At 51.5% G+C, this 70,574-nt stretch overlaps 1 protein-coding gene and 1 long non-coding RNA gene across 2 annotated transcripts; one reads left to right on the top strand and one right to left on the bottom strand.

Moving 5' to 3' along the window:
• Positions 1-14,111: 14,111 nt before the first annotated feature.
• LOC125131344 (uncharacterized) lies at positions 14,112-38,994 on the bottom strand. The gene is made up of 3 exons (XR_007135897.1): positions 38,785-38,994; positions 38,562-38,593; positions 14,112-15,256 (listed from the first exon to the last, which is right to left on the bottom strand). It is a non-coding gene; the product is annotated as an uncharacterized LOC125131344 (long non-coding RNA).
• On the top strand, positions 37,281-64,452 carry CCND2 (cyclin D2). The gene is given in 6 exon segments (XM_047787796.1): positions 37,281-37,769; positions 39,545-39,760; positions 42,358-42,411; positions 42,413-42,518; positions 50,346-50,494; positions 59,114-64,452. Coding segments are annotated over 6 exon segments (867 nt in total). The 5' UTR covers positions 37,281-37,574; the 3' UTR covers positions 59,261-64,452.
• The last annotated feature ends 6,122 nt before the right edge of the window (positions 64,453-70,574 follow it).

The raw sequence follows: 70,574 nt of genomic DNA, 5'->3' as shown, positions 1-70,574 counted from the left end.
ACATCCTACAAGGGGGAGAGGCAGGAAAAAAACACAGCGGAGTGAGGATGAGACGTGTACAGATCCACGACAGCAGCGGCAGAAGGTGGTGGGGAGGTGGGGGCGGGGGGGGATCTCTGTCTGTGGATTGACTGACTGACTACTTTTGTGACTGATGGCTTGTTTGACGGCTACCCCTTGGCGGCCAGGACGACCCCAGTGCCCAGGACTCGGGCAGCTCTGACCCTCAGGGTGAGAAAGAAGCACAGAAGCAAGAGCCACATGCCCAGGGCCTCTGGGGCAGAGTCTTTACAGAATGCCCCCTATTGTCCGAAGGGGAGCCCTGACACCTGGTCCAGACCTATCTTCCGTAGACAGAACATGAAACAGAGCTGAGTTTATCAGCTGTAGTCACTTTGTTGCTTTCTTGTTACCAGAGCAGGGAGTTGCCAGAGCCTCCTCCCGTTCCCTCCTCTCTCCTCCTTCCTTCCTTCCTCCTCAGCCCTTGGATGGTGCTGAGAATCCTGTGTGCTCCCTGCCTTTGATCACAGGGTCCCTTCAATGGTGGGATCCCTCTTTCCCATTGCCTCTCTGCTTGTTAGGGTCTCTTCTTGTCCTTCAAGACTGTCACCTCCTCCAGGAAGTCCTCCCCATTGCCCCCAAGTGGAAATTCTTTCTGGCATTCAGTGCTCCCATTGCCCTTGGCTTGAACCTCTGTTTTCCTAAGCTCAGCAGAGGGAGGCCCATATTTGGGGGGCCTTTGGGGGGGGGGGCTCCTGGGAAACAGGAACATAGATCCAGAAGGAAATTCACTGGTAATTCACAAGTAAACACCAGACCTGCACACAGTCTGTCCCATGTGTGAGCAGGGGGTGCGTCCAGCGGATGCAACAATGACCCACCCCCGCCCTCTTCCCTTCTCAGATGACCTCAAGGCAGAATGACCTTGGCCGAGTAGGATGTGCACCGCTAGTCCTCCCCACCTCCAGAGGGTAAGTGACCTCACCAGCCCCCAGATAAATGTCCACTTCCTTTCGGGCCACCTCACTCCACCGGCCTCGCCCCCGGCCTGGCCTCTCTCCTGCTCGGCAGCCTTCCCTCCCGGGCTCCAGGCCCAATGTCTAGCCGCGCTCCTTCTCTTTATCGTCCTCCTTCTTTATCTGCGTTGTTTCTTTCTCCGTCTGCCCACCTCTGTCAGACGCTGTCCTTGTCCTTCCTCACCCCCTCGGCCTCCCAGACTGAAACAAAGATCCTCCGAGAGGAGCAGGTCCCATCAGCTCCTGACACACAGGGTGGCTGGGAAACTGACCCGAAGGACAGGCGGCTTCGGGGTCTAGAACCAACCCCTAGAAACCATCCCTGTTCACCAGACCTGACTGGACCTTGGAGGCGAGCCGCTGGTCAGGGTCCAAGAAGCCAGGGTCGGAGATGCAGCCGGGTGGCCTTGCTAGCATCTGAAACTGGTGGCGTTAACTCTTTTGAGTGTGCGCCCTGATCAGTTTTTAAAATCGAGCAGTGCCTCAATATAAACATGTCTACCCTTCCAAGTCAGACAGCACATGAAATCGTTAATTGTGACAAAGAATGGCCTCTTCTTATCCATTTTCCATTCATCTATGGTACTGAAACCCCTAAATTTTATTTTATTTATTTTATTTCATTTATTATTTTGTTGTTGTTGCTGTTGTTGTTTTTAGGGCCATGCTTGCAGCATATGGAAGTCCCAGGCTAGGGGTCGAATCAGAGCTGCAGCTGCCAGCCTACACCACAGCCACAGCAACGTGAGATCCAAGCCTCGTCTGCAGCCCTCATCACAGCTTGTGGCAACACTGGTTGCTTAACCCACTGAGCGAGGCTGGCGATCGAACCTGCGTCCTCATGGATACTAGTCAAGTTTGTTTTCGCTGACCCACAATGGGAACGCCATGAACCCCCTAAATTTTAGCTGGACACATAGCCATCCAAGATGAAGACCATATTTTGCTTGCCTGAGAAGCTAGGTTTAGCCATGGAGATTAAGTTCTGGCCAGTGGAACTGGAGGGGATGTGGGGTGTAAATTCTAGAAACTGCCCCTTCTCCCCACTTCCACCAGGCTGCCCCCCGGAGCACAGACTTGGTAGCAAGACACCTTGGACCCTGTGGAGAAGGATGAGATGGAACAAAGGCAAGGCAACAGGCGAGGTGGAGCCAGGGTCCTGGACTGCCTGGGGGAGCAGAGACCTCAGGCCAACCTGGGCCACCTGCCTCTGGACGCCTCCATCTAATCTGCATCCCGCTGTCCTGCGGCTGAACCCACCATGCTGTACTTTGATAAAAAGGATGTGTACATCACTTTACATACACAAAATCAAGACTAGGAAAAGGATGGTATTTTCAGATAAGCTCTTTTATTTTAGAAAAGTTTAGAAACTACAGAGAATTTGTGAAGATAGTTCCTAGAGTTCCCATTTATTCCCAAATTGTTAACATCTTCCATCACTATGGTAGGTCTGTTGCAACTGATGAACTAATACTGACACATGATTTTTTTTTTTTTTGGTCTTTTTGTCTTTTCTAGGGCCGTGCCCGTGGCATATGGAGGTTCCCAGGCTAGGGGTCGAATCGGAGCTGTAGCCGCCGGCCTACACCACAGCCACAGCGACTCGGGAGCTGAGCTGCGCCTGCAACCCACATCACAGCTCACGGCAACGCTGGATCCTTAACTCACTGAGCAAGGCCAGGGATTGAACCTGCAACCTTGTGGTTCCTAGTTGGGTTTGTTAACCACTGAACCACGATGGGAACTCCAGGTTTTTTTTTTTTTTTTTTAAATGGCTGCATCTGAGGCCTAGGAAAGTTCCCAGGCCAGGGGTCAAATCAGAGCTGAAGCTGCCAGCCTACACCACAGCCGCCGCAGCACTGTATCCGAGCCACGTCTTTAACCTACACCAAAGCTTGCAGCAACAATAGATCCTTAACCCACTGATTGAGGCCAGGGATCAAACTCACATCCTCATGGTTACTAGTCAGGTTCTTAACTCGGTGAGCCACAGCGGGAACTCTGATACATGATTATTTTAAAGCCCCACTTTGTAATGGCAATTTTTAAAAATAAAAATTTTTGGAGTACAGTTGAGTTAGAAGGTTGTGTTAGTTTCAGGCGCACAGCGTCTTAGTCCTCTCACTCGTCGCTTAGCTCAGGAATGAGGTCCCGAGAGGGGACACCCAGGGAAGGGAGGCCCTAGAGTGTGAGTACCGAGCAGAGGCTGAGAAATGGCTGAAGTGAGCAAGGATCAGTCCAGAAAGCTTCCTGGGTTTGATCGGGAAAGACAGGAATGATGGAGAGCAGCGTCTGGCCCGTCCAGCCCTTGTGCAGCCCCCAGGACTGGGCAGGGAGCAGAGGTGGAGGCGCTGGCGGTGAGGTGGAATTCAGCTTGTGACAGGAGCATGGGCTGGGAGGCAGCACAGAGCTGGGCTGAGTCAGGGAGGTGGGTGGTGGGCTTGTGCCCTGGGTCTGGGGTACTCTCCTTCTCCAAGAGCCGTCTGTGGTTTATTTATTTATTTATTTATTTTGAGTTCCGAGTCTCTGTCTTTCTGCTGAACTTGTGTGTCCTGGCTCTCTGTTAAAGAGTGGGGTTTTCCTTGACCCTTGGGAGCCTGGCCATGGATCTGGAGGGCGGCCACGATCTTGGAGAAAAATCCCAGCAAGACCCCCCTTTTCAGGACAGGCCAGGAGATAAGAGCTACGGGGGGGTGGAGGTGGTGGTGGAATCCAGGGCTTTTCTGGCGTATATGCAGAATGGACTCACTGAATATGCTGCACGCCCCTTACTGAGAGTTTCTGGTCAAATTCTGATTCCCGAGTCTTATGTGACGGGGCAGGGAGGATGCCTGTGGATTGAAGGAGGCTGGGAAGCAGGGCTCCTGGGGTCTTCTGCCTCTGAAGGGAAACGAGCCCACGGAGTTGTGCTGGGTCACCCAGCACCCTAGTCACCACCTAGGTCTGGATGTAGAAACAGGCACAGGACAAAGTCTCGAGTAGTTGTGGGTGGAAGGAACATAAGGACACATGGTAATGATACTGAAATGACTTTTTTTTTTTTTCTTTTTAGGGCTGCATCTGCAGCATATGGAAGTTCCCAGGCCAGGGGGTCAAATTGGAGCTACAGCTGTCAGCCTCTACCACAGCCACAGCAATGCAGGATCCCAGCCACATCTGAGACCTACACCACAGCTCACGGCAACACCAGATCCTTAACCCACTGAGCCAGACCAGGGATCAAACCCACCTCCTCACAGACACTATATTGGGTCTTTAACCCACCGAGCCACGAGAGGAATTCCTGAAACAACTTCTTTATCTGTCTGGCCTAGAGCATCACTGAGGATGAGACTGGGTCTGTTCCTTCTGCATTTCCACATCCAATTCAGGGCCTGGTGTGCAATATATGTGCCAAATGATTTGTCCATTCAAACACACCTCCTTCACCCACAGGGGCCTGGGTAGCCTGAGCCATGGGCCCTGCTGTTCTTTTCGTGGCACCAAGTTACAGATTCCTCCTGGACCTCAGTTTGGCTGCTTTTTTTTTTTCTGCCAAGGCCTGGGGACAAGAAATGCCTAGTGTGAGGATTGGCTGGTTAATATTAAATATGACTGAACCGTGAATATTTAGGGAGGTGGGTGATTAGAATAAGGGTTACAGTAAGAGTGTGGAAGCATTGGAGTTATGCGGGGGCAGGGGGATCCATAAAAATGACAGAGGACACTAATTCCATCTTGAAGGCTTTGACTTTTATCCTCTGGGCACCATGGACGGGCTTAGTGTGATGGGTTTGAGTGATACTGCTAGTCCTCGTGTGCGCCTTCCCTTCCACAGGAGGCTGCCTGGAGCCGGGGCTCAGCCAGGTCACAGCTGACCAGCCATGAGCAGTGGCCCTGTGGCTACAGCTGTCTCCACTGGCCCCTCGTGCTTGCTCTTCAGCCCAGGTGAGCCACCAGAGGGCCTGGCATGGATGTACCTGGGGCACAGGAATGATGCGGCTGGCGCCTCCTGATTCCCTGCCCACCTGCTGGGAGGTGATGAAGCCTAAGCATCCTCTGCATCCCCGTGGCCCCATTTATTCCCCAGGGTCACATCTGGTTTTCTCTGCATCTGTGTCCAGCAGGAGACTCTGAGCTGCAGGGAGCAAGGATGCTGGGACCTGAACAGAGATGGGGGGGAGCTGGTTCCCATCTCCACAAGGAACCAGGAGAAAGTCACTGTTTATCTTGTGCTGAGGGTCGGGGACAGAAGGGCCAGCTCGCCCAGCAGACTCCTCTCTGTGTTGGAAGGGCAGAGCACCCCTTTTTGTCCACATGTCAAATCACATCATCCCAAATGGACCATCTCACCCTTGAGCTAGGTGAGGCCATAGCTGTGTGCCGGAGGTGATGTGGGAGCTTGGGGACCAAGAGGTCAAGTACGGATGCTATGAATACACTTGAGCCCTGGCGGGAGGATTAGACCCAGGAGGAGGAGTCGGCTTGGAGCTCCCACTAGGAGAAACCAGCTGGCTGCGTCCTTGGGAAAGGTCACCTAGATGGCCGAATGGGCAAGGGGAAAGAGCTATGGGTTCCCAGGAGGTTCAGTGGACCCAGAGCAGGGGAGGGAGTGAGTCTGGGGCTGGCCCTGAACCCACTCGTCCCCTCTTCTCACTCCCACCTCCTCCCATCTCCCATTGCTCTGCTTTCCGGGCCACTAGAAAGAAGGATCTGGGCGGGAGTGACAGCCTGAGGAAGAGGCTATGGGCAAGCTCAAGTGTCCCATTTCTGGAATCTCCTTCAACACCCTCATAAAGATGGGCTCCAAAGCTCCGGCTCGAAATTTTATTTTAATCCAGAATAAAGCATAGCAAGTTAGCATCTTTGTAAGCCATGGCTACGTGGCACAAATACATGATTTGTCAAAGGAATGTTTAAAAGTGTTTCCTTTGTGGAAAGGTCTCTGCTTCCCGCAGCAGACTGTGAGGATTCTTGTTAGGGTCGCTGTCCTGTCAGTGTTGGGGACACCACCTCCCACCTGTCTACCTCTTCCCTCCTTGCAAGGTCTCCAGAGAAGCAGCCAGCAGCCCCCAGAAAGTCAGGGACCCTGGAGCTCAGCACAGCCAACTCCCATCAGCAGCCCTTTCCCAGCATCCTCTAGGCCACCCCCTCCCGCATCTCCTCTGGGCCTCTTTGCCCACATGCCGCTGGGATCCTCCGATGGAAGGCGCCTGGCAGCTCCATGGGTTTTCCCAGGCAGCTGCTGCTCCCCTAACTCCTAAGGGCTGCTAACCTTCACCCTGATGCAGCCATGACCCTTGGGCTTGGAACCAGAATCATCAAATTCGTTTTCCTCTTTTCTTTGAAGGGGGGTGGGATGGGCTAGTTTCTGGGAAGCATCCAGGCAAGAGCAAGGAAGCAGCCTGGGGTTCAGCTCTCCCCGCTTCCCCGAGAAGGGCCAGCTCACTTGCCTGAGGAACATACCAGCTTTCCCTCTATCGCCCACCTATCAAAGCCCGGGGCACTGGCGCTATGGTAACAATTGGCCCCAGTAATACAAAATCACGAAGAACCCCAAATTTATTCTATGTGGCTGTGGAGACCTGGATAATTCCTTTTTTTTTTTTTTTGGTCCTGCAGCTGACTTTCCTGAATCTTTTGAATATTAAAATCTATGCATCTCATGGACAGGACAGGAATGGGGGGAAGCTGGTTCCTGCCTCGAATAAGTCTCAGAACAGATGATCCACGTGGAAATGTTTGAACGGCTGGTCTCGAGAAATCTCTTTAAAAATCACAGGAACTGGGATTTCCTCTGGTGGCACAGTGGGTTAAGAGCCCAACACAGGGTCCATGAGGATGTGGGTTTGATCCCTGGCCTCTCTCAGTGGGTTAAGGATCTGGCATTGCCACAAGATGTGGTGGAGGTCACAGATGTGGCGTGGATCGAGTGTTGCCATAGCTGTGGCTGTGGTGTAGGCTGGCAGCTGCAGCTCTGATTCGACCCCTGGCCCCCGAACTTCCATATGCTGCGGGTACGGCCCTAAAAAGAAAAAAAAATAAAAGTCACAGGAATTGAAGAGGGCCCATTGCTATGTGTGTTCTCTGCTCTGAAGACCAAACCGGAGTTATAAAGTGGCGAGGCTGGAAGGAGTCTTGAGACCATGGACTCCAAGCCCCAACCTACATATGAGGAAGACATAACCCACTGGGTAGGTAGGGGCAGCTTAACCTGACAGCCCGTCTGCTCCTCCTCATAAAAACTTTGAGTCATGTGCCCTTTTACCCAGAAACCAAGGTGCTCCCCCAGTTCCCCTCACCCCCCAGCAACTCGGCTCCACACACAGATTCCTGCCCAGCTGCTATTTTTCTGCACCTGCTGGGTGTGTCCTTTTGGTGTCATTCGGTACATTTTAATGACTTGTTTCCCCTATTAACCTATAAGCTCGAAGAAATCAAGTCCTGTGTGTTTCTTCTTGTAAACTCCACACTATTGCTTCATGACCTAGTGGCTTCAGACTAATGGCCTCCCAACAGCCATTAGGCTGCATTTGAACCCCCATCCAGGGTTCAAATCCGGACTCTGCTACTTTCCAGCCACATGCCTCGGGCAAATGACTAAGTCCCTCTAGAAGTGGCACCGAGGGAGGGCTCCAGTCCTCGTAATTGCCAAAGGCACCCCCAAACACACAACGTGAAAAGTAAAAACAAGGCAGAGTGGAACGCAGCTTCAGGACAAATCTCCTGGCACTGCTGCAACCATACATTGAAATGATTAAGATTGGGCAGCTGAAGGAATTCCCATCATGGCTCAGCGGTAATGAACCCAGCTAGTATCCATGAGGACTTGGGTTCAATCCCTGGTCTTGCTCAGGGGGTTAGGGATCTGGCGTTGCATGAGCTGTTGGTATAGGTCACAGATGTGGCTCAGATCTGGCGTTGCTGTGGCTGTGGTGTACACCGGCAGCTGCAGCTCAAGTTCAACCCCCTAACCCAGGACTTTCCATATGCAGTGTGTGCGGCCCTAACAAGACAAAAACAAAACAAAACAAAACAAAAATCGGGCAGCTGCTATCTCCCCCCAGGCTCACCATCCTCATCTGTAAAAGGGGAAAAAATGACATCTTCTGAGTTGGGGGGAGGTTCCGTGAAGACAGTCCAGGTAAAGCCCTGAGCACCCAGAAGACTGTCCAGTCCACGTTAGCTCACGTGCTGACTGGGATTAGTATGATGACAGGCAAAACCTGGTCCCTGCCCTCAAATGCTCACAGATGCTGAGAGGAGGCAGACAGGTGGCTCCATGATGAAAAGATGGATGTCGCAACAGACGGCTGGAAGGGGCAATGTCACCTCAAGCCCTTGGAGGAGGTCTGGGGAGATGTCACAGAGGGGAAGATGCTAGAGCAAGACTGTGCAGCATGAATAGGAGTTTCCTGGGCAGACATGTGAGTATCATACTAGCCAGAAGGAACATCCTGTGACAAGCCAGAAGCTTTCCACCTAGCACCTCCAAGGTGTGTGAGTAACTACACGAGCACAGCAAGTGGTGGCAGACACGGAGACGGCTCCAGAGCCAGCGAGGCTTGGGTTCCACTCACGGCCCCATCCCTGACCAGCTGTATGAGCAAAAGCCTTTACCTCTCGGAGCCTTAGGTTCCTCATCTGTGAAAAAGACACAATAAGGAATACCTGTCACTCAGCAGGTGGCACTGCTTGGTAACCTGTGCCCATGTCCCCCGAGCTCTCCCAACTGCCAGGGCTTTGACTGGAAGCTGTGAGATTTGGGGCTGCGCAGGTGCAGGCCTCAGAGCCGCGTGGAAATAGGAATCCTTCAGGAAAACGTCCCGAGGGGCTGAACCCCTAAGAGCAGGGGAGGCGGCGGATGCCCACGAAAGGAGCTGGTCAGGAGAGTCTGTGAACTCGGAGACAACATCCACAGTTTATGAAATTTAAATGAGGTGAGTGATGAGAATAGAGATGGAGGGTGCAGACTCTACCAACTAGATGTGTGTGTGTGTGTGTGTATCAAAGGAAATACATGGCATTCATACTCTTGTCCTTGCTGAGGTTTCCTTGTGGGCGGAAAACTGGCCCATCCCTCTCCTTTCCAGGATGAATAACCTGAGGCCCAGAGAAGCAAAGCTTGCCCCCAAGACCCCGGGCAGGAATGGGGCTGGGGTGCAAATGACTAGCAGAAGGGTCGAAACAAGTATTAGGGACTCCTGGGGCCAGTGAAGCCAATGACATTGGTCCCATGGCCCTAGGTAGACATTACTGAACATTTGGGTTTTTATTTATTTATTTATTTATTTATTTATTTATTGTCTTTTTGCATTTTCTAGGGCCGCTCCTGCGGCACATGGAGGGTCCCAGGCTAGGGGTCGAATGGGAGCTGTAGCCATCGGCCTACACCACAGCCACAGCGACGCGGGATCCGAGCCATGTCTGTGACCCACACCACAGCTCACGGCAATGCTAGATCCTTAACCCACTGAGCAAGGGCAGGGACCGAACCCGCAACCTCAGGGTTCCTAGTCGGATTCGTTAACCACTGCGCCACGACGGGAACTCCTGAACATTTTGGTTTTAAAAGCCATGTTATGTGCTATTTAAATGTCTTGAGATGCTGTATCCTGCAGAAGGGGACGTAGGCCCTTTTTTGAGAGGGTAGTTGATGTCAGCGTCCAGGTTCTAAAAACCACCACCCAGTGTCTAGGAGGGTAAAACTGTCCAGAGGGCTGACTGTGACCTCCCAGAGTCCTCAGTGGCAGTGGTCACACCCCAGGCAGATGTTTCTGTCCACTCCACGTCACCAACCTGCACCAGGACCCATGTTCCTGGGACACTGTGAGGTTCCTGCTTGGCGGGGGGGCAGGTGCATGGAGAGTGGAGAATGGAGGAGAGAGAGAGAGCACTGCTAGAAACTAGAAGGTCTTCTCCAGTGGTACCCTCAGAAGGTGGACTCTGAGGGGGAGTGAGGGTGGGGGTTGTGGGAGTGGGGCATGGGTGTTGGGGTCCTTGTACACCGGGAGCAGCAGGTGAGTCCACGATCTTCCATGGGATTCTAGCCAAGCCAGAAGCATCCTTCACTTGAGGAAGATGCAGCCAGGACAGTCAGGCTGGACCCCATCCCCCTTCTGGTCCCGGGGGACAGTGTGCACCTGGAGAGGCCCCGCACCTCTCCAGCATCCCACACACAGGCTCCCCGAGCCCCACCTGCCCCTGCTCAGAGTCCCCCACTTTGCCTATGCTGAGAGCAGGCAGCAGTACCCGGGCCTGGCAGGGCTGGCAGAGCAGGACTCTGACCCACGGCCCCACCCCGCGCTCCCTACCCTCCAGCTGTCGCCCCCCCTCCAAGCCCACCATTTGGCAGAGTGCAGCCCCACCCCCAGCCCAGTCTGGTCCAGCAGGCGCGGCTTAAGTTTCCACAGAAAATCTGACTTTCCTGGGGTTTGGAGCTGGCTGGGCAGGGAGGGAGGCGGATGGTTTCGCTGCCACCACTGCTGTTCCAACTACTGCTGGCTTTGGGACCCCCTTTCCTCCCACGGCTTCTGGCAGGGCACGTCCCTGCCACTACAGAGGCTTGGCAAGTCCTGGCAGGAGGGGGCGGGGTGGCCTGTTGCTGGATCCTATTTCTCATTCCCTGAAACTCAGAATAGCAAGCATCCCTCTTAAGGGTCACTTTCAACTTCTCAAAGAAGTTTCTAAATTTTATTTCACTCGATCCCCATGAGTTCCCCAGGAGGCAAGGGGGATAATTAAGATTAACTGCTTTCAGTCAAAGGAGAAGCACAGACCAGAGTGGGTGAAATGACTGGCCCAAGGTCTCATGGCTGGGTTGCTGGCATTCCCCAGGCCACGCTGCACCGCCACGCCCTCTCCAGGTGGCACAGAGGTCACAGCGGAAGTGTCTTTGCACTTTTCAGGGCTTCCCTTTGCATAAAAGAACCTGGAGGTGCCCCGTGTGGGGAGTACATGGAGCAGTGGAGGGAAAGTAATTCACTCTTGAGCAGCCTCGCCACGTCCAGGCACCAGAACCCGCCCTCCTCCCTTCTCGCCCCAACTTGCTGGAAACACATGCTCTGTGATGATTTCTGTGTCCTGGGCAAATCTTTTGATCGACATGGAAACCCAGAATGAAAGATGCTTTCTCTGTGTTTTTCCATAGGCGTGGTGGGAAGCTTCAGAGGGTAATGGAAATTAGAAAGTTTAGGGAGGATGAAGGCAGAGGAGGAGCAGACATGCACGTGTGAGCGCGAGACAGGAGTTCCTGGGCTTTGACCAGGACGTGCCTGCCTCTTGGCGGTTTCGTGTGTGGACTTAGTGACTTGATCCTGCTACAGGCTTGAGAGGAGCACCCTCCCAAGGTAACAGACAACTGCCCAGCCCTGAACCACAGGACCAAAGTCACTGGGTCCAGCTTGTCCCTGAACTCTCCCAGTGGTGAGCCTGAACCCTGGTCTTGCAGGTTTCCGGAGAAGGTGGGCCTTGATCCATCCTCAGGTCTCTAGGGTCTACTTTGAGTCTAGCCTAAGCCGTTCCTGCTGCATTTTTGAAAGACCTTTGGGTCTCCGTGGAGAGAGAGCAGGCAGGGTGCCAACAGGCAGGAAATGAAATCACGAGGCCGGTCATTTGCCTCTTTCTTTCCTCTCGCCCACCCCTCCTCCGTCCCCATCACCCTGCTGCCCTTGCCCATGGGGCTCCTCGTCTGATGTTTTCACTGTGATGAGCTCGGTGCCTTTATGTGCTATAGATTTTAGCCGTGAGCCTTCAGGCTTCTCTTTGCCGCCCTGACAAGGGAAATCCCGTAATGAAGGATTTCACGGAGCTCTGCAGGCTAGGAGAGGCTTTTCTTTCCATCTGTCATCTTACTTCACGCCTTGACCTTTCTGTTCCCCTGTGAGGCGGTACCAGGAAGATGCTTGGGCTGGAGAGGGAACGTCTGGGTTGGGCCATGGATGGGGTGGCGAATGAACCACAGCAAGCAGCCTGGGGTTGGGTGACATTGAAACGGCACATTAAGGGCGAGAGCGCTCCCTTTAGGGTGTGGAAGGAGGTGGGTGGGGTTTAAAGCAAGGAGAGAGGCTCCAATGAGAAGGGGGTCCTGCATGAAGTGGGGACCACAGAAGGGTCTAGGAGCTGCAGGGTGGCCAGACACTCACCTTTACCAAAGAAGCCGAGGCTTTGGGCTCCACCAGTCTGGGTTTAAGTGCTGGCTCCACCCCTTCCTCGATACAGCCTTGGGCAGGTCCCTTGATGCCCTGAGCCTCAGTTTCCTCGTTGGGAAGTCAAGGGTGGGGACACAGCGTCACTGGCTGCTCTGCAGATGGAACAGGCTACTGTCCGAGCCGCAGCCGTGCACCTGCAGGGGGGCAGCACATCACCAAGGACGCTGGGCACCTGTCAGGGCCGGGGAGGGTGGGGTGGAATAGAACCGCAATGCCACCTGGAAGATAACGGAAGCCAGAAAGCCCAGAAAACCGCCCCCATCAGGGTCTCAGCTCCGGACAAGCAGTTGTGGGAAAGCAGCTGGAGGCTTCGATGGCCACGAAGAGCCACCTTCCAACCAACTTTCCCATGTCGAGTGGAGGGGGAAGCTGAAAAAAATGCCAGTCTCCAAGACTCCACCAGCAAATACCCGCCCGGCCCTGCTTTGCAAAGGCCAAAGCCTCCGAGATGCACAAGGATTGTGATTGTTTGAAATGCTGGTAACATTTCATCTTCCCAGAGACCTTGTTCATTTATCAGGGTTCTTAAAACCCTTTTGTTCATAAGCTCGTGGTGAGTACAAAAAACATTCTATCTAATATCAGAGCACAGCTGTTCCCCAACAGACAGACCTGGGGAGAAAGCCCTTAAAAGGGGAGAGGGGGGCCCCCACCAAACATGAGAGAAGGCAGTCGGAGCAGCCGCCTGACAAGAATACCCTGTGTGGGGACGTGAGAGAAAGTCGCCCCAGCGGCAGGACCCCCCCACCCGCCCCCCGAGAGGGAGGCTAGGCCCTGAGTCGGGGCTCCACCTCTCCATCGAGTTCTTGGCAGCTGCACTGAGGCCCCAGCCAGGGCCCCTAAAATGTTTGAAGTAGGTGTGGAGTCTGGAGTAACATCTTCTTAAGGGCCAGTGTGGCTGGAAAAAAAAAAAAAAAAAAAAAGCCTAGTGGAAAACTCTGTCCATCCAAGGCCACAGAAGACCAGGAAATATTTTCTAAAAAGGGCTTGATTGCTCCTGAAAGCACAAGACAGAGTGAGCAGGGCCAGGCCAACGCAGGGACTCGGTGACGCTGGCCATTGGCTAGGGAAGGTGGGGGCAGACAGGTCTGGAGTCGTGGATTTCTTTTCAGCTCTTAATTATTTTGTTGGAAATCGGGTAGAACTTCACAAGTTCGGATAAAGGAGAAGCTCATCTGTGTTTATGAAATACCTGGAGAGTGGAAATTGCTTTACAAGGAATTTTATTTCACAATCGAGCCACATTCTAAAAGGGAAAAAGTGATAAAGTGAACCGAGGTGCATTTTCGACACTGAAAATACAGTCCCCTTCTTATCGATGCTAGTACATTACCGAAGGTGTGATATGCTAGCATATGACACAGGTGGGGTTAAACGTGGTGCTGGGTGGCCCTGAGAAAATGTCTCAGCCCCTCTGTGCTGGGATCCCTCAGTGGAATGAGAATGAGGGCACCTACTCCTTAGGGTTGCTGTGAAGGTTACGTGCACTTTTCTATGAAAAATGTTTCGAAGAGGCCGAGAACCTCTTGAGCCCCCTAAAAGTAGAGGCCATAGTTTTAATGAGATGGAGGATGTCACCAGGAAACAGGTGGTCCCACCTCGACTGCGAATTGGATCCCATAAGATCTCCAGGCCTTGGTTTCCTCTGTGGGAGGCAAATGACACCTGTCTGCTCCCTATGACATGAAAGCCATGGGTCAAAGAAACTTGGGAACTGGGATCTATAATTGTTACTTATCTGTAATTTATGGTGTAATGAATTTCCTTTCCGTCGGCAAATCTTCTCATGCAAGAACTTTGAATGAATAGCTAATCATTTTACCTGATACCTGAGACCCACCCTCCATCTGGATCCTTATTCCAACACAATCTATTGAAAAGGAGACACAGAGAGACAATCGGGGAAATTTGACATTAGGGAATTATCATTCATTTTTTGTTATAAATATGTCCTTGTGGGAGAATTCTTACACGGGGACACAGGGAATGTTTCTAGATGAAATTGCATGACGTTTGGGTTTGCTTTAAATCATCTGTGCGGGAGGGCTATTTGGGGATAGGTGTAGATAAAAGAAGATTGGCCATATGTTAATAATTGTAGAAGCTGGGTGAGGGCACATGGGAGTTATTTATGTTATGTTCACTATCCTTATGTTTGAAAATTTGCCATAATAACAGGGGAAAAAAATACCAAAAAAGTCCAGAAGGGGATCAACAATGAAACACCCACTGTGACAGCTGAGCACGAGGAAGAGGGTCCTTACCAGGGACGCTCGGGTAGTTGGGCTGCCAAGAAGATGCCTAGTTAAGGGAGAAAGCTGGAAAGTGGATGGCCTGCCGCAAACAAAGCCGAAGTGACCAAGTCACTTCATTTCTCCAGGCTGCTGTGTCATCTCCTATCAAGTGAGGAGAGAAGACTCCACTGCCCCTTTCAGCTTTAACATGATGTGACTTTCGAGGATTTCAAAAAACGAAGTCCACATCACCAGATTTTTCTAAATGGAATAGATAAATCTCACTTTCAAGTGAATGCTGCCATTTAAAATGTATCAGAAATTCTCTCAATTTGAAAAAGCACTGTGGGAGACAGTCTAGCCAAGCACAAATCTTTTGGTGAAGTGTGTACCCTCTTCCCCAATTTATTTGTGGTTTCTGATGTGCTTGTTTCAGTAAAAGGTCAATGGACCAAAGCCTAAAGACTTTGGAGAAGTTCTTCCAAGCTCTATTTCTGTGAGCTGCATGATGATGTGAAAAGAATCCTTTATGTTTCAATTCTCGTTACAAAAAAAACAAAACAAAACAGAACTCTCAAAGCCAGGCATCCACTTTCCCAGCTCAGCAAGCACGGAGAAACAAATGTCACCTTCCTAGTGATCTTGGTGAGAGGCTTCTTCTGGCTTGAGGTCACTGCTGGGCTCCAGGTCTTACCACCCAGATGTAGACAGAAGGGAGTGTGATAAAGTCCAGTCTATGGGGTTGCCTGGGCTTCTTTTGGAAGATGCATTTTCAACATCAGTCATCATATGAGATGGTTTTAGCATCTATCGCCTACAAATGGAGGACAGAAGGACAAAAGAGCAGTGAATACAGTGTTTGGGATCAGCTGAGTTGGTCAACCACTGACATAGGCTGACTTCCTGCCCGTCTCAGGTTTCTCTGTGCCCACATGTTCATTCCTAGCACTTCTGACACCAAATACGTGGGCTTCAGCCCCTCACCAGTCAATACTCCCAATCTCTGGGTGTCCTACAATTCAATTCCGACACTAACCACCTGAGTGAGCACAGACTCCAAGGTTAAGGGCTCAGACACTTAAGACTGCAGATGCTAATCACAAGACCCAGGTTGCCACCAGTACTGCTGACCTAGCGGCTACAAGAGCGGGGGTTCCCACAGAGCCTTCTCAGGTTCCGCCATGGCCAGGCTGGCTCAGAGAACTCAGGACGAGTTTCCTTGCCAGGATTATAAGGACCTTATAAAGGGTACACATGAACAGCCAGAGGAAGAGGTACAGAGGGTGAGGTCTGGAAGGATCCCAAGCACAGGACCTTCTGTCCCTGTGGAGCTGGGACCCCCCCCCCCCCACCTTCCCAGGTTCAGTTGATTAAATCATCAGCCACTGGTAATTGACTCCATCTCCAGCCCCTCTTCCCTCCCAGGACGTTGGGGGATGGGGCTCAAAGTTCCAACACTCTAACCATGCCTTGGGCAGTTGGGGTGACCAGCCCCCATCCTGAAGTTATCTAGGGACCCACCGGTGGGGCTCTTTAAAACAAAAGACACTCCTTTTGCTCAGGAAATTCCAAGGGCTTTGGGAACTCCATGTTAGGAACCAGAGACAAAAACCAAATATATAGTTTGTATGGGGGCACAGCTACCCCACAGACTTGGAATTACAATTTTCTAGGACAGGGTTGTTAATCTCTCACTTCTCCCAAGAAGTGCCTGGTTTGGTCTTAGCAAGAACTCAACACCAGTTTGTCCTCTCGAAAACACCTGCACTCCCTGATCACCAAAAATGCAGACTAGACACATCTTTGAACAAATCAATAGGCAATACTCTGTGCAGGCGCGAGAGGAGGTACAGAGGAGCAAGAAGGTCCCCCGCAGACAGGTCGGAGATAACCCCAGACTCTGATGCCCGCCCGCGGGTCTCCACATGACACTCCATCCAGTACCGGCTGGCTCCTTAGCTGCCCAAGATGGGGGCCCCCATTCCTTCTCTGTAATATGGTGATAATGATAACATCAACTCGTAGGGGTTTGGGGAGGATTAAATGAGATAATGCCTGGAAATAGCGCCTGGTACAGGCTAAGTGTTCCATAAATGTCTTGTGAGCATCTGTGAGATATATTCATGCAAGAGACTGCTAGTGCCAGGGGATGCCACAGCAGACAGGTGGCAGGACATCAGATGCCCAAGGCCAAAAAGACAGTAGGGAAGGTACGTTTGCTGTAAGAACTGAGTTATTGGCGAGAGAGGTGTGGGACTGACTGGGCTGGCTTCCAGAGTGTCTGAGGCTTCCAACACCTGCGCGTCTGGTCTGAGCCTCAGCCTGCTGGGGACCCCTTCCCTGAGTGAACATGGACTGGCCCAGACATCAGAAAGCTCTGAATTCTATGGGGCCGAAGGGGATGGTCGGTCAGGGAGGGCTTCATGGAGGAGGTGACAGTGGAACCAAGGCTTCAAAGATGGATAGGGTTTCAGGAGGTTAGGGGGCAGGGACAATGAAGAGAGCAGCTTCAGGGTGGCCCACCTTCTCTCCTTAGAGGCCCCTCCTCTGGGCAGGGTCCGACGCCACCTCTACCAGGGCTGAGCAATGAACACCATTAGGGACGTGTCCTTTTTTTTCTTCCTGAGGTCCCACTGCTGCTGCCCAAACAGAAACCTACTTTTTCTTGCCTGGCTCTTGGGAGAGCTGCTACAGCCCATCTCAGCTCTGAGGGCTGAGGTCATGCCAGCCCTCCCCCTGGGCTTTCTCCTCTCCCGAGGACCATGTCCTACTGGTCTCCTAGAAGCCACAGCTCATCTTGGTGCGCTGCCCAGCTCGAGGGTGCCAACCCGCCAGCGGGTTCTGAGGCCTTCCCTGGCCAAACCCCAGGCTTGTGGCTGCCGCCTCATCACCCTCCCCACCCCCCTCCACCCCCAGAGCTGCAGGGACGAGGCCGCCCCTGGCACCCCTCCCCAGCTGAGCTCAGAACTTTATTCTCAGAGTCCTGACCTCCCACCCCGGGGCTAACACAGGAGATTTCAAAGGAAAGACAAAACCCAACCTGAGGGGTGCCTTCCTATTTCATCACAAGATGTAAGTAGTGAAACATAACCCAGCTCTTCGACTTATCAGCTGGGTGAGCCTGGGCAAATGCCATCCCCGGTCCCCCGTCTCGGTTTCCCACCTGTTAAACAGTGATGACCGTCCTGGAGTTCCCACTGTAGCTCAACAGTAACAAACCCACCTAGTATCCATGAGGACGTGGGTTCCATCCCTGGCCTCACTCAGTGGGTTAAGGATCCGGCATTGCCTTGAGCTGTGGTGTAGGTCGCAGACGTGGCTCAGCTCTGGTGTTGCTGTGGCTGTAGGGTGGGCCAGAGGATGCAGCTCCAATGTGACCCCTAGCCTAGGAACCTCCATATGCCTCGGGTGCAGCCCTAAAAAAAAAAGAAAAAAAAAAACAAACAAACAGGGATGGCGGTCCCTGTATTAATCACCTACGTGGACTGAACCAGTCATTTATAAAAGAAGTATCTGAATGGTGCCTTGCGCAGGGGGAGGGCACGACTCGTATTACACTGTGGTTATAACTATGCTTACGGGGGCAGGGGACTGAATCAGACATCACTGGAGACATTGTTTAACCTCCCTGAGCTCCGGTTCCTGCATCTTCTTACAATGGGAAGAACCACTGCACCTACTTCATTGACCATTGGAGGACCAAGAAGATGCTGCTGCCCAACGGTTTTGTGTCAGTGAGTCAGTGCTTTACTTGACATGTTCTTAAGTAAGACAAAGGTTTTATAGCATACAAAAAAAAAAAAAAAAAAGCACATTGCCTGCCTGACCCCCAGGAAACCAGGAAGCAAAACGATTTCCTTTCAGGATTTCCTCTATCTGCACAACACACAGACCTCTGTCCACCCTCTGGGAGGGTGGCTGCTGTGGGTACCAAGAGGGCATGGACCTGCCACGTGGCTTTGAGGGTGAGATCAGGAGCCCGGGCTTTGCTTTTGAAAGACTGTGGTTCAAGTCCCAATTCTGCCACTTACCGGCTGTGGAATTTAGGTAAATTTCCTCCTTCTTCCTAGCCTCAGTTTTCCTCCTTCCTAAAATGGGATCTCTGAACACACCTCACCACGGAGGAGTGAGAAGAAAGTGAAGTACTCATAAGATGCCCAGCACACTGTCTGGTAGATATTACATGCTGGATGAGTTTGAGCCATTCTTCTCCACTCTGGGTTTCTCAAATCCCTTCTGAAGACCGCAGGGCACTCTGTTCAGGAAGTATTTTTAGGGCACAATCTGCTCTCCTCTTAATTTTTCAGGGGAAGAAGGGTGCGGCCCTGGCCTGAGCCCCGAAATGCCTCTGCCCAGTGCCAGCACTGCTGACGTGTGTATCCACCATCCATGCTGCTTGGGGTCACGATCCTCCTCTGGCTGCAGTCGTCATTCTCGCCCCCATCAACAACCGCTGCTTCTGCAGAGCTGTGAGCACGCTGGCGCTGCTTCTTCTGGCCAATGGCTTCTCTCTCTGGCCTGTGATTGGTACCCCCGAGATTCCAGCCCAGCCCAGGCATGCCAGCTATGTCAGCGTGACTCCGGTTGTGTGCGTCTGACATCCACATGGCTCCGTAGAAGGCAGGCTCCAGCAAACGCTTATTTGGAATGCTGCAAATATTTGATGGCTGTCAGGTTATCTTTTTGGGGTTAGGCCATTAAAGTCGCATCTAATGTTTTAGGAAATGAAGGAGAATAAACTGCATGTGGAAATTCATGGGGCACAGAGAGAATTTTTATGGAGGCAGATGCAGAGGCAGGGACAAGGAGATTTTTTTCTTTTCCCCCTGAAACTTTGTAGTTTTTCTTCCACGTGGCTATTTCACTTGAACTCAAAGCAGAGACAACCCCATAAGATGAAGCAGAGAGATGCCACAGTAACAGATTCAGTAAACCTGGGGCTGCTGGGTCACTTATAAGGCACGTGGCCCGACCTACCTGGTTCCCATCATCCCATCAGAGAGCCGTTTGCTCTGTCCTTAATCTCTACTCAACCTTCAGCACACATCCGGGAAGAAAAATCCTTTTCCAGGAGTTCCCACTGTGGCACAATGGGATCGGCAGGCATCTCTGCCACACTGGTTCGATCCGCAGCCTGGCATAGCAGGTTAAAGGATCCAGCATTGCTGCAGCTGCAGTGTAGGTCGCAGCTGTGGCTCAGATCTGACCCCTGGCCTGGAAACTTCCATATTCTACGTGGCAGACAGAAAAGTAAAAAAAAAAGAAGAAGGAGAAAAGAAAAATCCTTTTCCAGACAAAGCAAAATCCCACCTGTGTGCCTTTTAGTCCCCGCCTAATCCCTCCATCCCTGTGCTGTCCGAGGTGACCAGGACCCAGATGCTCCAGCCACAGCGGTCAGGTCTTGGCCCTCTGAGAAACCATGAGCTTCCTCACTTTAGTTCCTGGGCTATATCTCCTTTGCTCAAAGCATCCTTCCTTCCCTTTCATACCCAACATCACTCACCCAAACAAATGGCCTAACGAAGAATCCAACCAAACGACAGGCACGCCGCCAGGCCGTGATGGGAAAATGGGCAGACCAAGCATCAGAGCCTTCCTTCCTCCACACCGGGACTCAGGTGCTGCCTCCTCCAGGCAGCCTTCCCAGGCTTCCACTCAAGTGAGCCCCCCTCAGCCTCCCTCTTCCTCTACTCCCATGACACTGAGGCAATTCCTATCTTCCCAAAGCTACGTGTGTGTGTGTCTACTCCCCTGTAGAGGAGGCCGTTGAGGATTGGGACCGACCTCCAGGTGTTCATTTTCTGTCCTGGACCACTTTTGAGGCTGCAAAATCAAGACCTCAAGACTCTTCTCTTCCCTGAGCGGACGAAGGATTAAAGCAAGATGAAGCCTACGGAACATTGTTTATAAAAGCAAAAAAGCAAAAAAAAAAAAAAAGTGGTAAAGGGAGGCGCCCAAATGCCTGTTACTTATAGGAAGTGGTTAAATTATGATACATTCTAACTATTAAAAAAAAATTCTACACTTACAATGAAAGAAGCAGCTCTATACCCAGTGGCATAGAAAGACTTCCAGGCGGGGGTAAGGGGGAGCTTCAGGAACTGTAAGAATATCTCACGAGAGAGCCCCTCACAACCAGATAATTGATGAGACAATGGACAACAAATAGTACAACCTGATTCTTTTACAGATAAAAAGGAATATATTTGAGCACATATATGAGGCCTGTAGCTAAAGTGCAAGCAGAGTGTCTGGTTAAACAGTCGGGGCTCAATATACCACATTTCTTATTTTTTTTTTTGTCTTTTTGTCTTTGTTGTTGTTGTTGTTGTTGCTATTTCTTGGGCCGCTCCCGAGGCATGTGGAGGTTCCCAGGCTAGGGGTCGAATCGGAGCTGTAGCCACCGGCCTACGCCAGAGCCACAGCAACCCGGGATCCGAGCCGCGTCTGCAACCTACACCACAGATCACGGCAACCCCGGATCCTCAACCCACTGAGCAAGGGCAGGGACCGAACCCGCAACCTCATGGTTCCTAGTAGGATTCGTTAACCACTGCGCCATGACAGGAACTCCATATTTCTTATTTTTTGAAGTGACTTATCCAAGTTATCAGCAATTGGTTACTGACCAAAGAAGATGAGAATCCATGTCTTTTAACCACCAGTGTCATTCTTTCCATTACTCGTAGCTTTTTCTTCTATGGCAGATTCAAGATGAAGGATGCCAGATAACGGCTTAAAAAAGGTGGTAAGAAAGAAAGGCTATTTAGTCTCTCTCTCCCCCAAAGCCAGGAACCCTCCTTAGAACCCAAAGTGGGGAAAACACTCATAGAAGGAAACTGTTGGAATAAACACTAGACAAGGAATTTGCAAACCAAGATTATGGATGTTGGTCTACTATTCACCAGCTCAATGATCTAACCAGATTGAGTCCCAGTTTACTCATCTATAAAATTAGAGATTTGGGGAAAAAATCGTCTTTGTTTCCTTCTGACCCTGAAGTGCTATGAAAGTAGGTTCTGCTATTAGCGCTGCAGTATTTTTCTTTACAAGAGAACATAATTGAGTTCTAAGGAAACTTTTATAAGGCAAAGGGCACATAAAAATTGCAAGGAAGAAAAGAAATGAGAATTGGCTTCATACATTTGGAAGACTCTCTAGTCACAGAGGGGTTAGACTTACTTTGTGAGGATCCAGAGGGCAGAAATAAGAACAGGGAGTAAAAACCAACACAGGCAGTTCCTACTCAAGTGGGACTTTCTTGTTTTGCTTTTTAGGGCCACAGGTGCAGCGTGTGTAAGCTCCCAGACGAGGGATGGAATCGGAGCTGTAGCTGCTGGCCTAAGCCACAGCAATGCCAGATCCAAGCCTTTCTGCGACCTAAACCACAGCTCACGGAAACACCGCATCCTCAACCCACTGAGCGAGGCCAGGGTCGAACCCACATCCTCATGGACACTAGGCAGATTCTTAACCCCCTGAGCCACAACGGGAACTCCCCCAAAGACTTTTTTCCATGTATTTTGGGGGCTCATTTATTAGGGGCACATAATGTTTGTAATTGTTAGGTCTTCCAGATGAATTCACCCTTTTATCAAGTTCTTTTTTGTCTCTAGTAGCAAATTTGTCTTAAAGTCTATTTTGTCTGGTGTTAGTATAGCCACTTCTGCTCTCTTTTCGTCAGTGTCTGCATGATATGCATATATATCTCGCCATCTTTTTAAATTTATTTATGTCTTTGAATTTAATGTTTTTGTCTCTTGTTGACAGCACATAGATGGATTGTGTTCTCTTTATCTATTCTACAACCACTTCCTTCTGATTGAACTGTTCAGTCCATTTGCACTTACTGCAATTACTGATAAGGTAGAATTTACACCTGCCATTTTGTTATTAGTTTTTCATATGTCTTCTGCCTTTTTTGTTATTCTGTTTTCCACTGATGGCTTGTTCTGTGTTAAATAGTATTGTCAAGAGTGCCACTTAAATTCTCTTATTGTTTCATTTCCTTTAAAAAAATTGTTTTTTTCTTGGCGGGTGTCCTGGGGCTTACAATTAACATATTAATTTAAAACAATGGTTAACACCAACTTAATTTCAATAGCATACAGAAATTTTACTCTCACACAACATTGTTCCCATCTTATTCCTTTGCGCTGTCATGGTCACACAAATCATCTCCTTAAATGCTATAAGCGTATCAATAAAGTTTTATATTTATTGATTTATGCATTGGCTTTTAAATTAGACAGGAGAAGAAAACTGTTACCAAAAAAGAAACTATATCTATCTTTTACATTAACCTATGTAGTTACACAGTGCTTTTTGTTCATGTAGATTTGGGTTACTATCTAGTGCCCTTTCATCTAAACCACAAGAGCTCCCTTTAGTGTTTATGATTAAAAAAAAAAAAAAATTCTGCCAGCCACAAACTATCTCAGTTAATTTGCTTATTTTAAAATGTCTTAATTGCTCCTTCATTTTCGAAGGATAATTTTGTCAGATATAGCTTTCTTGCTTGACAGTCTTGGTTTGAACTTCAAACATGTCATCTCATTGCCCTTTGGGGTCCATGGTTTCTGATGAGAAGTTAAAATTATTATGATCATTGGATGTGATACGTTGCTTTTTTCTTGCTGTTTTTAAGATTCTCTGTCATTTGAAAGTTTAACTATTATGTGTCTAGGTGTGACTATCCTTGAGTTTATTCTAGTTAAAGTTTGTTGAGCTTTTTGAATATGTAGACTAATGACTTAAAATAAACTGGGCAGGTTTTCAGCCATCATTCTTCAAATTCTTTTGCCACTTTCTCTCTTCCCTCTTCTTCTGGAACTCCCATCACATCTCTTTTGGTATACTTGATGGTGTCCCACAGGTCTCTGAGATTGTTCATTTTTTTATCCTTTTTTTTTTCTTTCTGTTTTTCAGACTGGATAATCTCAATTGGTTCATTTTCAGGTTAGCTTATTCCTTCTGCTAGTTCACATCTGCTATTGCGCTCCCCCCAAAGTGAAATTTTCATTTCGTTACTACACCTTTCAACTCCAGGATTTATATTTTATTCTCTTTAATAATTTGTCTCTTTATTGATATCCTCCTTTTCTTATAATTTAATTATTTAGAGAGGGTTTCCCTACTGCTTTGAGCATATTTTTATTTAACTAACTGATTTAAAATATTTGTCTAGCAAGTGCAATACTTTCTATTGATTGCTTTTTTTTTTTCCTGTGTATAAGCCATACTTTTCTGTCTCCCTCTGTGTTCCATAAATTTTTATGGAAAACTAGACGTTTTAAATAACATAAGGTAGTGACTCTGAAAATCAGATCCCACACACACACACACTCTCTCTCTCTCTCTCTCTCTCTCTCTCTGCAGGGTTTATTGTTTTTATTGCTGCTATTATTGCTAATGTTTGCTTACTTAGTGACTTTCCTGAGCCAATTCTATAAAATCTGTGTTCTAGGTCATGTATAACACCTAAGTCTCCATTTAGTTTGCTTCATTGTCAGCTAATGATTAGACAGAGATTTCCTTAAATACCTTGAACCAGTATGTCCCCTAGCCTTTTCCCAGAGACCCAAAGTCTGTGTGGGGGCATGCCTTCAGCAACTGGCAGGCAGTTTAAAACTGTGACTTAACTATATCAGATTCTGTTGGCACAGAATCCCAGTGTCAGCTGGTGATGAGTAATTAGGTCTTTCTCGGGTCTTTTCCACGTACATGCAGAGCTCTGCATGTGCATGTGACCTTCAAGATTCCCAAAAATATATCAGAGCTTTTCAAAACCCATACGGACAGCACCCTTCCCAGTGTTTCTTCTGAATTTTCTTAGCCAGCCTATTGTTAGCACCAATGGGTATCACCTTCACAGGTAGTTGAAATCTTAAACAACTGCCGCTGATTGTTTTGGGCGAACATGCTGAGGATAAAGTTGTTCACAGAGAGCAAGCTTTAAGTCAAGTCAAATAATGACAAGCCCTGAGAAAGGAGCTTTCCAGAGAACTGTTAGATAAGACAAATAATGACATTTCTCTGTCTTAAAAAGGCAGCTTGGAAAAGTGACAGAACAAAAGGAAAACCTACTTTCAGAGGCAAAAGTAACAGACAGTGGTAGTTGGCTGAAAAGCAAGGCACCCAGTCCAGAAGTTCAAGGTAGGAAATATCATTAAAACAGAAATGACCAATAAGAAGTATCTAAAGCAAGGGAGTTCCCATTGTGGCTCTGTGGGTTAAGAACCCAACATAGTGTCCATGAGGATGTGGGTTCCATCCCTGGCCTTACTCAGTTGGTTAAGGATCCAGCATTGCCACAAGCTGTGGCATAGGTCACAGATGTGGCTCAGATCTGGTGTTGCTGTGGCTGTGGTGTAGGCCTGCAGCTGCAGCTCCAATTTGACCCCTACCCCTGGAAGCTTATATGCACCACAGTTTTGGCCTTTAAAAAAAAAAAAAAAAAAAAAAGGGCATCCAAAGCCATTCGGAAAATAGAATCCATCTGTCCATTTGTGAGCCACAATAAAATACTGACGGAAGAAACAAGAAGAATGGGTAAATCATAATAATATAGTTTAAATGAAAAGAATCCATGCAAAGTCTTAACTTCTTTAGTTTCAGAAGTGAGAGGTGCTATTTTAGTCCAGACTGTCACTGACAGGCTGTGTGATTACGGGGTGAGATGCTCTCCCTTAGTTTCCTAAGGAAGAATTGGAGCTTGTTTCCAAAATTTTAATAATTTGCCTACAACCTCCCAGATTTTTAAAACTCATACCTATATGTCACTTCTTCAACTTATATAATTTTTAAAAAATGGATTCCTTTTTAAACTTAAATACTGTTACAGTATTTGCAAAACTGTGAGTTGGATATATGTTACATTTTTTTCCTGATACTCATTAAAATAAACCTCAAAGCCTTTGCATAGAAAATGTTGCTCCATGGACCAACTACTTCCCTTTGGTAATCAATGGATTCGATGTGTAAGGTTCTTTTCACTTCAATGATTGTGCAGATGGGTTTTCTCTTGTCCCTTGCACAGGCTGGATGGTTCCCAAGGTTGGAAGATTACCTCGTAATACATGTCTCTCTGAGGATGAGGTAATAGGTAGTTTAGAATGGACTGATTTGAGATAAATACATTAATAATTCCATAGACTCCTAGAGTTGCACTGATTCTGAGAGAACACAACCCAGTAGAGTTTAACAATAATAATAACGACCCCACTTAGCTTTATCTCGGTGCCTACTGCATGCCAAGACACTGTGCTAAGCACACTACATGCTCGGCCAGGTAGATGTTATTCTCCCCATCTTATAGAGAAGGACATCTAGGTTCAGAGCCAATAAGTGACCCATCAACCCTCTGTAACATCCCTAATGAGTTACTACTCTAGGTCCTTTATGTGGTCACTGAAGGTAACCCTTGCTACATCGGGGTGGACTGCAGAGGCAGCTCCTTATATGAGCAGAAGTCTTCCTCCTTCTAATGTTTTATCAGAGTCACTAGCTTTGTTCCCTGGGGCCACAGAACATAGATAAGGTAAGATCATCCGTAGTTTAATTCACCCAATTTATAGTCGAGAAAATGTAGTGCAATATAGGGTTTCATTAATAAAACCAGCCTCCAGAAAACGGAACAATCATTTTCTCTTTCCTGTCTAGTGTGTCCTGTCCTCAGTGGGACCAGGAGAGTGGGGTAAGGGCGGTAAATAATGATCCATGGCCCTAGAATTTTTTCTCTGTCCACCTTGACCATCTGCAGGTTTCTTTCTTTTTTTTTTTTACTGCCACACCTGCAGCATATGGAAGTTCCTGGGCCAGGGGTCGAATCAGAGGCACAGCTGCCAACCTACACCGCAGCCACAGCAACCTCAGATCCAAGCCGCATCTACCTACACCGCAGCTTGTAGCAATGCCAGATCCTTAACCCATGGAGCAAGGCCGGGGACCGAACCCACATCCTCATGGACACTATGTCGGGTTCTTTACCTACTGAGCCACAACGGGAACTCCAGCAGGTTTCTGAAGTTGTTCCAAGTTGCTCTTTCTCATTGGTGACACACTGAGAAAGACACCACGCTTTGAGACAGGTATCAGCGAACTAGTCAGGATCTAGAGGCAGGGAGACCACTAGTGAGGGGCCGGCATCCAGTGAAACAGCTGAAGAGAAGTGGATGAAGGGATGGCATCCTCAAATATCTGACCAACTGTGAGCCGAAACCAGAGAGATGGCTAGTCTTGCCTTGTTCCTGTGGTCAGAGACAGCCCTTGTTGGAAGAAATTGCCAAAAAGCAGGAACTTTGGGGCTCCTAACTAGCTATATGACCTTCAGTAAGTCATTTAACCTCTCTGTCCTTCAGGATTCTAATGGCACATGGTTCTTGGCAAGATCTTATAAGATAAAGGATCTCGCTCAGGGCCCAGGCACTCACCAACGTTGCTACGTCTAGATGCTGATGACACCTCTTGCTCAACCAGAGAAAGAACATATAAACTTAGACAATGGAGATACCTTACAAGACAGGAGTTCCTCATCAGCAGAAATGTTTGAGCAGAGACACCATCTTTATCTGTCAGGGACGCTCTAAAAGGGTTCCTCTGTGACAGATACGGGTGTGGACTGGGAGACCTGTGGAGATCCCCCATAACCTTAAAATGTTGTCATCCCGTAAGGGTCCTGCCCCAAGCTACACAGCTTGTGGCACCAGGGGGACTAGAACCCACCTCCTCCAACCCCAAGTCCAGTGCTTTCTCCACGATGCCATACTCCATATGTAAAACAAAACCAAAACCAAAACAAACAAACAAAAAAACCCTATATAGAACACCACCCGGAAACTCTCACAAATGTAATTGTTTATTAATTACTAGCGTTTCTCTTTTTCGGTAGCCACACTTTTAAGAAGGGACCGTGTCTACAAACACATAATTTTCCAAAGCAAATAATTTACATCTCAGTGGATTTTACTGGCGTACAAAGAACCCCAATGACTGAAATTTCTCACGCGTTCAAAGCCACGCAAAGTGGGACAGAGCGGAAAGCTTTCCTCGCTTATTGCTAGCTGTTAGGACCTGCCAGAGAGCAAGGAGAGCTGTCTTGTCTAGAAATTGCAATGCTGGGAAATTTGCTTTGCTTCCTTTTCACTGAGGGAGCCACAGGATGCTCCATGTGCACCATGTAGCCTAAAACAAGCCTCACGGAGGGGGCCCACAAGGCTCTGAGCTGTCACTTAAGCTACTTAAGGAAGGAGCTGCAAGTTAGGCTTTGCTCAAAACTCTATGTCATATATATGCCTTCATGGGGGCTGTGTTTGAGTTGTAGGAATAAGCACTTGGTTAATATAACTTTGTAACCTTTTTACAACGTTGTGCCAATTTCTGCCGCACTGCCAAGTGACCCAGTCATACAAACATATACATTCTTATTCTCATATTATCTTCTATTACGTTCTAATGTAACTTTTGCACTGGGCTTTCCTTAGGCACCCCGGAAGATGATGGATTTCACATATTTGTACATTCTATGCAGTCTGGAAGACTGCCATCCTACTGTACTGACTTAGGACAAAGAAAGCAGCCTTCTCCATCAGCTGACAACATGCATCAAATGCTCACCTATGTAAGAAACTGAATTTAAAAGGGTTCAACCCAAGATGAGTCAACATCTCCCAAATACCTAAAGAGTGAGACTGCACATACCTAAACCCACAATTTAAGACTTTTTATGTAAAACATAAAATCCATAAACGATGCGATAAGATATGATTCCTACTTTGATGATGACAATGGTGAAGATAAAGCTGTGGGAACTTTAAAAATTAAGGGCTGAAAGGGAACTGGATAATCCCTTACTCCAGCTAGCCAATTTTGTAGATGAGGAAGAAACGTCAGAACTGTAAATATTTAAGCTATCCCCGGGTCACATTGCTGGCTGGTGGCAGAGTAGGCAGAACGCACATGTCCTGATTTCTAGCTTAATGCCATTTCACCAACATGGTGCCAATGACAAGGACAACATTTTCTGCATCAATTTTAGGAGACATCGAGGTCATAATCAGAGGTCTACATGCTGCTGTCAATATCTGGGTGACTCAGGACAAGTAAATGAGCCACTCTGATCTCGACTTCCCTAATCAAAGGAGTAAAACACTAATCAATACTCTTTCAGATTCAGGGAGGGTGCATTGAGACAAGAAACAGATGCTCTGGGAAATACAGCGATTCCAAGAAAGGACTGCTCACAGACTGGTGGACCAAGTAAGGGACGCTAGCTTTGGCAACTTTAAAAGGACCAACCGAACGGCAGACATGTTATCCAGACATCCAACCAACTAATTCCAAAAGATTATTGAAATGAAGAACATAATTCAAGAATAATTTAAGAACATAATTTAAAAAAAACTATACAATCCAAGAAATAATTACTTTCCTAAACTGAGTTTTAAAGAAACGTTGAATTTCCATGCCCCGGCTTTAAGGTCGGTGCTTTAGGGTGGGTAAAACATAGCATCTCACTCTATGCCTTTTGTTCTGTATTTCAGTCATTTTTTTAAAGCATTCACCAATGGGAGGCTAATTCTTTCCCAGGCTCCATCCCTGGACAAGGTGCTTGTCCAGGACAGGGACTGTATCATTCAACTCTTTTTCCTTCCTGCCTGTCTCACAAAACATTCGTTTCGAGCCCACTACACAACGGTGTGGCCCCCGGGAAAGACTGCGTTTTTTATCAGTCAAATGAAAGAATAAAACACAAAAGCCAAAGCCATTCTCCAAAAGCACAGACACCTCCGCATATTTGACACCTCCATTAAAACCATTTAAACTCTACCTTACAGATCTGAAGCGTGCCCCTGACATGCTCTGCTGTATCTGTGCAGAGACCTGCGATGTTATCAGTTTAGCACATATGTGATTGCTCAGCATGAATAACCTGGATGAATGCTATATAGAATTTCAGCTGCAGACTCCCAGATACAGAAGGCACATTCTACATGGGGCCAAATGTCATGAGGGTCCACAGCCCGTTCCCCTGTTTCCAAGCAAGACTGCATGTCATCTCTAGCAGAGAGCCAAGCTGAAAGAGTTCCACTCAAGGAAACAGGCAGCCTAGGTAAAGTCCTAAGTATCTAAAGAAAAGGTCAGACCTTGATTCCTTGAGGTACTATGTGGTTTTCATCCCAAGTGTAGCAAATTTCACTGGAGTTCGATTACTGACTTACTTAAATCATTTGCTAGATGACATGAAATTGCTGGTAATTACACTACAAAGAGTAATTATCTGAACTTTTCTTGTACAGAAGCAAGGAAATTGGAGCCTTATTCTATATTCTGTCAGGGTAATTTTTAATTAGGTATATACCATTTTACTGAAAAGAGAGAAACATTGGAAGAATATATATTCAGAAGTGGGGGGGTTAAGAAAAACTTGCTATTCGCCACTTTATTGGAATTATACAATAGGCGGTTTGCATGTTGCTGCTGCTTCAAAGAACTAAGTTTCCTGAGTTTAAATGATTTCAGGAATATCCCACACTAAACGGCCTGTACAGATCCAATGCGTGCTCTTAGATACCGCTCTCTCAAAATATTTCTTTAAAATAATATCTCACAAAAAGAAACAAAAAGGAATAACATAATATTTCACCATCCTGAAATGAGTGGTGCTGTAAGATGCCAGATGTAAGACATTTCATCCCAAACCTAAGGAAACCCCTGCCATTTCCTCCAGGACATCTTCCTTGACACCAGGAAAAACATTTGGTCCTGAATTTGCCTTTGCCCGGCTGCTCTCAAAAATGGAAACATACGTGGGCACGATGAGGAAAGGATTTCGAAGTTAGACAAAGGACTTTTCCTATTCTTTTTAAACCCAGTGCATTTTTTTCTTCCCTTAAATGAGCGATATATTAAATTTTGGTGACTTTCTATTTTCAAAAGAGAAAAATTGAATGCTTCTGGTGTTATTTCCCAGGACAAAAACCTCACTTTGGAATCCATAATTTCCTTACAATCTGATGACAATTTTTAAAGAAAAATAAAGCGAAGGCTCACACCCACTCATGGAAAGAGGAGACAGAGGAATTATAATTATTCATCATCACCATCATTAAATAGAGCTTGAAGGAACGCACCTCTATACACCCCAGAGGAGAAATTATTTGGTTTAGAGCTGATGGGACCACAATGAAAGTGTGATTTGAGACGGCTAACAGCAGAAGTAAATTAGGATTTTCTGTTCTAATTTCCCCTTCTACAGAAACTCCTCTGCTCTGGATTTGTGCTTTTCTAAGTTGTTTACACAATGCATAGGCTCAGACTTTGTTTCAAGTTCATGTAAGAGCAGATGCCCTTACTTCAGGCTGAGCAAAGAGGAAATGCTTTCCTCCTAGGCATCTAGATCCAACCTAGCTTGGATTGTCTAGCAAACTTATACAAACTGCCTGGTTTCAGGTCAATCCTAAAATAGAAAGGACATCTCTTTCCAGAGGTGCACATTTTGAAGAGTATAAAACTTCTGAAACAATTTATTGCACATTTCAAATTAAAAATGCCAACAAAAGACCACCAAGAAAATAATTTTAGAAACATTTTCAATCTGCCTCCTGAAATTTGTCACCGACACACACACACACACACACACACACACACAACCCCAAAACAAAAAAACCAAAACCACAAGAAAACTGTTTCTCCAGTTTTTATTAATTAGTTATAAAAAGTTTGGAGAATATGAATTCAGTATGTTGTAGAATTATGCTATAAACTGTACTAACAAATGCTGGCAATCCTTGTGTTTAAAGATTGAAAAACAAAATATAAAATAAAGACTACTTATAAGAAATATTTTATATTGCTTCAATTTGGTTGTAACAGATACTTAGCTGAATAAAGCCACAAAATCGAAAGAATATTCAATCACACCAGGAAAGTGGACATTTTAAAGACAAATGAACATTTGGACTTGGGCAAAATTAAAATGTTTAGAAAACAAATAAAAATGACTATTGCTCAAAAAAATTTTTTTTCTGGTGAGGGTAGTCTTGACATTTTACTAAGATTTTAAATCTACAAAGTGCTCAATATGACCTCCTACAGCTTAAATGTCTAAAGTGAAGCAGGAGCAAAATTTAAAGGATATTTGTCTTTGGGGTTTTTTTTAATACTTGTTTGGCTCTTTCCCCCCTTTTTTCCTCTTCAATAATTTATTCTATTTTTCTTCTTTTGTACACACAAACCAAGTGTCCATCAAATCAAGCACCAAAAAGCAGGAACTCTTAAACACAGTTCACTCAGATGGCTCCTCCACAGCAAGTACTGACATTTTCATTCATTTAAAACTTTTTTTTTCCCTCCAGAAGAAACAAAACCAAGTCTTTTGGGTCAGATCAGCAAACATTAAACGAAAAAGAAAGAAATAAAAAGTTAAAAAGAGAGGGAATATGTTCAAACGAAGGAAGAAAGGTCAAAACCCAAGTCTGTCATCTTCGAAAAGAAACATTTCCACACTTCCTAACTGCTTCAAACAGAAAGCTTCTCCTTCACATTTGAAACAAGTAATTCTACCTCAAAAACACATTTTCAAAGAAGCCCCTAGCTTTCCGCCTCTGATTCCTGCAACAATCTCTACATACCTCATTGAAGTAAAAAGCAGTTTGCACTGACTCTTTTTCTCCCACAAGCTTCTAGTAAATTTCAGCAGAAACTCAGAATTGCCACTGTGGGTTTGAAAAATGGCACATTTCAGATCTCCCCCCCTCCCCGCCCCCCCGCCGCAAGATTGAAAGATTTGGAAGACTTTGTCCAAATGTAGGGGAAGTGAAGATGCATGGGCTCAGTGCTTAGCTCTTTCTGGGAATCTAGAAGGTCCTCCACAAGCACGGCCACCATAGGGGTACCCAGCGAGTGGGAGGGGCGTCGCCCTAAACGCTTGCCCATCTATTTGTATAACGCTTTTGACAAGCGTATTTCTAGATATATTTGCTCCTAATACAGTAAAATTTGTCCTATGCATTTTCCACGTGTAATTTTCACAGCATCGGCCAACCCAGCCGGTACTGAAATAGTGGGGGGGGGGCAGGGAGGAATAAGTCGCGCGTGTGAAAAAACTCCTTGTGTGGAAGGAAGTGCAGAACTCATTACCAAGGAACAGAAAGCGCACCCACGTTTCCCCCACTGGAGAGCTAGGTGGCGGCGCGTCGCGACCAGCAATCGCGATACTCAATCTGCCATCGCCATCGAGTGCAACGGGACTACAACCCAAAGAAATGAGCTTTTTTCCGGAGCCAAGAGCTGCTCGCGATTTCAAAGGGAGAAAATAAGCTTCTCCGGGTGAAAGATGCAGGGGCGGGCCGCGAAGGGTCCGGAAGGGTCGCCGCGAGGCTACAAGCGGGCCCGAACAGCGGGTCCCAGCCGGCCGGCGGCCGGGGGTGCGCGGCTGGAGCGCCCCCCGCGAGGTGCCGGACAAGCCGCCGCTGCCGCCCGCCCCCTCCCCCGCCGCTTCCTCTTGCTCTCCCAGCCCCTTCCCCCACGTGTGGGTGACGTCAAAATTCCGCGAAAAAGCCGCGTGGTGGCTCCCCCAGCGGAGGCGCGATTCCGCCGCCCAGCGGGCCCCTCCCCGGGCGCCGGGGGGAGGGCAAAGGAGTGCGGCGGCCGGTTCCCTTTCCTCCCCGAGGCGGGGCCCAGCCGATGCCGAGGGCCAGACGCCCCCCGCCCCAAATCGTACTGGAAAATTGACTTTTATAAAGCGAATACATTTCCAAGGCTATTTTCGGCTGTGAGGCGTGTCCTGCAGCTGAATCAGACAGGAAGAGGGGGAAAGTTCGGGTCTTTTTATTCTTTATTTTTTTTCCATGAGAGGGGGGTAAGGTGCGAGGTGGGCGAAAGGACGCCAGGCGTCCCGGACCCACGCCTGCCTCATCTGCTGCCTCAGGCACTCAGCCCAGGTCCAAGCTCCGACAGGTCCAAGCTCGGACTTCGAGAGGGCGGCTTGAGTGCTCTGGCCCGCCGGTCTCTGCCCCCGCTGGGTCTGGGCGCCCAGGGCCGCCACGGGCGGGGGGGCAGCAGTGCGGCGTCCCGGAAGCGCCCTCGTACCCGCAGTCGCAGTACCGGGCCTGGGGAGCCTCCCGGCGGCTCGCGCCCACCCGCCCTCCGCCCTATGGGCTCCACTTCCCGACCTGTCCCTTTTCCCTTCGCACATTTTTCAGTTTCTACTCCCTTCCCGTTCCCTCCCAGGTCCTCCTTCTGCACTTCCTCCGGTTCCTTCTTGGTCCTCCCGGCGCCCAGAGCCGAGACTCGGACCCTCGGCCATCTGTTTTCAAGTACCGTCGGGTTTCGGTTTTGATTGCCCATCCATCCCTAAGTGGAGAAACACACACACATAGCTCTGCTTTTTTTTGGTGGGGGGGGGTGCTGAGCCTGAACTCAAATCTCCCCCCCCCCCCCACACACACCCGGCCAGAGCGCCCCTAGGAGCTCCAAGCTTCGCTGACGGCGGAATCACCTCGCTGGGCGGCATCCGCCAGGTGAGCTGGGGCGTACGTGTGTTTAGCCTTACAGGTTCCTGCAGAAATGTGCCTATAAACACCCTACACCTACAGGGTTTTGTACACTTTCCAACCGAAACTCCACAACGCGAGGGGTGGCTAGCCGACCGGGGAGGGAATAAAAGTCCAATAAAACTGATGTTTGCTAAAGGTTATCACTGATCCTATAAAGAATAGGAATTTTTTTCCCCCTTGAGGGGCGAAAAGGGATTAGGGACCAGCCAACATTCCCCCCCGCCCCCGCCCCACCCGCTACAGTGGCCAGTTTCGAGTTAAAAGCCAGAGCACTGGAGCTTGGTTTCTTCCCTCTAAACCTAAATCTACACTCAAAGAAAATGCGCAGGTTTGCCCAGAAGGCAACGTGCCTTTCCCCGCGTGCGAGGCGGAGCGCTTTTTAACAAGCAAAATTAAAGTTTTAATACACGGTCGGAGTGGCGACCAAAAGGGAAAACTCAGTTTCCAGTCCAAGCCTCCCGGAGACATTCCTGCCAACCTCCGCACCCTCGCACGCCCCACCCCAGCGTTGGAGCCTAAACCACTGGGGGACGGATTCGCTGCGAGGTTGCTGTTTGGGAACAGTCGGTAATCGGAAGGGGAAGTGAATGGGGAACTTGAAGGGGCGAGTCTGCCACGCGGGGAGCGCCCGAACTTGCGGGTCTGGGTGGTCAGAGAGGGCGGCGGGGAGAGGGGCGTCCACCCGCGCGCCCCTCCCCTTCGCAGCCGCCTCTCCCCCACCCCTCCCCGCTGGAATTTCTTGGTAAAGCCAGACGGGGTTGGGGTTGGTGGGAGGGAAGGGGCGAGGGGGCCCCCGGCTCGCTCCGGAGACTTGAGGCCTCGCCACCCAGGCTTTTTCCCCAGGGTGGGCCGAGGCCCTGAGGACGACCACCCGCCTCTTCCCCGCCCCCGCTGCCCCTCTTTTGGGGACTTAGGGCTGGGGATGCTTTCCCCGCTGGGAGGTGGAGAAAAGACCCTGCTGGGTTAGTTATCAAGTGATGTCAAGAGGCTGGGAGCCCTCCCAGCTTTGGTCCTTGCCTGTTGGGGTAGGTTTATACTTTAAAAATACCTCTTTTGCCCCTACTGCCGCCCTACCCCAGCAGCTTTCTTTGATCGCTCAAAGGTGACTGAGCTGAAGTTTAAGTAATTCCCTTAGGGGGTCTTAAAATATAAGTTAATGTATTTATCCGGAGGAACTCAAGGCCTGAGTCTGGAAGCCCACGTTGACTGAAATCAATAGGTGATTGTTAGGGACCCTCTCTGTTCGGAGGCAAACTGTACTCAGCCCAAGTGTCATCCGCCGCACAGGGCTGTTTCATTTTGAGTTTGCAACTTGGGTTTTTCAGCGAGCTTTTTTTCTTCCCGAAAGCTAATGGCTTCCACAGCAATTAGACATTCTCCTCGCCCGCCCCTTCCCTCCCCTTTCTTTACATACAGTAGATTGGATACTAATTCCCGCGGCTATTGATAAGGTCGCAGGCACCCGGGCCTCTCCCCAGCCCTTGTCTGCCCCAGTCCCCGCTCTCCCTCCGCCCTCCCTTCCTTGGCTTCCTTTTGATGTAGCGGGGAACGCGTCCTACTAAAAAAAAAAAAAAAAAAAAAAAGTAATCTGCCCGGTAACAATCAGCGCGCAGTAGCAGGAGACCCAGAGCTATTGGCTATGCAAATAGAGGGAGGGGAGACGGCGCCCCAAACTCTTCCTCACCCTTTTAAAGCGATATCCCCCTTCCAGCCACCCACCCACCCCTTCCGCCCCACCCTCGTGGAAAGGGGCTGGCCCCCGGGCCGGAGTTAATCGCTCGCACCTCTGGTTTATGCACTCCCCGCCCTCTTTATTCCACCTCCCCCTCCTTTCAGGGAACCAAGTTCTCTGCTCACCCTGCCCGCCCCTTCCCCCCTCCCCCTCTGCGCCCCGGCTCGGGCCCCCTTTCCGAGCGAAGGAGGTACCGAGTTGACCTCGGTGTGTCCCCAAAGCACCAACCCACGCCGCGCTGGCCGCACTTGCCAGCTACGCCAGCACGCCGGGGGCGCCGGACTCCCCCTACCTCCCCTTCCTCCGAGTGAAATAGCACAGGCGGGCAGGGTAGGGGGTGGCGGGAGGAAGGAGGTGAAGAAACGCCACCCTGTCCCCCCTAAAAGTGGCTTTGACCCAAGGATGCATTGGAGCACGTGTCATAGCCGACCGCGCTGGCCGCGTCTCCACCGTAGTCCCGCTCCCAGGGAGAAAGCCCTGGCTGCGAGTGAGGCGTGAACCCGGAGGGTCGGTGAGGATGCACGCGAAGGACCCAGGGTGGAACTCTTGGGCCTTGGAGGAAAGGAAGGGGTGGTGTCGCTTGCGCTCGGGGAGAGAGGGGGAGCCAAAATTACCCCTCTCTCGCCCCCTCCCCTCCCCCTCCCCCTCCCTGGCTAGTTCCTAGAAAGCTGTATCAGTGCGGCCACGCTCGGCGCAGACACCTCGGGCGGCTTGTCAGCAAATACAGGGCGAGGAAGCGGGTTTTTCCTGCGTGGCCTCTGGCTGCGGCAGAACCGCTGGTAGCCCTGCCCTCGGCCTGCGGCGGTTCGGGGCGCCTCCTCGCGTCTCCCAATGGCCCCTGCGGCGCCCCAAGAATGGAATGGTTTCTGCTCCAGGGTCGCAGAAGCGCCCCCTCCCTCCGGACACGCACCCCTCCCTCCTCTTCCTCTCCCTACACAGCTGCGGGCCGTGGGGTGGGGGAAGTAGTTCTGGTCCCTTTAATCAGGTTTTGGAAACAGCCTCAAAATGATCATGAACATGAATTTCAGGGACATAACCTTTTTCTCTGGGTATGCGAAGTAGCTCTTTTCTAAAACCGCCCTCCTTTCTTACATCAGAGATCTATTTCTCAGTTGCCTGAGCCCACCTCATCTTCAAGTAATCCACACGTCATTCTTGGATCTTAAATACATGGGCAAGAGTGTTAGGATCAGTTTTGAGGAAGCCAGAGTCAGAGGGTCGTATTTTGGCATGATGCACCTACAGAATGCTCGCAATTAGAAGGAATAAGAAGGAATTGGTGGGGGGGGGGGGTTCCCCTCTCTGGGGCCCCTGGCTTGTGAGGCTGGATAGAGAGAGAGGGCCTTGGAGAGCTAAGGGGAGGGTGGTGGGGGGGAGGCGGGGGACCGCGTTTGAAGTTTGGTCGGGCCAGCTGCTGTTCTCCTTAATAACAAGAGGGAAAAGGAGGGAGGGAGAGACTGAAAGGAGGAGGGGAGAGCCGGGAGGGGAGGGAAGGGGAGGAGGAACCGGAGAGGGGGGTGAGGCGAGAGGGAGGAAAAGTAACTGCCCAGCCAGTTTGCGTCACTGCCCCGGAGAGCAGAGAGCGGAGCGAGCTGGGGAGAGCAGACAAGTTTGAAGGGGAGGGCAGGCAGAGTCAGCAGCCCCCGAGGCGCTCCTCTCCCACCGCCCATCCCTTTCCTCTCTTCTTCCCCAGCTTCTCTCTCAGCCTTTCACTCTTCCCCGAAAAACCCTTATTTAGCCAAAGGAAGGAGGTAAGGGGGAACCCTCTCCCCTACCCCCTTCAAAAACTCCCCAACTTTTCCAGTCCGGAGATCGCAGGGGAGCGAGTGGGCACCCAGCTGGCCATGGAGCTGCTGTGCTGCGAGGTGGACCCGGTCCGCAGGGCCGTGCCGGACGCCAACCTGCTCCACGACGACCGCGTGTTGCAGAACTTGCTGACCATCGAGGAGCGCTACCTTCCCCAGTGCTCCTACTTCAAGTGCGTGCAGAAGGATATCCAGCCCTACATGCGCAGGATGGTGGCCACCTGGATGCTGGAGGTAAGTCTGCAGCCAGGCGCTATGTCTGTCCCCACCTGGACTCCCACCCCCACGCAGGGACCCTGAACCTGGCAGAGGGCAGCCTCTGCGTCCGCCTCCCCGCTCCTGGGGGAAAGGTTACCCGGTGCCCTCTGCGAGACGCGTGGCTTCCTTTCAGTTCCTTGCGGGGTGCAAGATTCACGGGGGGGAGGGGGAGAGAAGGGAGGAGGAAAATCTGGGAGAAGCGAGGCTGTCCTGGGGCGGGGGTGGGGGAGCATCCCGCGCGCGTGTGCCTGCATGTGGCTGCCTCCTCTTCCTACCCCCCCCCCACCCCGACCTGTCTTTGGCGAAGCCTAGGCTGCTTTCGGTGCTTTGACGAAGGGAGTAGGAGCGGCACCCCAAAGTTAAAAAGCCTCCCCAAAGGCCAGGGCAAATTCGTCCCAGCCTTGGGTCCCCGCATGTGGTCGCGACTCCGCGTTGGCACTTAAGGGGGGAGGGGGAGGGCGGAGAGAGGAGAAGAGAAACGGGGAATTCAGGAGCCCCGGAAGTCACATTGAAGAAACGTGTGTTTTCGGGGAACCCAAAAGAACCACTTCTTTCCCCTTGCCCCAAACCCTTGCCCAGCGAACTGTGTGCCCACGTCTGCACGGCTCCGGACCTGCCATGGTTTCGCCATGTTGCTTTGTAAACTCGGGGTGGAGAGGCTGGAATGCGCCGCCCGCTCCCCCTAGCCCCCCACTATCCCGACCCCCCCACTTCTGATAGCGCCCTCGCCACCGACCCCCCACCCCCACCCCCGCCAAGGTTACTTACGGTTCGGCCTTCAGTTTCCTGGGTGCGGAGATCTGGGTGGGGTAGGAGGGGGGAGGAGGTGTGTTCAGGGGGGGGAATAGCGGGGCCCCCCCCCAAGGAGAGGCCGGAGCCCCCAACGCCTCTCCGGCGTCTCCTCGTCCTCATCTGTCCCCCAGCTGGTCCCCACCGTCCCCGGCCTCTGCCCTTGTGGGCCGCAGCCGGACACTCCCGCCGCCGCGCTCACCCCTGCAAGTTTCCCCTCGGGATCCAAAGCCCCAGGGGTCGCAGTCCAGACCTTCCCGGCACCCGAAATCTCCGCTGCGGGAAGCCTGGGTCCTCTCTGGGGTTTTCACGCCGAAAGGGCTTGTCTGGGATATTTTCTCGATTTTTAATTATTTTTTGAACCCGGCTCCCCTGCTCCGACTCCCGGCCGCCCAGGCTGCGCGGCGCTCGCTCCCTCCGCCCTCCCCCTCGCTTCCCCACCTCTCCCCACCCACCCCCCCAAATGCGGCGCCTGGGCCGCGCGGACCCTCCCCGACAATTTTTTCAATTGTCGGGAATGATAGAGCAGGGTCTGGGGGTCCGGATGGGGCCAAGAACGAGACCCCTGGAGCCTCCAGAATATTTTTATTGATTTTTTGAAAAGATGACGAAATCCAAAAAAGAGAGCGAGTGGAGTGAGAGCGAGCGGAGTAGTGAGCGGCCCACGGGGGCGGCAGGGCCGGCGCCGCTGCGCTTTCGGCCTTGGCCGGTGGGTCCTTAACCCACCTCTCCTTTGAGTTTTCAGGCTCCCCAGGGAGCACCCCAGCACGGAGGGCCATTTAGATTTACCCCAATTTACTGTCTTCGTTCTTATCACTTTCTACTCCCCTCCCCCTCCCCCCACGCAAATTCAGGATTTTCTGTTGTTTCCAGAGATTGTGCGGCTCCCCTTGTTTCCCCTTTGCCTCATACTATGTTTTCGCCCCCCGACCCCGACCCTTGCCCACTCGTCCCTGTCGTAGGTCTGTGAGGAGCAGAAGTGTGAAGAAGAGGTCTTCCCTCTGGCCATCAATTACCTGGACCGCTTCTTGGCCGGAGTCCCAACTCCGAAGACCCATCTGCAGCTTCTGGGGGCCGTGTGCATGTTCCTGGCGTCCAAGCTCAAAGAGACCATTCCGCTGACGGCTGAGAAGTTGTGCATTTACACCGACAACTCCATCAAGCCTCAGGAGCTGCTGGTAATGACTGTCTCCTTCCTCCCTGCCTTTCTGCTCTCCCTTCTCCCCCCACCCCCAGCCTAACGCGCTTCCAGCCACTGTTACCAGGACACATCCTTTGCCCCCCGCCCCCAGTTACCCACCCCTGGAATTTTCCCGCTGCTGGGAACCCTCTCCTTTAGTATGGGACTTCTTGTGTCCCTACTGTGTGCTGGGCTCTATGCTAAGTACCAAGGCTACACCCATAAGATTCTCACTCAGGGAGAGTTGTGTTGGTGAAATTCATTTTCTCTGTGTGTGTGTGTGTGTGTGTGTGTGTGTGTGTGTGTCAGGAGGCCTGGAACAGAGCGCTGATACTTAAATTCCAAATTTTCAATCACTGAATTCTGAAAGGGTACTCAACCCCTCACACAGGTAGGAATGTGTTGTAGTGTGTCTCCGAAAAACCAGGAGTTCCAAGGTAGGTCTTAAGCGTCTTAAAGTCTCAAGATACCTGCACATAGTAGCTGTTCACTAAATACCAGCTCATTGGCTTTTGAGCAGAGTCACATTGGGCCCTTTGTCGGAGGATTCAGCAGCGCCTGTGATGCTCTGACCTCTGTACAGACGCAGGGGTGCTGTCTGGACTCTGGTTTTCTGCCAGCAAAACCTTTTTCCCACCTGAGGGGGGGACCCTTTGCCCCCTGCAGCTTCATCCTGAAGATCATGTGGAAGTATCTGGCTTTGGTAGAGGGCTCCAGAGGCCCACTTTCAGTGATCCGCACACCTATCTCCCCCCAACTGTTGGGAAAAGATCCCGCACCTCTTACCGCCCCCGCTCCCTCTCCCCTCCTCCCCCCTCCTCCCCCCTCCCCCTCCCCCTCCCCCCCCTTACTGGCCGGGCCTGCTCGAAGTCCACTGGGCCTGGACTGGCTGCCTGAACTGAGCTCTTTGTGAGCGGCCTTCCTTCCTGGAGCTGTGCTGCCACCTAGCGACAGACATGTGCAAGGATGGGGAGGAATCTCCGAGAATGCGGAGGGGCCTGCATGACCTCACCTTTGAACAGCTGCCAGATTTCAGCTGCTTCTGGTTTGGTCCGAGAGGCCCAAAAAGGTGCTTTCTTCTGGGAGAACTGCTTCCTTTAATAATGGTACAAGTCGAGTGGTTTATACTCACATTCCCCGGTGAGAAGGAGAGCTGGAGTTTCAAGCCATCTTGGAAGACATGGGTTGTCTAGCAGCCTCTCTGTGATTTTACTCCCAACCTCCATAAAAAGCCAAGGCGGACTTTAAAGCCGGGAAAGAAGAACTGTTAGCATTCGGGATCCACTTATCTCTCTCGGGAGACCAGGAAAACTAATCTTCCTTTTGCTTCATTGTTTTGACCTGATGGTTGTTAACCATGGGGTTCAGGACACCCCAGTTTTTCTAGGACTTGCCAAATGGATTTATATTGCTACAGACACCCCTCCCTTTACCCATTCCTGTCTCTTAAAACAGAGGTTGAGATCTGGAGGAGTCCTTCTATTTGATCAACGAGAAAAGCCGAAGCCAGGGAAGGGGTGGGTAGGGGATCAGCCTAGACCACACAGCCAGTGGGTGCTTTGGGCGGCAGAGTGGGGGTCTGGTGAGCGGCTTAGCAAAGTGGAAGACAACTGGGTTCTCAGGGTGAATGGGGCACCACACTGGCAGGCTGGTCTCTGCCTCTCCATCTCCTGATGCTGATTGGCCCATAGGCCTCTTTTCCTTCTGACTGCACATACTATGAAGGCTTTCTTTTGGGCTTGTCTCCATTTGAGCACCATCCCCCCCCACCCCACCCCCAAAGTATCCCGATAAGGAGAGAAATTTAAGTTTTTCACTAGGTGGGCTGCTGGCAAGAGGCCCCCAAGAGAAGGGTTGCCTTGTGCCAGCCATTTGGGCTGCAGGATTCTTTGACCTTGAACAAGCACCTTCACGCTGCCCTGAATCACCTCTAGCCACAAAATGGGGTTGCCAGGGACCATCCGGTCAGTCCTTGGTGACAAAGGCGTATGAAACCTTTAAGCGGAAGGGTATTCTGTGTCTGAGTATCACTTCCCTGAGGTTTCTGCATTATGTGTCCAGGGGAGAGTTTTAGCAGCAGAGGGGAGAATGGTGCTTTCTGGCACCAACTACAAGCAAGCTAATTGGCTGCCAAGGATTTGGGCCAAGGAACCTCATTTTGAGCTTTATCTGTGTACATCATTTTTCTGCAAGGATAGAGAAGACGATTCATCCAGCCATAGATATACAATAAGTTCCTACCAAAGGGCCGCACCGACCTCGGCGGTATCTCCCTATGCTCAGCAGCATCTCCTGGGAGTCAGAGGTGGGTGGGGGTGGGGGAGCTGGAGAGGCAAAGAGAAAGAAGAAAGTGCCATCTTGGCAACAGCTACCTGGCTCTCATTGTTTTCAGTGGAGCCTGACATTTGAAGCCTAAGAAGAGCCTGTCGCCAACTTCAAAGCTTGAGGGCCACTTTGATAAATGGACGGGCCTTCCAATCCAGCAGCGTCTTAACGAGGCGTGTAGTTACGACAGGTCTGGATCCCAAGCCCCGGTCCTGGACACCAGGTCAGCCTGTGGGTTTTATACGCTTCCCTTTTTCCCTCCCTCCCCAGGAGTGGGAGCTGGTGGTGCTGGGCAAGTTGAAGTGGAACCTGGCGGCTGTCACCCCCCCACGACTTCATCGAGCACATTCTTCGCAAGCTGCCTCAGCCCAATGAGAAGCTGTCCCTGATTCGCAAGCACGCGCAGACTTTCATCGCTCTGTGCGCCACTGGTAAGAGCAACTGGAGGTGTGTGTGTGTGTGTGTCGGGGGGGGTGGGGGGGCTTTGGGGGAGGAGTCAAGGGGAGGCAGACTTCCGCAGGTTGGGGGTTTAAGGGAAGGGGTTCTGAGTCATCTAGAGTCCAAGGTTTCACTCCTGGGCCGTTTTTCTCCTTCCTTTATCTCAGCTGGTATATTTTCTCTCTCTGCTAAACTCATAAATGGTTTATGAGGACAGGTGTGGTAAGGGGAAAAAAAAATAGCGCCTGTGAAAATATTCTTTATGTTGTCTGAAGTGCCCTTTGAAGATTATGTATACTGTTCTCTGGTTGTGTTTAAATCTTTAATCTCTGGAGGAAAAGGATGGCTTGCAGATAAGCCCAAGAGGAAATCTGGGGTGGGGGGGGCAAATACAGGTTAAAGGAACACCGTCAAGATAAATACCGCCTGCCCTGATAAGTGCTAAGGGAGGCCGGAGGAATTCTTTTTGCTGTGGGGCATTTATGGCCTTCCGGCTGCTCCCTCTGCTGGGTAGGGGTGGACCCGTGGCCTGGCTTCCCTAGCCCGGGCTGTCATGCCCCCCCCCCCCCCACGTGTCAGGGCTTTGATTTGGGCTGCTGTCCATGAGAGCTCTCCAGCCACTGTGTTGAGCCCACAATTGATACATAGTCTTTGTCTGCTGTGCAGTTTTCCTAATAAACTAAAGGCCGTGGCTTGATGCTGTCTCATCACACTGAACCTCAGCCAGTTTCTGCTGTTTTTTCCCCCTAAAGGTAGTGGCCGTGGGAAAGACTCTGGCCCCGTCATTGTCTAAGGGCAGAGGCAGGAGTTCATACTGCCACAATCGGAACTGTTCAGGAAAGACCTGTTAGGGAAGAACTCCCCCCCTCCCCCCCACCCCCACTCCCGGGGGGTGGGGGGTGTTGGGGAGGGCAGGGTTCAGAACACATGTGCTAAGAGGATGTCCTTGACTTGCAGAGGGGCGCCTGGGGGTTGACTTCTCTCGTATGTTGTTACATGTGAGGGAGGAACCTGAGCCATCACTCGCAATAGTGTATATGCCCTGTTCACGGTCAAAAGGTCAGGTTTTGCTGCTTAGCACTGGGTGACCTCAGACCGCCGGCTTCACCTCGCTGACCCTCAGCTGCTTCGTCCGCAAAAGACTGTTGCTACACGGCGGCTAGGTAAACGGATGTGCAGGGAAGCCCTTTGTCAGCCAGGCCACGTGCAGACAACGGGTATCCCCTGTAGCGACTGTGAACATGTCTCTGACTCTGACTCTTCCAGCTAAAGCGGATACAGGGGCTTTTCCATCCGAGTCCAGCAGGACACCATGCTCGGCCTTCGCCAGCTGGGATGCAGGGTCCAGCCACCCACGGTGGACGCGGGGTAGGCTCAGCCTCCCTGAGCTGTTGTAGCCCTGCCCTTCTAGATCCAGATTTTGGGGTGGGGGCAGGGGGAGCGGTTGTGGCGTGTCTAAGCCCTGGGCCCTTCCTGCAGCCCCGAGGAGACCATTCTTCCACCGGAGGGTCCCTGTTGCCTTGCAAACAGCAGCCATTCTTTTGCATCCTTCCCTTCTCCTGCTGTCTGGCCCCAGGCCCTAGAGGTCAGCCCCTCATTGACTTGTCATTTTGTCTCCCAGGCCCGGCTGTCCCTTCTTCTCCGCTGCCATGATTCACTGTGGAGAAGGGGTCAACCGGCCCTTTTCTCTCTGGCTCTAGGACAGCTGACCCCCGACCTGTGCTCCCCCATTGCACAGCTGTTGGTAGCCAGAGCTCTGCTTTGACCTTGTCTCTTGACGGACGTACCTTTCGGGGTCTGTCTGCCCACTCCTGCCCTCCGGTCTCTTGAGTGGGGTCAGAGGGGGGCTGGAGGGACTCAGGAGCAGATCCCCAGACTCTCCAAAGGCCCATTCTCTAAAATTGGGGATCCCATCCCCCACTCCTGGCCTTTTTGGCCAGATCCTTGGGGGAGCTGCCAAGTTTGGGGCCAGAGTAGGGAGCCTGGGATTCAGGGACTGAGGACAGAGGTTCAAGGGGAGGCAGAGGAAGTCGTGAAGACTCCCTTTAGAGAGAGGAGCCAGCTTGGGGCAGGGGGTGGGGACCCACGGGAGAAAGAACAGCTCCAGCCCATTTAAACCACGTGACAAGTACTCCGCCCCAGGTGTGGGCTGCTCAGCACAAGGAGGGTCCCAGACCCTCCCTGAGTCTAGAAGGGCTGAGCCAGTCTCCAAAGGCATTTCTTTCCCGCATCTGCCCTTGAGCACGTCTGAATCACTGGGTCCCAGGGCCTCCCAGCACATGGGACTTTACAGCCTTCGGCCTGATGGTGCGAAAGCCAAGGGCTGCTTTTCTTGGAGGAAGCACCTTCCGGTTAGAAGAGATGTCACATTATGGGGCCAGGGTGTGTTCCTGGGACAGGACAAATAGCCGGCGTGAGTCATCGGAGCGCAGGTGGATGGGCCCCCTGCAGCCTCCTCCTTCCCCACACGTGGATTCTGGATGGTCTGCCTTGATGCGGGAGGGGCCTGGCAGCAGGGGGCTGGGGTCCGGAGGAGGTGGTAGCCGCGCCCCTGGGCTGTGTGGCTAGTTTAGGGGAAAAGCTGCTTGTGAAATTGCTGGCAGTGGTCCCGAGGCGGCGGAGAGCGCCTGTGTGTGAAAGGGGAAGAGGCGGGAAGGGTCTGGGTGTCCATCTTCCTTTAGGGGGCTTGAGGCTTAATGTGGTGGCCAGACAGAGAGGTGTCCTCTTGCCTCCTTTGCTCAGCCCTCAACAGCGTCTGGGGCGGAGACTCTGACTGGTCCCATTCAGAGGAGGGGACGGGGCAAGGGGGAGCGGCTCCCGGCGCTCCCTTCCCTGGCACTATGGCTGCTGGGCAGCAGACTGGACCTTGGCATCCCGCCCCCACCCCCGGTGTCGCTGTCATGGCAGAGCCCCCCAGGTCTGCCAACAAGAAGAGAGACCATTTGAGATGACTCAGGATCGCACGCCAGCGTCGGGAGATTCTTGACGCGTGATATCATCGTGCTCCACAGATGGTTCCAGTTAGTCTAGAAGAGCCAGTGGCATTGAGTTTGAACTTGGTGTGGGACTGGGTGGAGGAGGTGCTTAACCTGCCTTACCTGTGGTGCCCGCATCCACCGCTTATTGCCGAGGAGGCCCCCACTTCAAGGTACTGCCCTCAGCTGCTGGGCGCCCCGTGGGTATCGCGTCCCCATCCTGGGGCCCGGGCCCTGGTGACAGTGATACCCCAGGGCTTGTCTGGCCTCCTTGAGATGTCTGGTGACTCTTCACCCAGGTTAGAGCCAGACAGTGATGGCCCGCACGGGGTCCAGAAAGGTTTGCCTGGGTGGTTGGGAGGCAGAAGGAAGAATTGAAGCCCCTTTCCAGCCGTGAGCCTCTAGCTGCCTTCACCGCCCAGAGGTCACAGGACTTCTGTGAGTGGGCCATCTAGCTCCCTATCGGGTGGCGAGGTGGGTGAGGAGCAGGCTGCTGGCCCTTATCCAGCCCCTTCCTCCCACTCAGGCCTCTGGGGCTAAATTGGCCATCGCGTGTCATGGCAGCCCGGCCCCACAAGGACAGGGTGTGCTGAACCTGTGCTGGGGGGGGGGCATGAGGTATGTGCTGCCCAGATCCTTAGATGGCCATTGAGTGCCCTGGGTTCTTCTGACAGCAGGTGGGATTGAGGAAGGGGAGAGAAGGGTGTCCCTGGTTCGCCTTCCTGGGAGCGAGGATCTCTCGCCCCCTAGTGGTGAACAGAAGCACGGTGGCCTCTTGCCAGTCAAGGCCTCCGCCACCTTAGTCAAAACAATCAGGGCAAAGCTACCCACAGGGCCGTGTCATCTGCGGTTTCAGAGCTGCTTGGCTCAGAACGCTTCCCTCCGGGGAATCTCACTGAGTTCACGGATGTGGGGCCCATCTCCTGTCCTTGCCCAGAATAACTGGCCTAGCGGGGCCCCAGGAGGCCCTTGGGAGCAGAGCATCTGCTGCAGGGTCCCACCATCCCTGGTGCTGCAGACACAGCACGTGCCCATCTCCTGGACTCCCGAGCTGGGACTCTTTCCTTTAGGCTTTCTGCTCCCTTCTGATGGGAAAGACGACCCTGTGTTCCTAGTGGGGTGTGGGAGGCGCCCTTTTGAGTTGCTCATCCATCACCTTCTGGGGAGTCATAAAGAGTCCTGCATGCCGGGTCCAGGCAGTTCCATCTTCAGCCCAGGCCCAGCGTCAGACGTTGGACATGTCGCTTAACTTCTCAAGATGTCACTAATTCCCCTGTAAAAGGAAGTGTCTTGAGACAGATGAATTTTACCTTGTTTTTGTGCGGATACCTGGCCGAGTAAGCAAGCAGCAGGAGGGCCACCCAGGCTGGTGGGTGGAGCTGGGGTTCCCCTGAATGAAGGTCAGGTCAGGGGCCCGCACTTGACTCTGGGTGAACCACACCGGAGTGAAGACAGTCCCGCTGCTCTTTCATTCCTCGAGTGCTTGTGACTGATAGTGGGGCGGTGGCAGCGGTGGCTGACGTGGATTGCTCTCCGAGGGCCGGGTGCCGTTCTCTTGGTTAAATCCTCACAACGACTGGACAGGAATTCTCCGCACATCATCTTTATATCCTCCTCATTCCCCCGTGTGGGTGTGTGTCTGTGCATTTCCACTTAATAGATGGATGGATGGGCGTGATCTCTCTCTTTTTTTTTTTTTCGGTCTCTTTAGGGCTGTACCCACTACATACGAAAGTTTCCGTGCTAGGGATCCATTCCGAGCTGCAGCAGCCGGCCTGTGCCACAGCTCACAGCAACACCAGATCCTTAGCCCACTGAACGAGGCCTGGGATCAAACCCACATCCTCATGGATGCTAGTTAGGTGTCAGGTTCTCAACCTGCTGAGCCACAATGGGAGCTCCCTGGATGCTCGTGATCTTGATGATGGTTACACACTGATGAAGTCTGATTTTTTTTTTTTAAACCCCCCTCGACCAAGTAGATATGGTGACTATTTCTCAGTCCAGTTCCACAGCCCAAGTGTAAGCTTTCCAGAATGGGCTGCACAGGCTGGGTGGGACTTTCGGTGGGTGAGCGTGGAAGTTAGCTACTGAGAGCGAGTGCAAGGATGCCAGCCCTCAGATGTTTTCCTCCAGTGTTTCTCGAAGGTTCCCCTCCCAGTCGGGGGGGGGTGTTGGGGGGGCGGCCCCGGGGGCCTCTATGTGGAGCAGCCTGATGGAGAGAGATGCCTGGTGACTTTGCTGCCTGGTGGAGGGAAGCGGCGTTATGTTCTGGTGTCTCTTCCTCACTCTTTTTCTTGGGGGTCCTTCTTACTCCAGAGCCTTAAGTGAAAGCCAGTTGAAAGGCTTCTGGGATTTCAGCCTTTGGACCTAGACTGTAAAGGAAGAAACAGATTTTCTAGCACAACTCCAGTGAGCTGCCAGGGTACCTCAGTTCGATACAAAAGTTGCTCAATAGAGTATTCACTCCTCCTCTTCGCTGATGACTTCCTGATACTTTCTATTCTGTTTTGTTCAGTTCAGCAACAACAAGGACAAGGGCTGGTCACGACCCATGCATGACCTGGTGCTGAGCTGCAAGTGGAAGACAGAAAAACTAGTTAGTTAGTTAATAGTTAGTTGGCCACCCTCCTCTTGGACACCTGGGATCCAGGCAGTGGCGGAAGCTTTGGGGGGGGGGGGGTCAAAGGAAAAGTGACTTGCCCTGGGTCCCCCAGGCTGGACCTGGCTTTGGAGTACTCGAGTCACCTCCTTTGGACCAACCCTGAGGAGAGCCCCGGGCAGTGGCCGGGGGCTGGCCTGGCTTCCACAGCCTCTGCTCCTCTTGGCTGCCATGTTCAGCCACTCCCCACCCCACGCCGTGAGCCCCAGTTCTGGGGCTACAGGGCACAGGGGTCCTGAGCATTTTCCTCACAAAACGAGAAGGGGGCTGTAGTTCTCTGGGCACCTCCAGCGCCTGCTGCTCCCCAGGACCATCCACACATGCCCCTGGCTTCTAGAAGTTAACTCACTTGCTCAAGGTTGGAGTTGGTTCTGCAGGCAGTGGGATACAGAGGTAGGCGTGTGGGGTGTGCTTCCCAGGCCGAAGCGCGAGGCGGGCACCTCCTCCTGCCTTGTCCTGCCAGCTGCTCCCAGCTGGGCCTGGGTGGGCCCCGGGCCACGGGCTGGCTGGCTCCTCTGCATTATGAATGTCACAGGAGGGGCGCTAACGAGGTTATTGGGCAGAGAAACAGTCCCCTGACCCCATGCGAAGAGACCTACAGCAGAGCAGGAGGCAAGGAGGCTGGCATTGCCATGGTCCAGGGGATGGAGGAGGCTCTGGGTGGGTTAGTGGACAGCAGGCTTGGGTGGAACACATAATATCCATCCCTCAAGAGGTGGAGATGGGGAGTGGGCTAAGAAGAGAAGGCCCAGGAGTCAGCCAGCCAGCCAGCCAGGCCTGCCGTGTGCATGGGATTCAGCTGGGCAGGAAGAGGGCGGGAGTCTGGTTCAGTCACCCAGCGCTGTTTCTAAGGACACCACTGACTTTATGTGGACAGTGGGGTTCCCGACAAAAGTGCTTCTGTGAAATGCACTGATGTCATAGGAAGAAGGGGAAATAGTCGGCTGAACTGTTTCCGGAGGTTCAACCTGATGCTTATGCTGAAATTTGAAGTGTGACCCGGGTCTTCCCTCCACACTCCCAACCCTCCATTTCCAGGTACGGTGACTTCCCTGGGGCGCCGGCCGAACTTGAAAGAGCCATAGGGGGAAGGTTCTGTCCATCCCAGACTGCACTGAGAATGAGGGGCAAAACTAAGCTCTGTCCCGCACTAGTTCTGGGCAGGGGGCAGGGCAGGGCGAGCCCAGAAGGCTCAGCCTCTTCATCCGCGGCAGGGGGGAAGAGATGGTGCACCTCACGCGGTGGACGCGTGGGCTACACGGGCTGTGGCGTTTCAGGTCCTGGACAGGTGGGCAGGTGGGAGCCGTGAGCGGCAGAAGTGGGGGTAAGAATGGGGGTCTTTCTCTCCCTTCCACGGTCAGCAGAGGCTCCCTTTGGGGGTGTTGGGGCTCCCAGGCTGGTACGGAAGAGCATCCTCTGTAGGTGCTCTTGGAGAAGTGGCAGAAGAGAAGGTTTGAGCCCCTGGACGTTACCCTCGTTTTCTCCTTCTCTCTAACAAACCGCTCTTTCTCTTTCCCAGCAAGAAAATGGGGTCTTCAGGCCCAAGAGCCATAAAATCTAAATAAACCCTGTCATCCATCTGATTAGGATGCGACAGCTCAGATTGGGCTCTGTTTGATTTCCTGTCCTCTCTCCTAATGTTCTGAGGGCCGTCGCATTGGGTCCAAGTGGGGAATTGTGTGAAACTGGCCGCCAGCTCTCCACCCGCCCTCCCTCCCACTTCCTTGCCTTGCCTTTTCTTTCTTTCTTTTTTTTTTTTTTTAAATCAAATCGTCTTTTTTGTTTGGAGCCTTGTGCGTCCCTGATGCCTATCCAGAGACTACGGCAAGGCCACATCAGCACCATCATTCTTCCTAAGATTTTATCTGCTGTACTTCCCCCTCCTGCCAACCTCTGGAGCCCTTGGCTTGTCTCACCTGTGGAGCAGCTGAGCCATCTTACCTGGTCTGGTCTCAGGCCTCCCCACTCTGCTCAGTCTCCTCCTTTTGAATCTGAACCGTCAACGCCGATGGCACAGGAAGGGGGTCTTGTGAGGGGCTTAGGAAGCATCTTGTGGGGGCCCCTTGTGCAGCTGGCCCACTGCCCCCCTACTGCCAAGGGGCTTCAGGCTCGAGGGGCCGGGGGGTGGTGCCTGCCCCCCATCTTCGTCCTGTTCCCTGACCTCCGGCCTCTCGTTCTCGCAGACTTCAAGTTCGCCATGTACCCGCCGTCGATGATTGCAACTGGAAGTGTGGGGGCCGCCATCTGCGGGCTCCAGCAGGACGAGGACGTGAGCTCGCTCACGGGTGACGCCCTGGTGGACCTGCTGGCCAGGATCACCAACACCGACGTGGTAAGTGGCCCCATCCTCTTGGCTGGGGCGGGGGGCGGGGTGGGGGGGGAGAGAGTTGGTTTGATGAGGATGTGTCCAGGGTTCTCTGTCGTTGGTGGGCTTTGTTTTCTAAGATCAGTACCCAGAGTTGTATGAACTTCAGCAGGTAAAACCTCTCTTCGGGTTTCAGATGCCCGTGTGCTATCAAATCGAGAAAAGAACTTACCAAACCGAGACAAGAGGGGAGCTGGGGGTGTTTACTGGTTTCCTTTATGGCCCGGGCTTCCCCCTGGGTCTGAATTGTCGCTCGTTTCCATTTATGTACAATCCTCAGCCGGCCTCTTCTCGTCTGCCCACACGCACTGAGGCTGGAAGGCCCGGCCAGAGTGAGGATCTCCTGCCCCAGAGGGTGTGGGAGGCGGAGGGGCCCCACTGTGGGCACAGCATCCACTGCCACAAACCTCTCAACCCCGCCGTCTCTCACTTCCCTTTAGTTCAATGTGACGATGGATTAAAAAGCCCTTTAAAAAGAGTAAGTGCCGTGCAAATGCACGAAACTATTCTTAGCTGTAGATTTTTCCATTCTGGGTACCCTGTAGACAGTTCGGAGACTGTAGTTTCGGTTGCCAGAATTTGAAGCTCCTTAGAAGAAGAGGGGTTTGGGGACAGCCCAGGTTCAAGTGAGGCTCTGCTGAAGCTGGTTGGCAAGTGCAGGCCTTAGAAGGTCTGAGCCTTCTTGGATGGCAGAGAGGACGGAGGTCCCGGCCGGGGGACCAGGACCTGGAGGCCCTGACCCCCAGCCTGGGAACTCTGCATTCCTTCCTTGCGGCAGCTCCTGGGATCTTTTTGTTTGATAAAGGCCTTTGGTTTCAAGCCACTCGAGAGGGGTGTCAGCTCCGAGGCCCTCTCGAGTCACCATGGAGAGGCTTGAGAATGCAGGGGGGCTTCATGATGACCCCCTCTGGATGTTCCAGGAGGATTCTGAATGCCCTGCCAGGGACTCTATTGAGCAAAGGGATAATGTGGTTTCCAGGCCTGTGGCCGGTGCCTCCCCTGGGGATGCTGAACAGAGGTTAACCGTCAGAGCGCCTAAGGCTGCAGCTGGCTGCCTCCCCCCCATACCCCCATATTTTGCCTTGGCCTCATTACCATCTCAAGGGCAGTGGCGCAGGGAGGGGTTCGCCCCTGAAACAGTTCTTAGATACGCGTTTTCAAATGTTGGCTCCAAACAGGCTTTTGAAACATGGTTTGCAAAATATAGATTGAAAAGATCCTCCAGTTCAGCTTCTCCAGGAAATGTGTTTTTCAAATCCTCTAGAGGCAGCTCTTGGGTGTTCCCATTGTGGCTCAGCAGTAACAAACCCAGCTAGTATCCGTGAGGACACGGGTTTGATCCCGGGCCTCGCTCAGTGGGTTAAGGATCCGGCGTTGCCATGCGCTGTGGTGTAGGTCACAGACATGGCTCAGATCCCACATTGCTGTGGCTGTGGTGCAGGCCAGTGGCTACAGCTTCAATTGGACCCCTAGCCTGGGAACCTCTATATGCCGTGGGGGCAGCCCCAAGAAGGTAAAAAAAAAAAAAAAAAAAAAAAACCTCTAGAGGCAAAATCTTGGGCAGAACTTAGCATTTATAGAAAGGATCCGCTTCCTTCCTTTTCTGCCTATCTCCTATTAAGGCTGCCTTGCAAAAAGGACTCCCAGCCAGCTTAAGACCAGCCCCTCCTCGACCCCCAGAGACAAAAATGTCAGTGACAAGAGCTTGACCATCCCCACCCACCTCAGCATTGTGACCTCCCGCAGGTATTTATAGACGTGTTCTGACAGGCCGATGGCCCCACCAGCTCTCCAGCTTTCTCCTGTATCTTTCTGTCAGTCTTTAGCGGCTTTGGATGGACAGAGGTGGCTCACAGGTTCCCCTGGAGCTTCTGGGCTGTGCCTTGCTTTTCAAGACTGCAAACCAGCCTCTCCTTTCACACCAGAGAAACTGCCTGCCCTTTGCAGGCCATTCAAGTCAGCTGTCAGGCTGGGCTAACTGGATATAACACTGGCTTAGAGGCTCTTTCTAAACATGGCAGCTGTTGAATGGAGGTGCCTGCTTGGGCCTCATTCTCCCCAGGGGGCCGGAGGTCGAACATTTTAATGTTAAAAACCAAGCATACACCTGCCAGTTCTTCCGAGAACCATTGGAGACCTCGGGAAGCTCCTGGCTTACCTCTGGTCCCCAGAGCCTCGCTCATGCTCTCCCAGGGGTGTCCTTGGTGGCAGGGCTGCCTGTGGGTGCCTGACCTCTGGGCCCTGAGTCTCCTCCCACCAGTTAGCCTGGGTTCTCTGAAGAGCGGAAGCTCAGAGTGAAGGGAAATAGAGGGACAGGGATTGAGAGCACATTCGCATTTGAGGAAAGGGAGCTTCCCGGGCCCTGTTTACTGCTGCACGAATCAGGAAGTGGTCTGCTTCAAGCACTTAACTCCCCCTTCACTTTGGGAAGTGCTTACTCAAGGCCCATGTGGTGCAGCCTGTCATTGTGGGCAGGGCATAGAGACGAGCAGGTGGGAGAAGTTGGGGCGAGGGGGGTGGCACCTGTCTTCAGGGAACTTTGTGATTGTCAGCAGGAAAGCCCCAAAAACCCCAGCAAATGAAGGTCAGATGAGTGGACGCCAGCATGGTAGGCCTTAAGATGTGCGTTAGGAAATCAGCCCGCAGGAAGGAGCTCTCCAGGCTTCATGTAAAATGCAGAGTAGAAGTAGCACTTTTTCATCTCTTGGTGATAGAAAGTGTCTTTGGGCTGGAACCGTGGGAGGTACCTGCAAATGGAAGCTGCAACCTTAAACAGGCCAGGCAGAAAAGAACAAATATCATGTCACTGAAATGAGGTACCTGGAGGAGTCAGATGCATACAGACAGCCGTGGAATTGAGGTTCCCAAGGCCCAGTGGGTGGGGGCAAGAGGGAGTGATTGCTTAATGGGTAGAGAGTTTCCTTTGGGGATGGAGAGTTCTGGAGATGGACGGCCATGGTTGCACAGCACAGTGAATGGACCGGATGCTGACTGTGTACACTAACCAGTGATGAAGATAGTCCGTGTCGAAACCCTCATGGACATAGAATGTCCCCAGGCCACACTGCGAAGTGCCCAGGGGGGTGTCAAGTGCCCAGACCCCCTTTTGCACTACGGGCCCCAGGGAACAGACAGGCAGATAGGAATGGGGAGGTGCTGGCCTTTGACCCCAGAGTCCCTGCAGTCCTTTGCTGGTCCCTTGCACCTGGAAACATCATCAAACTGAAGGTGTCCTCGCCCCACAGATTGTCAGGGATCAGACGGGTGGCAAGAGTGTCTGTCCCCTTGGTTCCCCCAAAACAGCCAGGCTCGTCTCTCGGGCTTCCTGGCCGATGGCGGAGTTTGGTAGGAGGGAGCCATGCTGCCCTGAGAACCCCGGTCTCCCTGGCCCACTCTGGTTGCCAAAATAAACCGGAACGCTTCATTCCAAAGAGAAAGCTGAGTGAGAAGGCTGACAGTTTTACAGGGAATAAAAGTCTCAGAGGGTGGTGTATTTTAAGTACTCTTTCCTTCCACTCATAAGTGTTGCTAAAAACAGACACCAGCCAGAGAGGCTGCTCTGGCTTGGGGGGAACTTCTACCAGGGCTTCCGTTGCCAAGGGCCAGTTTTTGTGGGGGTGGGAGGGCGACTGAGCCACTTCCCTGGCAGAATCGGGGTTCCTTTTCCATTCCCCGGGATTCTGCGTGCGCCTGGCACCAGCGTTTATCTCACTGTTCACTTGTCTATAGACTCTTTTGAACAAGACCCAACTTTGACTCAGCCCTTTCTCCGGAGCCCCTGGCAGAGTCGTTGGGAATGATGCTGGTGGCGGGGAGGGGTTTGGGGGAAGGAAGGGAGGGGCAGGGGCCAGAGGGTGGACACGTGGGCTTTGGTGCCCCCGGGTGTCTCGGAAAGCTAGATAGGTCTTAACGTGAGGGATGTGTTGGAGTCGCCTGAGTTTTACCTGACTTGACTTAGAGCGAGGCATGTCCCTTTTATGTGGCCTGTGGCTGGGCCGTGGAAATGATTGAAGCTGTTTAACAGAACAGTATAGCACCGAGTCATCTGGTCATCAGACCTATCCTTTTCTACCTGGATTGCGCCCAAACTCTCTGTCACATCCGTAAATATCTCCCTGAGCAGATTCTAGCGCGTCCCTCCCCTGGATCATCCTGGCAGGTTTGGGTCCTGGTTGTTGGTGAGCTATTAAAACACAATCCGCAGGCCCTCGGAAAATAGGATTTTTCTTTTTTGGCTGAGGCATACGAAGTTCCCCAGCCAGGGAATCAGATCTGAGCTGCAGTTGTGACCTACGCCGTAGCTGCCGTAACACAGGTTCTTTAACGCACTGCGCGGGGACGGGGATTGAACTCGTGTCCTGGTGCTGCAGAGATACTGCGGATCCCATTGGGCCACAGTGGGAACTCCGGAAGGCTGGGTTTTGACTGCATGTTATTCCCGGGGTCCCTGAGCCCTCACAGCCCACCTTCTCCCAAAGACCCCTGTGTTCCCCAGGCTGTCCTTTGGACAGGAGCCTCCAGAAGGGTCGCTGCGAGGAAAGCAGGGGGGCTGGGGGCGGCGGAGGAAACAGAACCCGAGGCGGATGCTTCCTGCTCCTGCCTTATTTTTTTCGCCGGCCTCATTTGGTATTCAAGGAAATAAGCCAAACAGGCTGTGCAGAAAGGCAGAATGAGATAGTTTCCTAAGTTGTCTCTGCCTGAGTTGGCCGCGGGTCTGGGGCTCATTCAGCCCTTTGTCCCCCTGTTGAGTGCAGTGCGTGTGTGGTGACAATGCCCTGATGCAGTGACACTGGGGGCTGATGCTAGGAGTTCCGCAGCCCATTCATGGAGGCAGAGGAGGGTGCAGGGCCCGGAGCTGGAGCCAGCAAGCGGAGGAAGTCGGGGCCGGGGAAGGAGCCGGCCTCACAAACGCGGCTGTCAGGGCTCCGGGCCGGGGGCGGGCGGGGAGGGGGCTGCTCCCCGTCGGGGCTGGAGGCCTGCCCGACCTCCAGCGCTGCGGAGTGCCACCTGTCCGGGCCGACAGACGAGCATTATGGCTGTCCTTTTAATCAGCTTAATTCGGGGCAGCTCGACACAATGGCTGGTACTTTGGGGGGCTGCGGGGGAGCAGAGGGGCCAGAGCGCGTAGCGTCTTTTCACGGGAGGCTCCGGGGGGGTTCCGGGCCACTGGGGTTGGGTCTCTCGTTCTTGGAGATGCACTGCACTGTCTTAGAGCCCGGACGAAGCAGAGGCACACAGGCAAGAGCGTTCTGGGATGGGAGACTCACCCTTTGAAAGCCTTTTAACTAGATGTGACTGGGAGACGGGGCTGCTGCTTCAGTTCACCTCTCTGGCTGTGAAAAGGGGACATCTGGCTGTTTGATCTCCAAAAGCCCCGGGGAGCCCCCAGTTCTCAGACTCAGTGTGTTGCCTCAGACCTCGGCCCCGCAGACACACTGCCACACTGCCGCGCCACTCTGCTCCAGCTTTGCCTCCTGTTCCCTCCAGGCTGTGCAACTCCCCCCACCCTTCCCTCTCTGGGCTTGGCTGCCTCCTTCCTCCAGATCACCGCCCCCACCCCACCCCACCCCACCCCTCCTTGGTCCCAGGTACTCTCCCGCCCTGGAGATTGGGAGCCCTGGGCTGGGTGGGGATGCGTGTCTGCTGCGGGTAAAGGCTACAGAAGCCCACCCTCCATCTCCCTTCACTCTGCATCAGCGCACAGGAAATCCACACGCTCTTTGGAAATCCAGGGAGGGCTCCAGTGATGCTCAAGGAAGGTGTTAAAGTGCAGGGAGTGAGCTCCATCTTGGGCAAGGGGGTGCCGATTACCCGCCGGCAGAGTGGAATGTCCAACATCCTCTATCCAAGACCAACTCTTGTCCTTTTTCATCTAAGAGGGAGAGGACCCTGCAGAACTGATGACAGCTGAGCCGTGAAGCGGTGGAGCCAGAAGAGGGTTAGGGAAGACACTGAGTGCTTTCCATAGGTGGGGGACATGATTGATACCCCCCAGCGCTCAGGCTTCCTGCTCCATCGCAGGGGAGCCCATGGGGTTCAGGGCCCCTCATTTCTGGGGAACTGCTTCTCTTGAAGTGAAAGGTATCGAACGTGATGAGCCTGCCACAGTCAGGAATGATCTAGGTTGAAATTGCAATGGGACTGAAGAAAGGAGAGGTTTCTTTAATCTGAGACCTTCCTTGATTTTATTCAGGGAAGCCCATGGTGTGTTTTTGGAGGGAAGTTACATAAACATGATGCCTGTGTTATCTTGAATTCCGAGGACTCCCTGCTGGAGTTTCTCAGAACTGTTCCAATAGGGTCTCGGGTTGCTGGGAGGGAAGCCTGAACACCGGGAACAGTAGGAACATCCGAGGGGGACTCTGAGGCTACCACTCAAGCTCTTCAGCTCTTTGGAGCCCCCCCTCCCCTTGGGAGGACCATCTGTCTCTGATGCGGCCTAAGCTGCCTAAGGCAGTGATGATCACAGCATCCTGAGCTGGGCAGGGTAGTGGGGTGGCAGGTGTGCTGCCCCGGGTTACCCCTCCATGGGGCCAGAATTAGCCTCTTGAGGAAGGACAGTTGGACAGAATCGGCCAGGAAATTCCTAGGGGGACGATCCAGAGGAGTTTTGTCTCTTGTCATTTTTTGCCTTGTTAACTTTTAAGATGAATTGTTTTCTTCGCTTGTAAGGCTTTCGAGTGCTCAGATATTTTGCGCTAAGATGCAGGTGCCCTTAGAAGCATCCCCACCTTAGCCTTCAGGGCCTGGTACCTCATGAGTAGTGAGCAACCAGGAGCCTGGCCATGGGCAGAGCCAGGGGCTGGTGAGGCTTCAGCTTTGTAATCACCAGCTAGGGGGTCAGGCAGGTTTGAGGACGAGACCAGGCGAGGCCACAGGAAAGCTTGAGAAATGTCGCCACTGGGCTCGGTGGCCAGTCCCTGGCCCTTCCTCTGCTTGTTCAGGGTGGATGGAGAGCTTGGTGGCCGGGGTGCACCTGCCCCACTGGACACTCCTCCCGGGGGCCTGTCGCAGTGCCCGCCTCACCTGTCCTGAGCAGATGTTCCATCCATCGTACCTCGTTTCAGAGAACTCTCAGGAATTCTTTCAGCTTCCCGGACTGACTTCTTATTCATAATAAATGATTGCCGTGTGTTGAACTTAGCACTTCACCTGGATGAGCTCCGTCGATGCTCCCTCTGTGAGCGCTTCCTTAGCCTTATTTTACAAGTGGGCACACTGGGGTCAGGGAAGGAAAATAACTTTGCCCAAAAGGCTGGTGGTCTGATAGCAAAACACCACCTCCCTCTCTTCACTCTTCCTCATTCCGGGTGCTGTTTCATCTCTGCCCTCAGTGCTGGGTTGGCTGTTGTCCCTAATCTTAATTTTCATAAAAAGCTGTAGTTTGAAATGTGGAATGGATGAGAGATAAGAAAGGAAAATGTTTTGGGGGGTGTCTGCAAATGTGCTCCTAGTAATTAACTTCAACTGTATTGATTTTGGCTGCACCCGCAGCACATGGACGTCCCCGGTCCAGGGGTTGAATCCGAGCCACCACTTCAGCCTACACCACAGCTGCGACCATGCTGGGCCCTTAACCCAGCGTGCCACAGTGGGAACTCTCTAACTTTATTTTAGATCTTTGGAAAATAAAGACAATGTTTTGTGCTTGGCCAGCAACAACTACTGGGCCGTGAAAGATTGCAGGGTGAAGCAAGCAAAAGGGGAAAATATGCAAAACTGGAACGACCCAGGCGGAGTGGATTATTGTCTGTGTGTACATGCTGCTTGGGAGAGCCCTTCAAGCTGATGCCCCACTTGCTAGTGTCAGCCACAGTCCCTCCCTGGTGACACCCATGAATTGCCATTGTGTCCCATGTCCCTCAGCTCCTAGAAGCTTCTGCGTGGGGCCAACCCACTCCAAATTTTCTCTACCAAATATAGACTAATATCAAAGCAGTGCTGCAAATTTTTTTGCCTATTCCCAAATTAGAGAGCTCAAGGGCACAGACTCCTAAACGGTCTGTGTTGTGTTGTCATGCAAGTTCAACGGTTAGTAAGCAGAAAAGCAGACTGGCCTGTTTTTAAGCATTTCCGCAGTCGCTCTCGCTCTCAGTCCATTGTCTTATCTGTCCCTCGGGGGCCACGTTGATCTGGTGCCTTCACACAGTCTCCAGGGCTGGCTTCCCCTTTTCCCTCTCACCGCCCAGCATCTCCAGGAAGGAAGCATCACTGGCCCTTTGATTACCAGGCGCAGCACGGTCATCGCTGCCCTGATTCTCTTGTGCATCCGATTCACCTGGGCTTCTGCTAAAATGCAGATTCTGGTTAGACTGGTCCTGAGAGGGCTGAGGGTCTGCATTTCTAACGAGCCCCAAGGTGGCGGTGGTCCTGATGCTACTGGTCCAGGGGCACCACGCCCCCATGCCCCGCCACGGAGTGGGGAGGTTCCACGGCACCAGGAGGACCCATCTCCTGTGCTTTCTGACTCCTGTGCTTTTCTACTAGAAAACGAGTGTGGGCCTAGACGAGGCACGAACTGTGTGTGCGTTCTGCGTCTTGCTGCCCTTGCTAACCGCTCTGGTCTCTGGACCGTTCTCCTTCCAGGATTGCCTCAAAGCCTGCCAGGAGCAGATTGAGGTCGTGCTGCTCAACAGCCTGCAGCAGTACCGTCAGGACCAGGACGGATCCAAGTCGGAGGACGAGCTGGACCAAGCCAGCACCCCTACAGACGTGCGGGATATTGACCTGTGAGGATGCCGGGTGGCCCCGACGGGTCCAATCGGCTCTCTCCTTCCTTCTCTCTGGTTGTGTTTTGTTCTCTTATGTTTTAGAATGAAACTTTAAAACAAACAAAAAAACACACACACAAAAAAAACGAAAAACAAATTCTGCTCCCACCTAGATCATATTTGAAAGATCTTTTAGAAGTGAGAGATAAAGGTTCTGTAAAAACGGAATAATGCAAAGCATCTGGTGCCTATTTGAAGTACAACACAAGGGAATCTCTTAGATATGCGAACAGTTCCTGCTTGACGATGTTAAAAGTCATGGTAAAATGCTTACAGGAAAACCTACAGAGTAGCTAGGAAAATGTACGCCTGCACTATGGGAACAAATTAGAGACTTGTTTTTCATGTTATGGACTAGCACGTATACACCCCTTGTAGGATAATCTCTAGGAACGGCCGATGCCTTTTATGGCAAGATTCGATTTCAAAGCAATGAACTCCAGAAAGAATTAAGAATAAGGAGGGGCAGGATGGGGGAGGGGGGTTGCCAAATAGTCCCCACGCAATCGAACCATTTTGGACGGAGAAGCGCCCTGGCTCCTGACCTGTTCCGTACTGAGTCGGGAGCTCTGCGGGTCACTAGTGACAACTCTTGCTGTCTACAGTAGCTGCTACCTAAAAGAGATGTTCTGCTTTGCCCATTGGACACGGGTGATTGGATCCGGGGTTTCACGGTTTTCGACATCTTGCTTCTTCCTCCAACCGTGGTTCGTTGCGGACACCGTCCGATTTTTATCCTTAGAGGCAATCTAGCCACGGGCCGGCCCTCAGGCTCCTCGGAGCTGGAGGCAGACAGAGCCCGGGGGGTGGGGTGGGGGGGGGTGGGATCTGGAGTGGAACCTTTTCTCCTGATGTGTTCAAGAGAGCCGTGTGGCCCTGGCATCCCGCATTAGGAAACAGACGAATTTTTTTGGTGCTTGATCTGGCATGGGTGGTCCACAGGTGGGCGTTGTTATAAACCATTCCATTTGAAAAGCACTTTGAAAAATTGTTCCCGAGGCGTAGATGGGATGGTTTATGCAAATCGTGCAGAGTAGACGCCCCCCGCCCCTTGTCCTGTGCCCCCTCCCCTCCTGCTCCCTGTCAGGTCGCTGTCCTGTATCTGACATTCTCTGGCCTCCCCACTGGGACTCAAGACACACCCTTTCCGCTGAAACTCCCATCACAACATTCCTAAAAACAGAGCTCTGCTACCATCTCGATGGCACAGAAGGATCTTCATTCCCACCTCTGTACTTCTTCTCTGGACAGGGAAAGAAACGTGACTGCTGATGCAGAGACAGATAGCGGGGTCATCAGAATGTGGCATTTCCTTCCCTTTTCCGTTTTTTTGTTGATTTCATGCCAAGTTGCCTTCAGTGTACTTGAATTATCTTCCTCTCCACGTCTTAGAGGCATTCAGTTAGCAGAGAGGCTGGAGCACCAACTTTTTTTTTTTTTTTTTGCACAATTATAATTGACAGGTAATGAAGCTATTAAAATATTTGCCTTTTTAAGTAAAAAAAAATCAGAACAGGGCTACTTGGAAGAATTATTTTATACACAGATTCTGCCTTGTTTCATAGTATGAGGGTTTAAGATGGAGAAAAAAATCTAAGGGTCTCTTTATTTTTCATTTTATTATGTTCAGTTTTTTTATTATTTTTTTTTTGCGCTGCTAAGAAGCTCATTCATCATTATTCACATTAACAGTACCTAGCTGTAATGTTTCACCGAGTGTGCTGCTATTTTATAAACATTTTTATAATATATTATTTTACTGCTTAAATTCCAAGTCCCGAAGTAGATGGTTGAGATAGGAGTTCTTCGTACTGGAAAAGCCCTTCCATACATACTTTGTTTTCTTCTGGTAGCGTATTCATGGGTGGTTTTTTTTTTTTTTTTTGGTTTGTTTTTTGTTTTGGTTTGGTTTTTTTTTCCTCTCTGATCACATTCTTCAAAGACAGAACATTCTTTACCTCAGGTTTACTGGACAAAATCAATAGCTACGAAAGAATGGTTCACATTTTTGTTCTCATAATACCTCACAGCCGTACAGTTTCTGCTCGGGAGCCCATTAGTCAGGGAAGGCAGAGGGGGGAGGAGGCGGCAGCCTCTCCCGGGTGGGAGGTGGGGGCTGTGGCCCCAGGGCCCCACGCCCCGTCAAGAAGGTCATCAGGCTTCCACATTGACTCCGGTGTCCTCTTCATGATGGAAAAAATGCAATTGAACCCCAAGGGGTCTCCCCCCCCACCCAGGCTGGCATTCAGCATAGAGGTTGACGCCCTGGACCCTGGACCTGGACCAGGAAGTCACGGTTTGCACTTGCATCCCAGGCATCAAGAGACAGGCTCAGAGGATTCCTGCAGGCTCTTCTGAGAGCCTCTCCTTGCGGCCCTTTATAAAGCCAGGCTCTCATCTGCTTCGGGGCCTTTCATCTGGAAGGTTCCCCCCCCCCCCCCCCGCCTTCTCTGGCCCCTTCCCATCCCGTTCAGGATGATCTCAGAGGGTTCTTAGGTCTGAACCTGCAGAGTGCAGGGTTGCCAGGGCAACTGCACCATTGGGGCCCGAGGCAGGCAAGCACCCGAGAGGCCGAGGCTGGGGCCAGGTCCTCTGCTCAGTGGAACTAAAGGGTCCTCAGGTTTTAAATCGTGCGTCGAATTGGCATGATTGGAAAAACGGGTCTGATGAGTATTGGCTTGGTAGTCGAAGGGAGAGAGGAAGGCTGTGGTTCCAGAGGAGTGGGTTGCCCCTGAAGTGTGCTAGGACCGTTAGGACCTGGTGGGTTATTTCATGACCTTAAAATTCTAGGGATTTCTGGTGGACCAGAGGGTGGTGAATTCTGAGGTTTTGGAGAGGAAGGCTGCACAGCCCAAGTTTTCTGAAAGCTCACTTTGCCAGGCTGCTCTTCTGGGCCCTGAGGGGTTCCCCAGAATGGAGGAGGCACGGGCCCCAGAGTTCTTGGGCCACATGGATTCCTTTAGCAGTGACCAGCCCTTACGCTCTCACAGGAGCAGCAAATGAGAGAAGCCGACCCGCTGTAACTCTCCCCATCTCCTGGCGTCCCAGGAGCCTCTGGGGCCTTCTAGCTTTTTCTCCTTCACACCCTCCAGGCCTAGCTGATGGGCAGTGTAGGGAGCGTGCAAGCTGGCTGAGCTTTTCTGCCTGCCCCTCCTTACACAGGAAGGAACCCTGGCTTTGCTGAATTGGGTGATACCTTCTTCCTTGAATCTTCATTTCCTTGGTAGGCGCTTCTGCCCCGCACCAGTTAGTTCTCCCCATGGATCTTTTTTCTCTTTCTCTCCTCCCATAAAGGGGCACCAGACCTATTCTGGTCTTTTTCTACCTTGTTGTCTGGTCTCTTCTCTCCTTCTTCCTCTTTATGGGATTTCTTTTTTTCTTTTTTGGGTTCGTTGTTTGTTTATTTGTTTTTCTCCATCAGCGGGGGCTAACTTGTTCCCCTAGCTTGCCAAATCTTGTCCCATCCCCTGTTTTGGCCAAATCCCGGGGTGGGGGAGGGGGGGAATCCTTATATGCCAAAAAAATATATGCTAAGCATAATTCTGTTCCATGTGGGTTCAAAACAGCAGAGAACCCTGCAGGTGGAGGCAGGGGACAGAGCCCATGCCCGCCACCCCCGAATGTCCCCCAATGCCAAGAGGAGGGGCTTCTGTCCAAGGAGGTTGCCCTCTGGAACTGCCCTGGCCCCACTGAGCAGCCCATTGTGTCCCCCAGCCAGGTCCCCGTTAGTCTGCGTGCAGTCCCGAGGCCCTGTCCTTCCTCCTTCACCACCCAGCTGGGGCGTGTGAGGCTGGGGGAAGCAGCCTGGCCGCCGGCGGCGAGGGCTTCCCTTCTGAGGCTGCATCTGTGCCGGGAGGCCTGGGACTGCCAGGTTAGGACAGTAGCAGGATCTGGTGACTTTCTCAAAGAGGGCCGGTGAGTTTTCTCTCCATGGGCCCCAGGGGGCAGGGCTGGGAGGAGACATCGGCTTGCACCTTAGAGCATGTAAATAATGGGTTTCCAGTTCAAGAAGACAATATTGGTAGAGGGGGATGGGCGGCAGGACTGGGGAGGCAGTCCGAGTAAGCCAGCTGGCTTCGAAGCCAAAAGGATTCCTCTGTTTATCTCTGAGACAGTCCAACCCTGAGAATAGCTTTAAAAGGGAACTTAGTGCTGAGACGGTCAAGTCCCCTTCACCCCGCTGGCCGCTGGCCGCTGCCCGGTCGCTGTAGGATGGGTGCAGCCTCCTACCACGTGGGCGCCACACAGCCCACCAGCGCTGCTCACGCCGTCATCATTTGTGCAAAATAGGGCAGGAATATTCGAGAGGATGTTTATGGCTTCCTCATCCACGTGGCTTTGCATGATTCTGGATTCTAAACAACCCAGATCGGTCCCTTCAGCCAGAACCACTCTTCTTCCTCTGTGCGTCTCTGCTTTTAGACTTGGCTGGGCTGTCAGACCCGATTCTTGGCTCAGGTTTCCAGAAGCCATCGGCAAACATACACGCGCTTGCTGTGGCTGCCACATTTATTCCTTTGCCTGCAGCCTACTTTGGGGAAAAAAGTGCCTTACTGACTGTAGCTATTGCAGTAGCCAGTGTATTTTGACAGGTGCCTACCCTTTAAGAAAAAAAAAGTGTTCATGTTTTTCTTTTAATTGGTTTTATTTCTTACTGCCAACCAGCTCTTAACTCCCCAGCAAATCACTGGCCATTGGATTTTTTCCATTATGTTCATTACCCTTGTACCACGTACCTCAGATCTCTCTCTCTCTCTCTCAGTTTCTCGCCTTGGACTTTCTTTTGTTATTATTATAATTTTTTTTTTTTTTTTTGCTTTAAAACGAGTGTGACGCCATATCAAGTCAATGTTATTCTCTCACAGTGTACTCTCTAAGAGGTGTGGGTGTTCGGTCGGGATGTTAGCAGGTGCTAAAGTAGCATGATCAGTGTACATGAAAGGTTTTTAGGAAGTATGGAAAAAATGTTTTGTTGGCTCTGATGGTGAAATGGTAAAGTCAGCCGCCTTTTAAGAGGCCCTATATGTTCAGTGTTAAGTGACTTTTTTTAAAAATAATAACCTGTTTTTCTGACTAGCTTAAAGATGGATTTGAAAATGGTTTTGGATGCAATTAGGTTATGCTGTTTGGACAATAAACTCACCTTGACCTAAATGCTCTGGCTCTCATGACTTATTTCTAGAACAACCATTCTCAGAATGCAGCATGACTTTCTCACGGCAGAACTCCGTTGGCAGCGGTTGGTGTGGGGGTAGAATACAAGCCCTAACCTGGGAGGTCTCCTGCGTGTGTTACTGCAGTACAAACAACTGACGGCAGGCTTTTCTTGCTTTGGGGTCACCTGCACAACCGTCTTGTCAACCAGCAGCCTCAGGCCACCTTGGGAAGGTGAATCAGCCACTGCGGTCATCACTGGGCCTCAAAGGCTGGCCCCCTGACTACTGCTAGCTACTCGCTCTTGGGTGTAGGGAGTGTCTCCTGGCATCTGAGGTGCCAGCAACTCCCAGGGCCGTTGCTAGATGCGGGGGTTGCGGGGGAGGCAGAACCCCAGGAAAGGGTGGGATGGTCCACACTTAAAGCAACTGCCAGGCCTGGGTCCTGGCTGCTCCCTCCCCGACCTCAGCAACTCCGACCAGCTTCTTTCCCAGGGGTGCCCCTCGATGCAAAAGGCAAGGGCTTAAGAGCCCTTTTGATGGTATGAGAAAAATTCATTTTCTTCGGTGTTCCCTGCCTCTTTCAAAGCCACTGAAGACTGGTTTCCAGTTGAATTCAGACACGGGCTGCAATGCAAGCAGGAAGGTTCGTACTGGTCACGGTGGGAAAGTCCAGATGAAGACATTCCCTGCCTCTCCCAAGTAACTCCACTTAACAGGGTGTCTCCGCTTACAGGGACTCTCGAACTTCCCCTTTGTCTCCGTCCCCCATTGATTTCCACTCTTCTTGGAGAAAAGCAGGGATGACTTTTTTTCTTGGGTTTCTGCCTGGTGGAGTCGGCGGGGCCTCTTGGGAGTTTCCAAGGCCTCCGGTTGCCACTCTTAACCATCCTTGGAATCCTCTTCTGCCTGATCCGCTGTCCAACCAGGTCCCTCCCTCCCTCCCCGCCCCCATCCGCTTGCCCTGCAGTGCCGGTGCCCTGCCTGTTAAGACCACTCCTCCCCAATCATCCGACCCAGGTTTTCCCATCCAGAGCTCCGGGTGTTTTAAGGTGGGAAGGAAGCGGATCGAGTGCTCCATTCCACACGGCTGGCTCGGGAATCCAGCAGTGCCTCCACAGGAGTGCCCAGACCCATTTCACCTTACAGCTGGGTAACGAACTTGAGCCAGGGCCCCTTCTGCACATGGAAGTTAGTGATGGGGCGAAGCCTGCGAAATCCCAGTCTGTGCTCCAGTGAGTACTTTTCTAATGACTTTCCGGAGATCTGGGACCTCAAATCAGTACACAGAGGTGACACTAAAATGAGACGTTTCCGTTGGCTTAGTAACGCCAATGAAGCAGGCATTCAGAGCTGAGTATCACACCGGATCATTTCTCCCCCAATCGTACAGCAACAGTGGCAGAAAAATGCTGGTGACGGTGGCATGAAGGCTCAGCATGTCACAGAGAGCTGACCCACAGCCAACATGTGTGTGCAGGGCCTACCCCGGGCCTCCAGGGAAGAGCAGAGCAAACACAACCCTGGTTGAAGAGGCTTTCCATGGAAAACAAAACACACAGGCCCCCAAGGCTCCATAGGACTCAGTGCACGCCACCCGTGCCCAGGGTGTGGGTAGGGGGACTTCCTGACGAGATGGGGGTGGGTTTCCTCGAGTAAATGAGTTTTAGGAAAGCACCCTTGGGAGTTCCCGTCGCAGCTCAGTGGAAACGAATCTGACCAGCATCCATGAGGACACAGATTCGATCCCTGCCCTCACTTAGTGGGTTAAAGATCCGGCATTGCCGTAAGCTGTGGTGTAGGTCACAGACACGTCTTGGATCTGCTTTGCTGTGGCTGTGGCGTAGGCCAGTGGCTACAGCTCCAATTCGACCCCTAGCCTGGGAACATCCATAGGCCGAGGGTGTGGCCCTAAAAAGACAAAAAGAAAAAAAAAAGAAGAAAAAAAGAAAAGAAAAAGAGAAAGAGAAACAGAAAAGAAAAAAAACACTTTCGGTAAAATGCAGAGTTGGGAAACAGAGTTCAACCTTTTCCAAAAATAAGGGGATGGGAAGTGATCTTAAAAAGAAGGGAAAATAGTCCCATAGCTTGAAGAGTATGCATAATGTGGTGGATTTCAAACACCACAGACATACAGATATTAGCCTTAGGAAACAGGACAAACTGAGCCACAAACCACAGGCTGGGAGTCCCAGGTACCTAATTTCACCTGAGCCTTTAAGGAATGAGGTTGGCTGTTCTGAGATAAGAGGCTGGCTTCTGGGCCCCCTGCTGCCGTGAAGGGGCAGATGCCATCAGCTCTGAGCGCAGGCAAGCATGTTGGCCTGGGAGGGTGAGGGCACGGCAGGACAGCTGGCTGATTTCCCTCAGACCCTGCCTGAGCATCCTGTGGGAGCTTGCCATTCATGCTTATCCAAAACATGGCCTCCATTTCCTTTGTGGTCTCGCTGGCTTTGGCTCTTGTTTTTTGCTAGTTGCCCTGGTCCCCCGACTCCTTGGCCTTTAGTGGACATCAACATGGAGCACTTCCTGAGAAGTCCAGTAGGTGGCACTAATGCTACGGGCGGGAGCAACTTAGACGGAGCACTAGCATAGCCAGGTGTAGTGTGCATCCCTCCCGAAGGTGAGCAGGATGGGCAGCATCTTCCCTGCATCTCCCAGCAAGGCCACTTTCTGACTCCACCTGGGAGTGACTGGTGCCGTTCATGACTCTAGCCATGCTTTTCTGTGTCTCGTTCAAGGATGGAAACGGGCAGCCTGTAGACCAAATCCAACCTGGCCGCATGTCTAGTCTGGCCCCCATCATGACTTAACCAGCTGCTCTAAGATGAGCGCTTTCCTGTAAAAGTAAGGATTTTAACTACTCTGGGGAAAGACACATTCTGGCAAAGACAGGCCTGCAAGGCAATAATAGGGGCTGCTGCTGAGGACCATCCAACCCCCTCCCTGCCCCAGCACCCATAGAACCTGCTTCCCTTGCCTATGTCAGCTGCCTGTCCCCTGAGGAGTCTGCAGTTCTACAGTCTGCCCTACCTCTGGCTGTGCAGTAGAACCCCTATAAGCCCCAGGTGGAGCAGAGCAGGCTTGGGATCCTCCCTTTACTTTCCTACCCCAAATAAAAAAGACCTGCCTCCCTCATCAGGCTTTGTCATCTCTGCTCTGTCATCTCTTCATAGATTCTTAGTTATCAGGTAACCCAGAGCTGGGCCAGATTTATGAAATCCCTTTGAGACCTCAGTGTCCGCCCACCCTGCGGTCTGCAGGTGGGCCAGGTCCAAGATCAACTTTTTCTCTGTTGCTTGTCTGTTTCTGGAGTTGTTTTCAGTTTTCCTGCCACCATAGTGACTCCACGAGGAGACAAACCTATGTGATTTTTAGATCTGCTGGAAAAGTACAAATCCTGAGGCCATGTCTCAATCATGCCACCTATTGGAAAGGATGACTTCACATCATTCCCTCTCACAAGTGGGCTCTTGGGCATTGCTTGTTCATTCAATGAGCGAGCGCCAGTCACAGGCCAGGCACCCTGCTCGAAACATCCCATTCGACAAATGTTTCTCTGGCACCTAGGTTTCCAGGTACCATGTCCCCACACTTCCGGCAGTGACAGATAAGGAGACACAATGAACAGCTGCTATTCGGTGCAATGGTAAGAAACACAGTGCTGCTCTGGAACCCCTTCTGCCATCTCCCCGGCCACCTGCTAGCTATGCGAGACTCAGGGTTCTTCATGTATGAAATGGGGTTCAACACTCGCAGCATCTCCTGAGTTATTCATTTTAGCATGTCCACATGGCCTGGAACAAAGTCAGAGCTTGGTAAGTGTTAGCCATGGTCAAGGCTACAGCAGAGTGTGAGAGAAGCACCTGGTCTTTACAAAATGTACAAAATGAACTGTCCAGATGGGCACTGATGGTTCAGCCCCTCAGTACCGCCAGCTTAGGCACTGAAATAAGAGACTTTTTAACCACTAAAAGCAATTTTAAAAGCGCTTTCACAAGCATCTCCTGTGACTCGCCCAACCCCTGGTGAATCTGACACCTTGTTTTGGAGCCGAGTGCCTTGAGGGACACACAGCTCTCGGGAAGGAGTCAGGATGGGGACTCAGAGGTGGCCCCCTTCTGATGCCCCGCCTCTTCCGCCACCCTGCGGGAAAGGCTCCTTCCTCCAGGTAAATGTTCCAAAGGTGAGGTCTTCCTTTCAGAGGCAGCAGAGAGCCACCAGCAGGGGCCCCAAACCCATGGCCTGATGGAGGGTCATTAGAGAGACGAGGCTCAGCTGGCAGCGCCCTGGGGTGCAGGCCAGAGTCCCTAGACCCTTCATTCCTCATCTGGAGAAAGGGGGTGTCTCTAAGATGTCTAAGCTGATACACCCAGTTTCACTGAGGCCCGTGTTGAACTTGTGTTGCACGCACTGCCATTTTCACTGACAAAAATCTCATTTCTGAAATTCAAGATGCTAATTCACGTGTCCCTTCCAATCAAGACACAGATGACGGACGTTCCCAGGGACTGTGGTTTTCCTGCTTAGGACACCAGCGCGCCATCCTTAGAGTGGACCTTCTTGATGAGAATGTGTTCCAGACTGAATGTGCCCTCCCCGAGGTCATATGCCTCAACCTCATTCCCGGTGAGATGGTATTTGGAGGTGGGGCCTTTGGGGGGTAATTAGATCATGAGGGTGGAGCCCCCATGAATGGGATCAGGGCCCTTATACATGGTCTCTTCTCTGACGTGTAAGGGGACAAAGAGAAGCCAGTGGTCTGCAGGCAGCAGATGGCTCTCCCCAGAATCTGACCATGCTAGCACCCTGATCTCCAACCTCCAGCCTCCAGAAGCATGAGAAATAAATGTTTTCTGCTGAAACCCCCCAGTCTGTGGTCTTCTCTAACAGCAGTGCCGGACAACGAAGACAGAATGGTTGTAGCATCTGGTTGTAACTTACCTAAATCACACAGATAGGCTGCATCTTCTGAAATATTTTAAAGATGAGGACAAACATTGCAACTGTGTTTTATTTTTTTTCAAAGACTTTTTTGTACTGCTCCTGGCTGTAAAAGAAACATTCTGCTGTTCCCACACCTTGCTGGGGCTTGGAACCAAAAGATTATCTCAGGCTCAGTCTACAGCGTTGCAAAGCCATGGCATTTCTGGGATCTCACCACCTCCAGGGGTGCTCTGCCTGGGAAGAAGCAGGGGTTCTGCTCTCTCCTTCCGAACTCCCAAATGTATGTCATTTTAAAAAAAATCACATCTCAGAGTTCCCTTGTGGCTCAGTGGGTTAAGGATCCAGCATTGTCACTGCCGTGGCTCGTGTCGCAGCTGTGGTGCAGGTTTGAACCCTGGCCCCAGAACTTTTTACACGCCATGGGTGCAACCAAAAAAAATTTTTTTTCTATCTCCAGTTTGTCCCTGTTTCTTTCTTTCTTTCTTTCTTTTTTTTAAAGTCAAGGGTTATGTTCTTTTTTTTTTTTTCCCCACTGTACAGCAAGGGGATCAAGTTATCCTTACATGTATACATTACAATTACATTTTTCCCCCACCCTTTGTTCTGTTGCAGCATGAGTATCTAGACAAAGTTCTCAATGCTACTCAGCAGGATCTCCTTGTAAATCTATTCTAAGTTGTGTCTGATAAGCCCAAGCTCCCGATCCCTCCCACTCCCTCCCCCTCCCATCAGGCAGCCACAAGTCTCTTCTCGAAGTCCATGATTTTCTCTTCTGAGGAGATGTTCATTTGTGCTGGATATTAGATTCCAGTTATAAGTGATATCATATGGTATTTGTCTTTGTCTTTCTGGCTCATTATCGCTCAGTATGAGATTCTCTAGTTCCATCCATGTTGCTGCAAATGGCATCATGGCATTCTTTTTTATGGCTGAGTAGTATTCCATTGTGTATATATACCACATCTTCCGAATCCAATCATCTGTTGATGGACATTTGGGTTGTTTCCATGTCCTGGCTATTGTGAATAGTGCTGCAATGAACATGCGGGTGCACGTGTCTCTTTTAAGTAGAGTTTTGTCCGGATAGATGCCCAAGAGTGGGATTGCGGGGTCATATGGAAGTTCTATGTATAGATTTCTAAGGTATCTCCAAACTGTTCTCCATAGTGGCTGTAT

The sequence above is a fragment of the Phacochoerus africanus genome, chromosome 7 (assembly GCF_016906955.1).
Source record: "Phacochoerus africanus isolate WHEZ1 chromosome 7, ROS_Pafr_v1, whole genome shotgun sequence".
In the NCBI taxonomy this organism is placed as follows: Eukaryota; Metazoa; Chordata; class Mammalia; order Artiodactyla; family Suidae; genus Phacochoerus; species Phacochoerus africanus.
The sequence above is the reverse complement of the archived record's forward strand: the minus strand, read 5'-3'. Positions and strand labels throughout refer to the sequence as shown.